General features: G+C 44.1%; 1 protein-coding gene across 1 annotated transcript; it reads right to left on the reverse strand.

Annotated features, from left to right (window-relative positions):
- Window positions 1-1420: 1420 nt before the first annotated feature.
- On the reverse strand, window positions 1421-39303 carry slco5a1 (solute carrier organic anion transporter family member 5A1; the record flags this gene model as incomplete). Its single annotated transcript, XM_080515037.1, has 9 exons — window positions 1421-1878; window positions 3584-3648; window positions 3740-3981; window positions 4358-4517; window positions 8880-9078; window positions 12214-12378; window positions 18138-18358; window positions 19089-19221; window positions 38349-39303. The coding sequence occupies 9 exons, from the start codon at window positions 39301-39303 to the stop codon at window positions 1421-1423; spliced, it is 2598 nt and encodes an 865-aa protein (XP_080371163.1).
- Window positions 39304-53704: the final 14401 nt, after the last annotated feature.

Here is a 53704-nt window from a genome sequence, read left to right on the forward strand (position 1 = left end):
TCACCAACTCCAGAGCTGTGAGCCATTTACCGAGGAATTCTATAAGAGTCGGTCTGACCAACTTAACATTCACTGGCCTTCGCGCAATATTCCATGTGACCACTGGATGGCCCCAAACACCCACAAACTGAACAACCCACGGCTGATTGCTGCTGGCGGATTAAAAAGGGGCCATGCTTGCAGCGCTAATCCTTTTTAAAAGTCAAGACAGCTAAATACCTACTATGTACATCGGATGACTATTAGAAGCAGTTACAATACCAAAGTGACGCGCGTTTATCTGCTGATCGCAGCGATGGATCAGATACGGATCATTTCACTTTGACGAAGAAGGGGGCAAAGAAAACTGCTGCGTACTTCGACCTAACTTCACATCTTCAGGACGAACAGTAGCTTGAGCACACAATCAGAGCTCAGATCATGTCTTCTGCCGTGACGTGGAATGAAACTCACTGGAGTCATTAAACACTACCATTTGTGCCGGTGTGGATTGGAGCTACATAGATTACCTTGCAGAGTCTTTGTGACACTTTCCCCGACCATAAAAGCTGAAGGCAAAAAAAAAAACAACAAAAAAAACAAACCCCAAAAAACTGATCTTGTCACTAATCTGAGCGAACAGTGACTGGCTTTTCAGCAGCTAGCGTTTACCCTGGAGCTAGCTGTGTGTACTGGAACTGGCCAAGACAGCCGGAGAGGCACTGTTAAGAAAAGAAGGAAAGTTAAAGAGGTCAAGGGATCTAAAACAAAAAAACAAAAACTAAAAACAAGTCATTTCTCTAAATGCCAAACAACATGACAGGAGAACCGGTGGAATGGCTCAGATACTTGAGATACGGCTGATGTGTTGACGGGGATATTGGGGCGATGAGAGAGCCGATGGTGGGATGGGGGGGGGGGGGGGGGGGGGTCTGTGTGTATTCAGCTGATAAAAAGAGAGAAGAGCAGGTGTGGGATACAGAGGGAGCTGTACAGCACTGAGGAAGAGGCGGAGGAGGAGGAGGAGCTGTACACTGGATCTTGCATAGTACAGGTTTGTGCTTTAGACGCCGTGTTGATGATGACTCATCGGTCTGTACAGAGATTCTAATGCCCTGCCCTTTAACAGTAGCACCATGTGGAGTCTTCACATCGTCTGACCTTCTGCGTGAACGCTGTTGGAGGCTGCAGCTGATGAGACGCTCCGAGTATGAGAACATCTTTCCTGTCGTCATAAACATGAGCAGCCCTTTAGGTGTGGTGGGCGCACTTGTGTCTCCGCCTGCGGCGGCGGCTCGGGGTGGATGTGGGAGGTGGGGGGGGGGGGGGGGGGGGGGGGGGGGCGGCCGTCCGGGTGGTGTGGAGCAGATGCGGTGTTGTGCGGAAACACAAACAGGAAGGCACATGTCACAATGGACCCCAGAGGGCGGCTGGCATGCGCTCAGACATGTGCAGAGCCTCTGTGGTGGTGCGGCAACAAGATGGGGGGAGTTATTGCTTTGAGAGCGTTGCCCGGGCAACTGAGGCTGCTGTGGCCGCGGTTGAGCAGCGGGGCGGCCGGCGGGTCGGGGCGCGGCGGGATGAAGACCGGGCAGGAGCGCGTGCGAGCGTGGCTCTTGTGGCCGCCGGCGTGGCAGATGAGCTCGCTGACGGTGCCCAGCGGAGGCAGGTGCTGGCGCCAGCGCTCGGCCCGCGCCTCCTTGTGCTTGATCGAGTACCAGGTGAGGAAGATGAAGACGAAGCCCACGAACTTCAGGCTGGCCGCCAGGCCGAAGTAGACGAAGCGGAAGGAGGTGACGTCGTACTCCCAGCAGGAGCCGTGCACGCCGCAGTCCTGCTGCCACAGCATGCAGGTGGTGTCGATCACCGCGCCGAAGTAGATGGGCGTCGGGATGTAGGCTGAGGAGAGCCGGGAAGCACGGAAAAGACACTCGTAACTGCTCAACACAAGCTTTACCTGGATTTTCTTTCACAGAGAAGCACCGAAGAGTTTCGCTTCACGACACAGAATTATTAAGCACTTTTCATGAATTAAGTTCTAAATTGAGCTCCTGTTTCACATTATTATTATATATATAGAATTATCTTCTGCATTCATCAGTGAATTGTATGTACCTAAACAGACAAGTTAAAAGAAGAGAAGGCAGGACAGAAAAGACTTGTGAAGGATGATGGTTGATGAGGGAGCAGATTCAGCAAAACCTCCCTCATTCATGATAATCTTCTTTTTAATGCTTCAATCTAAATAGTCTTAAAAACTATTTTTTACTTAGTTCCCGAATCAGTACATATTCTCTTATTATGGTCTGTTAGTAAACGAGTATGTGTATTTTTACTTGTGCGACTGAAAATGAAAGTAAAAAGATCAAAAAAAAACAAACAACCAAAACACATTTCCCATAATTATTATCATTATCAGAATTTATGGTGGCTTTTATTGAGATCACCATCTGTAATATTAGCATTGTTGTTGTTATTCTTTTTAACACCCTAAACCTACAGAAAAAGCCCAATCATACACACAACAATGTCACCTTTGTATATTGTTTTTATGTTCTATAGTTGTTATTACAGTTATTTCAGTATCACAGTTTTTCTGTTACTTTACCAACAATGGAAGAATAAAACTCGTTATTGCACATAATCCACTAAATTCATTCATATCAACATGAACCTGAAATGTGAAAGTCAACATGTGTCACAAAAGCTTCACTATCAAATGTGCACGTGTACATATTTAACATGCAGTGGCGCTCCTTCACCACTCGGTGTCACTATTCCTTCATGATGAAAAATATTTTCGACACAAAATTCAGATTATTTCATGTCGGTGAGTGCAAACCCTCGAGAACAAGAACTTAATCACTGCTTTATGAGAAACAATAGTCATATCGACGTGTTTATAAAACCTTAATCCTCCAATGAAAACAATCAGAAGGAAAAATGTGACGGTAAAATGTAATAGAACGATAAACAAACAACAGAACCTGTATGAAGACACCTTGATGCTCACACTGCCGCTAAAACTGACACGCTAAAGCAGTGATAACTCAATTTGAGGGCTTTTCTACCTCGATAATGAAAAATTCCCAGTCATTCGTGCCCCTTTTAAGATGTCGGTGTGTTCGCAAACACGGGCCAGAGAACGTAAGCTGAAGGAAGCAATAGTGTCAGAAACGTGACTGCAGTGGCTTGTGCCCGACTTACTTATTAGGTGATTCTTTGACAGTGGTTATTTATACATAAACAAGTGTTCAGCAGACATTTCTCCCAATATGGAGGTGCATGGATTAATGAGAAAATGCAAAATGTAAACTCAAACAACAAGTAATTGTAGAACGTAAAATACAATGAACTTGAAGCTAAAGTACACTTTCATCTCACAATAATTGAATATCAGTGAATAGGTGATTGTTTTGTCAGTTATTTCTACACTCAACAAAAGCTGAACATTTTCAAGCATTTTAAAAGTGTTTGTTTACAATAGTCACATCTTGGATCTCATGAAATGTTATGTTGAAATACTGTATTTCTGATTTTCATGACAATTTTGTTATTTGAACGTTAATATAATAACGTTCGGTGCAGCGAGTCGACGACTTACCAAGAGTTCGCAGCAAAACAAACTGCATCCCGAGAGCAAAAGGCCTCTCTTGTTCATCGACAGACCTGCGGACACAGGAAGTAAAGGAATGAATCGTATTTCTTCACACTAACAAAGTCAGAAAAGAGTCTCGAGTCTGCGACTGCGGCGTCCCACCTGAGCGTGACGATGATGGCGGAGGGCTGGGCACAGGCGGTGATGAGCGTGACGATGAAGAGGAAGATGAGGAAGGGGATGAGGGTGTTGCAGGTGCGGTCGCACTTCCCCGACATGGCGTAGCCGTTCTCGTTCAGGTAGGTTTTGACGATGACGAGCTGCAGCTGGTTGACCTGGCCGCCGGACGATGGCGTGATGACCTGCCTGCTCTGCACGCAGCCGCAGTCCGTGTAGTTCCGGACCTGCGAGCGCGAGCGGGTACCACAGATCAGCGGGATTGCAACAGGAACTTTGTTTTATTCACAAGCTAATAATACCGCAGCTCCGTGGCGGAACAGACTGAGCGGCACCAGCAACGGCCTGGACAAAGAATCTAAACATTTTGATTTCCTCGCGTTGTTATGATTTCCTATCGGACATTGTTGTGTAGCCACTTCCTGGATTTCCAGCGCTACAGAGTGAGAACGTACAGAGCGCCAGTCTTTGTGTTTCGATTTTTTTTTTTTTTTCTGTTTGAAGGGATTATTTTCCTTGACAGGAACACAAAAAGAGCTTTTGAATGGATTAAAAAAAAACAAAAAACCAACTACATTTTCATGACCCCTCTGGCCTCCTCACCCCGGTGCTGTCGTTGCCCACAGAGCTGCATCCAGCCAGACAGGGGTTGAAGTAGGTGATGCCGTCAGAGCCGCAGACCGGCGCGTACTCGTGGATCCTGCAGCCACAGTTCACGTTGCAACTGCCCGTCAGGTTCCTGTGGGCCATCGTCAGCGTGGGACTGCAGACACACACGCGGGTTCAAGGAGGGAGTCGTTGTATGAATGTGATGTAATAACAATCATAATGTCGTGGATGCGTGGATAAAAGCACGAAAACACTTATTAAATCAAACAATTCATCCATTCATCATGGTAGACTTTGGCTGCATTGTGAGTACATGCACACAATATCATGACTTTTTGTATTCAAAATGAAGAAGAAAAAACAAAAAACACATCTGGCACATTTTTGGTGAATTTTGGATGTCCAAGTTCTCAAACTCCCTGCTGGTTCAACTTTGTAAAATCTAGAAGTTCGAGATATTTCCAGTGAAGTTTAGCACGACTGTAATCAAGCAGGTGATGAATGGCTTTAGGTACGAGGCATTAGAACATTGTTATCATGGTGTTAGGCAATGCCAAAATCTTAATTTATTTCGGGTGGGAGGTTAAAAAGAATTAGATTTTCTGTTGGTTTGCAGAGTTGACAGTTTCCTGAGGCATAGTAATATTTACAATGTTACCGATACTGGAGATAAATTCTCTGGTACCTCACCTTTACAAAGAGACCTTGTTTTTCACTGATTCTTCATCTGAAATGTTGGTGTTTTTTTTCCCCCCCAGATAATTTTTAATAATGTTAAAGTCCACTGACACGGCTGTTTTTCCTTTCCTTGTTTTTTTTTTCTCCATTATTTGAAGATGTATTTTTAATCACAGCAGTGCTGTGTCAGCAAGAGCCTGAGGCCACTGACTCTGCTGTAGGATTTATTAATTTCTTAAAGACTCATTTATCTGGGTTAAGGTGGATTCACGCTCCATGAGAACAGAGAAATGCGTTTGCTTTCTCCAGGTGGCAAGAACAAGAACATCGAGTTCTGTCCGGGACATTTCAGACTGTACAAGAAACCCGAGTGCAGAACAGGCGGGAAGTCTTCACTGGGCCTCCCTACAGCCTCCCTACTGACGTTCCTCATGTCCACATCAGCCACAACACAAGGAAAGAAGTTCTGCTCAGATGACGTGTCAGTAACAAGCTGCAATAACTAAAAATAACATTAAACATCACATTCCCCCCCCTCTCGCTCTGGGGGAAAAGTGCAGCTCCCTGGAGCTTTCACAAAATGACATCGACAATCTTACCTCACAGTTCAAGGTAACAAATGTGACATTGAAATACAACCGATCGATGGTTTAATCAACTTAAGTATGCGTATGATCTCGCGCCGTCACCTGACCAGCACCGTTTCACTTTAGGTGACAAATGCGTGGAGTTTCCAACCCGCATGTGACCAAGCTGTACAGGGATAAATCTAAATAAAGGCTAATCTGAGAATTACAACTGTCAATCAATGAATCCATGGACTCACTTGGCTTCACTGCTAATGATGCTGGTTAACTCACATTTGATGGGAAGAGAACGGAAAAAGAGCTAAACAGCTAAAGTAACTAAAACGGCAAAAAAAATTTAATAAATTGAGAAAAAAAATGCTCAAAAAGCTAAAACACATATAAACAGTCCTAAAACGTTTAAAACCATTAAAATATGTGAAATGGATAAACATTAAAATTGTAATCAAAAGTCTTAAATGCAACATAAATGGCAGTTTTGGCAAATATAGCCATGAGCCGTCTTATATTAATTTTAAACATTAAATGCTTTGCAGCCGTTTTGTTGGTTAAATGATGCGGTTCTCTGTCATAGGTCTATGGAAAATGTTTCTTGCTGTAAAAATACTCGTGCTACTTGATGTCTGCACGGCGTCAAATCACAAAGTTTGTTCTCATCTGCGGGGAAAAGCGTCAAAAAGCAATTAAACTACAAGACAAACAGGGTTATGTGAGATTAGAAACAGTTGTTGTGGGAGTCTGCGATGCAAGCAGTGAGACAGAAAAACGTTTCATATGAGGGAGAGAAGCTGCTGGAAGAGGCTGCCATTCTTTCCGACTATATTTACACCTGTCTTAGCAATTCTTTCGCAATCTGCCACTCACAATCTGGTTAATTATCCTCATTGTGGCGGCTGACGGAGGAGCCGGGGCGACGGGCGGAGGAAGTGACACGTCGGGGCAGTGTGGGAACGTTCGCTCCGAGCCAGACGGGAGCAGGGCGTCGTGTAAACCAGGAGCAGTGAGGCGAGGCCTGCGTTTGCTCTGGGAAGCGTCGCCCTGAGCCCCGCGGAACAGACGGCGACGAGCGCTAACCACACAGTGGTCAGGGCGACGCTTTCAAGCGCACACACACTCACACACTCACACACACACACACAGACTGATGGGAGCTTCCTCCCTGCAGGTTTTCCATTCCACTTGTGGTTGAGGTGATTATTAAGGCCGTGAGTTATTTGCACTGCTAACATCACGTTGTTAAGGGATTAAAATAAAATGAGCAAAACCAGGAAGAAAGAAAAAAAAAAAGTGGTTATTTTCTGCTTCCTCTTCCATCAGTGGACCATCATTTCTCATAGGAGCGTGAAGCGATGCTCATTTTCACACTATCTGTCACCGGGGAAGCTCATCTCGTTCGGGCATGTCCTGACATAACAGTGTTACATTCCAGACACCGTGCACGTGTGTGTGTGTGTGTGTGTGTGTGTGTGTGTGTGTGTGTGTGTGTGTGTGTGTGTGTGTGTGTGTGTGTGTGTGTGTGCGTGCTCTGTGGGAGACGGCATGTGTGTTGACATGAACACAAAAAGGCCTGAGCCCGGCTGGAGTCGCAGGATTGCTGCACTGATTGCACATGTCCTTTCCCAGACTAAATCCCGGACTTGGCTCGACCCCTCCAGATGTTGTGTCACTACAACGCGATGCTGCGTCCTATAAAAATCCAAACGTAGAGCCGAGACCGCAAGTGGCTTAATCTGCTCTCACACTGCAGACACTGAACAGGAGTTTAGGTGGGGGGGGGGGGGGGGGGGGGGGTTATCAAAACAAAGGTTTTCGAACAGATTGAGGTGAGTTCTGAATGAGCTGCACGACTTCACTCTCATGCAACATTTGCAAATACTTAATATTTATTGCCTAACTGGACGTGCCTGTTGCCTCTGTCCTTTTTGGTCGGCGGGTCCACAGCCTGTTGGCGGGGGACGGCCTCGTCTAGACCAGTGGAAGAGTGCAGACACAAAGGGCAGGCCCGGGCTAAACATTCCTCATGTGGGTGCTACCCGGAACGAGTGACCGGTGCGCTTCATAATGAGGAGCCCTCGCAGCTCGCACGCTCCTGCTGACCCCTCTTGTAAATTCTTCAACAGAGGATTGCAGTCCTGAGCCATCTTCAGGAGTTTTGGTTTAATCTCTCTTACGTCTTAGCGAGAATGTCTCCGGTTCAGGTTCGTTCTGTGTGGGTTTTCAATCCAAACGCAATGGAACGACATGCATTGGAGGCGGTCGGGCTTGATTCTCTAACTTTTAGATGCCAAAGTACAATAAATGACAGCAAATAATACAGATCAGAGGGCTTACATTACAATCCAAAAGTGGAATGTGAGGCAGATCCTTCGGCTTGCAGACTCCTCTCTCTGACATCTCCGCTGTTCTTTCTCTCGCTAACTTCCTATGATCAATTTGTAGGTTTAATCAATTTGTAGGCTCTTTTGTGTCACTCAAGGTGACTCTAAGGAGGGTGTCTCTCTGGATGTGTGTGTGAGCACACTCGCAGACCAACAAACATCCCCCCCCCCGGGGGGGGTGGGGGGTGGGGGGGGTGACACATCGGGTGACTATTCGCTCTGCAGCCGGCTGCTGATGAGATGTGGAGACGGAGCTTCAGAAATAGAGGTGGCAAAGTGAATCAGGCGGAGCCACGAGAGCAGATGCCAGCGTCGCTAATTAATCATTCACACTCAAACACGACGCCACGGCGCATGTGGATGATGGGGAGCGGTGACAGCGTGCGGAGCCCGCACCTCACCGAAATGCATCTTTGCATGCAGACTGAGGTAAGCAGTACCGGAATAAATGTGTTTCTGGTTCCCCGATGCCTCGTGTGTAAATTGAGTCCACCCGTTAAAAGTTTTTTTAACCCGTGGGAGGAAACTGTACTACCTGGAGAAAACCCACCAACACAAGAAGAACATGCAAACTCGCCATAGAAAGGCGGCCAGGCTCAGATGAGTTGAGTTTCGCACGCTGGCTTGCAGGCTGTGCAAAATATAGATGGGGGGGGGCAAATGTGTGGTTCCCAAGGGTCCGTATCTTTGGTACAATAAACTCTGGAATGGGAACCTGGAAGTGGCACAATTGTAACTGATGTGTTTTCGGGAAGTAGATTTATCGTCTAATCTGCCTTGGCTGCTTGGACAACAAACCATTTTGTCGCAGATGTAAATGTTTAGATAATATTCGGATTGAATAAGTGTGTTTATTAGTGCTTTTGTCCTCACCCGGTGGTGTAGGGTATGTTGATTCCTCCCAGGTTGATACTCTCACAGCCCACGATGAAGAGCGTGGAAAAGCAGAGCAGAGACACCCCGCTGCAGATCATGGCCAGCTTGGCCGACTCCCTCGCGCCGAGCTTCAACTTCTTGATGATGTAGCCCCCCAGCACGATGCCCACCCCGGCACTGGGTACGATGATCAAACCTGCGAGAGAACGAGGGAAAACACAGTCAGGGAAAAGACAGAAAAGCCACAGAAGCGTCAGCGTCACAAGCGGCACAGGAATAGAGCCGCTAATGTGTGTCGTGACATGGTAGCGCTGAATTAATCGCAGTAATGTATGATTCACCAAGTGCAAAAAGCATATGATCTACTGTGTTTTTAATCAGGCAAAGCAACAAGAATACCTTGCGAGCCTGCCAGGCTTTTGTATTGAAAGATCGAAGGCTGTGGACGCAGCTGCTTGCGATCTCAACGCGATCGCTCCCGTTACACGAGGAATGAACGACTTCGAAGAAACAAAGGGACTTCTAATAGGTTGTGCTCCACCAGGGTGACCGGGCCAAGTTACCAGTGAGTCACTTCGGGCTGCAACACGTGCTCTCACTCCCCTTAAAGCTAATCGGAATGACAGCACGAAGAAAGGCAGCGCTGGCGGGATGGACAAAGTGGTAAGTGTCGGCGTGTGGGAGTCGGGGCTCGGGGCGGGTGCACATGGCAGCCCTCACCACCCGGCCACAGGCGCTCACAAACGGGCAACAAGCAAGACGGGGTCAGTCAGTGGAGGCGGAGGGTCACGAAAGGCAGGGGATTAGTGGGGAGAGGATGCAAGTGTAGAGAAATGTCACCCAGCCTCTCCTGGTGTGTTTGTGTGGGAAAAAAAAAAAAAAACGACGGAGAGGCAGAATATTGTCTGTGAGCACACGGGGGGGCCTGGCAACAAACAGCTGGAGCATTTCGCCCTGGAAGTGCACTAAAACCGCGTGCTTTCTGCAGGATTAAACATGTACACACTGAAACCAGACATCCTAAACATGCAGTAAATCACACAGTGTCAAAGGTGAAACATAACATGAATGTCATCTGGATTAATGTTGCATTATGAGAGTTATTTCTCACATGGATCTGACACATGTACGCGTGTCACGGTGGATCTTCCTGTCTGCAACTATCACATCATGCAAAGTCTGGAAACTTAATAGCACTGAAAGAAAAATGTTTAACAAAAGAGGATGGAAATGCAGTTTTGAGAGGACTGACGGCTGCGGTAAGACAGTGAAGGGGGAGAAGAGTGAGAAGCAAACACATCATAATGGGGCTCTGTGCATGAAAGGGAGGGGGGGGGGGGCGTGTGTGTGTGATATGTTACAGTTCTATTTCTGTAGCAACATCTAATGAACACGTAGCAGTGGCCGCTCTTTACCCAAGAGTAAGAGACTGATTCAACAAGGTGGTAATTTATGCAATTTCAAGTTTTGTGGGGGGGGGGGGGGGGTTTGGAGCGACTCTGAGCAAATGACCAGCCCCCTCTAGCATTTAATAGCCAGTCTGGGAATGCGTTGCAGAGGTTTCCATTGCCTGGTAAAGAAAAGCGTTTGCGATGCACAGTGTTATTATCAGCACAAACTACTTTGCCTTCATGTGCATGGGATACGTATGTCCTCACGGAGAGATTTCACCGCGCCACCGCCGTCACTGAAGATGTGCTCTTTATATTCTTCTATATATTGAATTTGCAGAAACATATTTTTGGAAGTGAATGATATGTAAGTGATGAAGTCCAATGAGAGTGAGGATTCAAGGTACTCGTCTGTTCAGGAAAGAGTGACATCGTGATAATCAATATTTTTTCACTTAAATGCTGAGTATCTGCAATAAAACTTTTCAGACAGAAGATGTCCCATGAAATGTCTCACAAAAAAAAACTCACTGGATTAGAAATTCAGTCTAATAATTGAATGTTTTGATTTATTATGACAATCCACTCACTGGTCACTTCATTAGGAACACTTCAGCCCTACCATTCACAAATCAGCCCTTAATGTCGCCTTTGCAAAGGTAATAACGTTAAAACGAGGCGGCGGCGTGCACCTTCACTACTGTTTAAACGTACAATCTGTCCTGGTCATCAGGGAAACGTCCAGCCGGCTGCCTGAGAAAAGCCCCTCTGCTCCCATCAAGAGAAGTGCCCTCTCCTCCTCCACGTCTCCAACCCTCATCACTTCCCAGCCGCCTGGCATCGCTCAGGTCGCCATGACGACCGCACCACCCGTTTGCCCTTACCCCTTGTATCCTGGCAACAGGCAGATGGGATGAAGCAATGGTATTGTGTACATTTGTGTGTGTGTGTGTGTGTGTTTTCAAGTATTCTGCCAGTAAACATATGGTCATTTGGAGACACACACACACACACACACACACTCAACTGCGAGCTGAGTGCCTCATATGTAGGATGTACAAAGAACTCGTCTAATCCTTCAGTCATGATTCAGCCAGTGGTGCTAATACACAAGTAATCTGGTATCAGGATTATGACAGCAAAGAGCGATTGAAAACTGCATTATGGCTTTGAAAGCAAGAGTGTGTGTGTGTGTGTGTGTGTGTGTGTGTGTGTGTGTGTGTGTGTGTGTGTGTGTGTGTGTGCGTGTGTGTGTGCGTGTGTGTGTGCGTGTGTGTGTGTGACCACGGTATGATGAATGTCTCCTGCAGGGGCTCGTGTATTACAGTCAGTGGGTGTAATAGAAGGTTATCATTGAATGAAATCCAGTCGGACTTCATGAGTCATTGCGGCGCCGCCGCTGTCTGTAGATCACAGTGTGCATATCGAAACAGAGACGACTTAACTGGGTACAGACTAATTAAGCACCTGAAGCTCGTTGTAGTCCTGTCCATATGCAACCTATTTGGGCCTTTATTGTGTTTTCTATAGCAACAGGAAATCTCAAAAACTGGGGAGAGGGTGTATTTTTCCTTGTATTTCAGACGCTCGCTCGGACGGAGTAACTGTGGGACTCAGCTGGCAGAAAAGGTCAGCATCCAATTCCAAGGTTGGTGATTCATTCCCACAGCTCACCCTCTAAATATGTCAACGTGTCCTTGGGCAAGACATTGAAGCCCAAATTGATCCCATTGGAGGCTGAGGGCCATGAATGGTTGCCGTGAATGAGCGCGTGAAAGAAAGACTGCTCAAGTGGTGAAAATGAGTATGAGTATTGAAATAACTTACAAAACTATCCAGTTTGTGCCACTACTGACTCATTTAGCCTGCTGTCGTCCAAATATACCAATGAAATAAAGTGAAACAGCCAGTATGGATCATGATGCAGCAGATAAACCTACCTGTGTAGATGCTGGCGTTGGAGGCAGGGATACCAAACTGGGACTCGATGAACTTTGGGATGAAGGTGATGAAGGCCGTGACTATGGCGCACTCCGCCGTGTAGGACAGGCTGACGAACAGGAAGGTCATGTTGCTGAGGATTCTCAGTGCTGCCTTGGGGAGGTCTGGGAGAGGGAAGCACGCCAAGAAACGGCACCTCGTTACTGTCAGTCTCGGTTCAGCTCCTAAACTGGAGCAACAGAGGAAGAACCGCTGCTCGACATAATTAAGATCCGACAAAAGCTCGACGTTTAACAACAAACTAAGAGCCGACATTGGAAGTAACACGTTGGAAAATCACAGTTTCGAGTGTCCTCTCTCACAAAGTCTTATTCTAATTTACTAGTGTGCTGCAAAAACAAAAGGTGACGTATAACCAAATTGTTCGTTTCAACAGACTTGAGACGAAGCTTTAAAAATTACTCGATCCAAGTTCTAAGATCTAAGAAGACGACTGGATGTGTGAGAGAAAGGAGAGAAGACACAGTCAAGGGAGTGTTCAGTTTGTGGCACAGAAAACAAAACACCATCAGCAAAAAGATCGATTTAAACTGTGTGAAAATCTTGGAAGCATTCAGAGAAACTTCACAATGAGTGGCCATAAAGGGCTTTTGCACTATTAGCTTATAACTTTTCCTTGGTTGATATTGTGTTTTTCTTAATACTGACATTTCCAAAACTGTTTGACCATTTCCTTATTATCCAAAACTTCACTGTGACAAAAATAGTTTTCCAGACAATAGTTGTATTGTTACACGTGCATGTCCACTTTCAGCCCCGAGAGCCTGAACTTCAACATCGGATATTTCCACTGGAGGCTGATTGTGCCAATGGGAATAAAAAAACCAAAGAAAAACACATTATTTTTATGTCCATATTTAAATAGATTTCAAAATCAATATATTTTGCTTAAAGTTTGAATGCAAGCATTCTTTTCTAATATTATATTATATTGTGAAACATCATTTATGACCAAACAAAAACAACACATCACAACAGAATGGCTCCATGATTTCAAATGAAAAGGACTGAAATTACAAACAAGCACAATCTGAACATAGATACAGTATTTTTATATCACACCATCCAGCTTTTTGTAACTGGATCAGGCTGTGAGCTGCTCACAAAGCCACATGCAAGAGTGCCGTCCAATACAAACCTGTATATCCTGTGTTTCCATGCTCCCCGCGCAAAAACCAACCGAGCTGTACAAATCCAGCCTGAACGCCGTCACCCTCGGTTTGTCAGAACAAGGTCAAACCTTCATGCCTGCTTGGGGTCAGTGTCCATACGATTCGGTCATTTCTATGCACAATGCCCCATCACTCTGTCATTCTAAAGTCATGTGGTCCAACTGTAAGTACACTACTGTTACCGGGCAGAAGTGAAGTGAGTCAGAAGAAGCCACGGACATGAAGGATTTTTACTGTTCCCTGAAGATAAAGCTATGACGTCAGTGAGAGAATTGGTGTCCAAACAGGGACTAGTAAGGATCCACTTTGTGACTCATAGGGCAGATGCTCGCTGTCGTGGCCGCTCCAACGTGGGCATCTCAGTTAAATTACTGTCTGCCACATTGTGACCCCCCCCCCCCCCACGCCATCCACAGCCAAATCTACAAGGTGTTGCCTGCCAGCAGTGATAATTCCACACTAAACGCTCCTCTGTGTATAGAAAATGCATCCCCAAAAATCCACTTCTCAATTCATAAACCTCCCTCTAGGAACATTGTTCAGGGAACTTATTACTACTGCAGAAGAAAAAGAAATTCTGGTGTGTCACTTACAGCTTCCTTGTCTTCTAATGTGCCTGGACTGGCTTCAAGTCTTGAATACATTTCACCTAAAACGCAATGAAAGTTTTCTGGTTTCTCTTGTGAACGTGGCTTGAAGTTTTGGAGCCACAGTACCTGCAGCTCTGCAGCCTCACTGTATCGGCTCCATGCAGCTTTAACAAAGTTCTGGTTTTTCTTTTAAATTTGTTGCACAGCGAGCTTGTACGCGGGTGAGCAAACTATAAATATAGTCAAACAAAGAGAACGTTGCAGAGAAAGCCAGTTTAATGGTGGCTGTCTCATTTGATGTGGGTTTTATTTTGATAGAAAAGGTTGCAAATCCCTGTTTTTAACTGCAAAGTGTATTTGTGAAGCCGAGTAGTTTATAGAACGGAGAAAGAAACTTAAAACTCATCTCAACAAAATCATTTGCGTTGAGGCATTAGTGTTCTTGATATTTATGTGTCTATCCTTTATAAAGTGAAGTTTGCATTCAACGTCCTTGCCGGTGGTTTGAGGTCAGCGGTGGATAAAGATCTGTGACCTCCACACAGCTGAGGTGTATGATTTCAGGAGCACTTTGGCTCTGAGCTCCCGGCGGGCCGTGGAGCTCCTCAATCTGTCAAAGCAATGCTTTTCTAAATTGCTCAGCTAGTTTTGGCACGTGGTTGCTGTCGGAGAACTTTCATCTTTTGCATCCACCATCGTCACACAGGCTTAAAGTGGAATATCATGAATACGTCGCCAAAGCTTTTTTTTTTCTTTCTTTCCCCATTGTTAAAATTAATGTGACTAAAGACAGGTAATCAACTTAACATTTTGAACTGATCAAAGGACAGAATGGTCCCTCCATTAAATAAAAAATAATGATCAGAATCTGAAAGAAACAAGTTAAAGTAAAGTTCAAATGCATTGGAGGTCCAGCCATACTATCAACTTGAAAAATTAAAATGTTTGATAAAGGAAACCAAACTAAGACTTTACTGCAACCACTCAAAGTGAAATGTTTTTGGGTTTTTTCCCCAACTTTTATTTTCATGTTTTATCTGTCTGAATTCAGCCACATGTTGCTCGAGGGAATGACCACACACCGAGCAGCTACACGTCCGTCAAAGGATTTGAAAGTTTGCACCGGGCACCGGCATTAAGGCTTAACAGTCATGAGACTATCATGCGGACCTCTACAGAATCACGTGCTTCTAAAGCATACCACAAGACACAGCAGCAACAAAAGAAACGGCATTAAGAATGAGAGGGGGATTATTATTGACTTCCATCGGCGCCGGCCTAACGGGGCAACATGTTGCCCCGATTTGGGAATCGCCGTTTTCGTGCTAATTCGACCGATCTTGATGAAGGTGGGGGAAATGTCAGCAGCATCTGTCAGTGTTATCCCAGATCAAAGGTAGGAATAGAATAGCGACACTAATTATTTCATTCCTGGGAGCCGGGCTATAATCTTGTCTGGAGGGAGGGGACAGATGGCGAAGTCCTGCTGGCATCTACAACAGCTGCTCTCGCAATCACAGACCAGTGGCTCGCAATAGTTGCCACACTTGCTTCTTTTGTAAAGAATTTATTTGATGACTCCTTAAAAAAAATGTTTCATCCCTCTGGTTTTTGCAAAAGATTCGTCTTTTATGCCGAGACAGGTCATGCTAGTGTTCACAGCTGAAGCAGTTTGGACGTAATGCAAGTCTGAACGGTGAACAATCGATTGGGCTTAGAATAATACTGTGTGTGTATAATATAATATGGGATAATAAGGGGTGATTTGATCCCCAGTCCTCTATGGGAGCTGATGCTAATAAGCCTCCAAGCAAACTTCTGGTATTCACATTAACATCCACCCATTCATATTTTATAGCACTTTATCCCATTCAAGGTCGCTGGAGCCGAGTACATAGAGTACACAGGGTACATAGAGTACACAGAGTACAAATGCGTGTTGTTGGACTGCGGAGGAAACATATCGAAATTTAAAAAAATAATCACTTTATTAAAAATATAACGGGGGACTTTCTTCAATGAACAGATCTACTCTTCTCACTTTTAACAAATCCATGTCCCGAACAGTGTGTATCCCTTCGCTGTAGTCTGTGCTCCCTTTTTCTCTGTACCGTCCTGCAGGGTCTCCGATAGTGGAAGCTGGAAGTTCCTGATCGATGCTCCTCTATCTAGTCTGCAGTGTGTGGATTAGATTGTTGTCGGCAGTCATTTTGGTTGTTTGTTCCTCTCTGGCTCGCTCCCTTCATTTTCTCCTTTACCATCCTCTGGGGCCTGCTGTGTTTTGCGCTTAATTTTTTTTTCAGATGCAACCATAAAATGTTGTAATTGATAGAATAAAAAACAAAACTGAGCTGAATGAAGACAATTAAGTGGAGACACAACAGAAAATGGACTCACTGAATCTATGCAGGATCGGAACCAACAACAACAACGTTCCCTGGTTTGATTCTGGGCTTGAGAACTTGCAGGTTCTCGCTGTGTGGAGCTTTCTCTGTTCCCTTCCACAATCCAAAGACATGCAAGAAGAGCATTAGATTGATTGCGGACTCTAAATTGCCCATGGGTGTGTATGTCTGTGTACGACAGTGTGTCTGTGTGTGTGTTAGCCCTGTGACAGATTGGCGACCTGTCCAGTGTGCGCAATGTCAATTGAGGTCGGCTCCACTCAACCGCGACATCAAATTGGATAAAGCCGGTTTAGAAGATGGATGGGTGAATGTTACTGGTACCATCGATCAGGCAATTTATTCCAGGGTTCCTATGAACATAATGTGTGAGTTTTGAGTCAAACAAACTGTTATGGAGGAAGAAATCCAGCAGAAAAGACTGTATTTGTACTTCCAATCTGGCAGGTAATAAATCACTTATTGAAACGTGTTTATGATGTACCTTCACGTCAGCAGTTGTTTATCCATACTTCAGAACATTTCAAGGAAATTGCTTTCACGCCACAGCAGATCAAGGTCTGGAACATTCCCTAATCAAAAGTTTGTCCCTCCGACGTGCATTGCTCAAAATGTCCAGTGTTAGCATTTTTCACTGTTTGTTTGTGATCTGGAGGGCAAGAAAAAAAAAAGTGCTTGGTGAAAAAGCCGCTTCACTGCAGCATATCTTTCACTGGAAAGTGCTGAATTTGTTTAATAGACAAACACGCACACCTAGATAGAAGGACATAACCAAAATACATTCCACATCTGAACACTGAAGCGCCTGAGTTCGCACAATTGGTCATAGTTTGCACAACGGCCTAAAACATCCTGCTGAGACTAATAAAACAGCGGGGGAGCGAGCAGCGGGCCCAGCCAGCTATTATGCATTCGTGGATCCAGTTTTAACAGTTTTTTTTTGTTGTTGTTGAAAGCTTAAGAATATCTAAGAGTGCAGCCATGTCAACTTCATGATGAAATTCAAAACGGTGACTTTTGCCTGTATTGAAAGGCTGCAGGACGAAACATATGTGCTGCTATTTTGTTCTGCTGCTCAGTCGATCTGATTCCGTGAGTGGAAATGGAGCTAAATTCTCCAGAGAGCTCATTTAAAAAGAGACAAAAGAAAGAGGGGGATGGAGGAAGAGAGCGCGAGAAAGAGAAAAAGAGAGAGAGAGAGAGAGAGAGAGAGACTGACAGAGCAAAAATGAGACAAGCGAAAACCGGGAAACACTAGCTCGGGGCTCGAATTAACTGGGGGGCTCTTCCAGGGAAAACCAGGAGTTTCCTGGTATGTTTGGCTCAGAGAAGGAGAAAAACTATACGAGCTGCAAAAAAAATACAGTCTGCTGTGGATGCAGGGCCAACAAAAACAAACTCCAAATGACAGCACCTGTGTGACCTTTAGCCATGTTTACTAGTCACTCACTATAGTTATTAGCACATAATGTCTTGGTAATGCCAACTGCTTCATTAGGCAGCTAAGGACACACTCTTCCATCATCAATCGATTGTATCTACAAAGGAGATCTCAATGAAGATTACAGTATTGAATAAAATGACTAATCCTACTCATGGATCGGATTATGTCCTGTTTGTACATCAATTCCTCAGAGGTCCTTCATGTGGGGCGCCGTTAATGCCAAACAAATCAAGTATATCATCTCTTCCTCACCTTTAATGTCTTTTCCAAAGCCCATAGACGACGAAACGTTTTGGCCTTTGCTGCCGGACTTTTCTTTCATCATGTCGTCATCGCTGGACACATCACCTGGCGAGCCCATCTTCTTCTTCTTCCTCCTCTTTTTGTGGCGTGGTGGAAGCTTTTTGGGAAAGGCGAACATGGGGAAGATGACCAGAAGCATCGCGACAGCACACAGGAGGAAGCCGCTCCACCTGAAAGCAGAAGGGGAACAGGGAACAGGACCCAAATCGCTCATTATCGTTGCTGGTTTTATTTTGAAGGTGGTTCCACTTATTTTCCAGAAGTTACATCAAAAAGGGTAGGCGTTTTATTTTGACGGGCTCTAACCTCGGAAGTACCCTGGAAAGAGGCAGAAACATGCAAATAAGTTACGTTTGAAAGAATATTAAAAGTTAGCAAAGCACTTGGTTGATGGAGGCTCAAGGATTTTACATATTTTTGGTACTATGCAGATTTATTTAGAGCAATTCGTAGTTCTTTTTTGTAGTCTCTTTGGGGTTCATGTCAGGGTGTTTATGCTAATGTGAAAATGCTACAACAGTTACCTCAGTCATACTGAAAGCTAAAAAAAAATCAGAAATATATTTGGTTAAATTGAAGAAATGAATGTGTCATTTTTGTGTTGATTAAGGTTAGTTGGAGATCTCTATTGGGATGATTCTATTTAATGCTAAACAACAGTAAGACTCATAGTAGTTATTATTCATGTATATTTGAAGGTTTAAATGCATACATTTTCAAGAACTATTATTTTTCATGGTCAAAGCGATTCTCGACGTTGTCTTTATTAATTTATTTTATCTCTTATGGTGTGTTCTCAGTGTGAGAGTAAAGTCATCACTCAACCGAGGATGCTACAGCAACGAAGGAAACACTGATGGACGGACTACACAAGGCAGGTGTACAAGTGAACATATTTACCAGTTGCCAACGAAGCGAGGATCGTTCTGGTCGATGTTGACGACCGTTTTGGGGTCGACGTAGAAGCCGATGAGAACTCCTCCCAGCAGGTAGCCAGCTGCAGGTCCCAGGGCTCCCATCACATACATGATCGCTAAAAAAAAAGAAAGCGGCACAGACAAAGCAGAAATCTAAGTAACACAACAGGGTGAAGGTTTAAATGTTTGTAATTTGTGATGAGCCGTAAAACCTAATTTAGCTCTAATAATTAAGACAAAGAAAGCACAACACTTTTTCCTCTTTTGCTCATTAATGCTCCTAATGACCCCCTGTTCTCTGCGACTGTTCCACTCAGACTCAGGGGAGCTGTTCATTACCTCCAATTTCTCGTCTACCCTCATTCAGAACACCTGCGTTAAGATCCATGGGAACTCCACAACACCTCGGGTCATTTCTCACATAGTCTGAAGCGTCTTTAACAACCAACCCCAAAGCTCCAGAGGTTTCCCTCCGACCTGAGGGCAGGCCTGAGGCGCAGACATCAGTGCGAATGGATGGGGCTGAAATATTAACCCTCTAGGGTCTGAGACCATCACTGAGGTGAGCCAATCAGGCCCCGTCGCTTTGCCGCAGGAAGGGGAAAACTCATTAAAGTTAGATAACCTGGGCTGGACAAGTGGAAAAACCTCCTGCGGACATCCGGTGGAGACGCAAGTCAAAGCCATTTACCAGTCGCGTACAGGGGGCAAACTTTCTATAATTACACCGGGAACATTGCTGCTAACCAGCAAAGTGTGTGCGTGCGTGTGCGTGCGTGCGTGCACAGGAGACGGTGAGGCTGAAGGAACAGATTAGCGCCTCCTGCTTATCCTCCATGTCTATGCATGTGCTTTAAATGTTTCTGTGAATGACAAAACTCTCACCCACACACAGACACAGAGGCACGAGGCAACAAACCTCGTGCCTGTCGCTGCCTTCCTACACGCATAATATTACCTGAGCGAACGTTTCAGTTCTTTACTTGCTGCTCTGAAATGTCACTTTCCTGCTGCCTTTCTGAATACACGTGTACGGGTGCTGGGAGTTGTGATAGAGTCTCTCGCAGCAGGTGTGCGGCGTGTCTGGAACAGCATTCAAAATGTCTAATCTCTCTCCCGAGAGTGGAGGAGGACATCCTCTCAACCAGATTATGTAACAAGCGCATGCACACACATATTTCCTGCCCATTAAGAAAGTTTGTGTTTATCAGAATGGAAACTCAAACACCATTTTATCTCAGTCTGCTTCGCCAAATGTTTCCACTGCTGACCCAACATTTGCATAAAGCACTTTCGAGTGCCTTGCATCTTTCCCTGCCTTCATAGTTAGAGGTTTCATTGAGCGTCCTTTCCTCTGTCCACATGGCCAGCAGACTACAAAATGCACGTCAACTCTCATAAGCAAAGTTCCAACAATGTCCCAAAGCCTAAATCTGTGTCAGGACTTAATTAAATCACAGTTCCCTTGAACTAAACTATTTGGAAAAAAGAGAACATGGGGAAAAATGTTGTCTAAGCCACAAAGGACCCCTCCAGCAAATCCTTTTATCAGCCTAAAGCAGACACACATGGTTACTCGCGAGGCGAAAATGCACCACGGCGGCCAGTTCCATCCATCCTCTATACTGCCTTATCCAGCGGAGAGCCGCGGTGGGGTTAATCTGATCCCAGCTGACTTTGAGTGAAGGCAGCGAACATCCTGCCTGCAGTCGCCGGTCCATCAGATTGCAAATGCAGACAGACAGAATTCACCAATTAGCGTAAAAAGCATCTTTTTGGGTGGAAACAAAGCTCCGCCTGAACAGGATGAACATCAAAACTCCACACACAAATGTCCACAAGTGTAGATTTGAATTAAGTCTACATTCTCGCTGGAAGGCGAGAGTGCGAACCACTACTCCCTCCTGTTCATGTGCATTCTGGGAAAAGTGTACACTGATACTAGAACCTGCATTTGCAGGTATGCGTGGAGGTCACCGACAATTTCGTGCCAATCATTTTATACAAGCAGGTGTCTGTCCCTATGTTCTCCTTCCATCAGATATCGCGTTTCATCTTTTTGATTCCTTTCACAGAGCCGCTTCTCATATCCTGCTGGATGGAGAGTCAGCTCAGCGTCCCACTCAAACCGTTTACACAAAGTAACAGGATATTACCACCCAGAGGCAATAAACAATCCATTCCTGATGGCAAGGACGAGAAAAGGTCTCGTCCTTGCCATCTGCATCACGAGATTAATACTGTTTTGCAGAACACAAAGTCCTGAAGTTGTGCTTTGGACGTAAGTAGCAAAAATATTGCACGGACTACAAAATGTAAAAGCTGACGACAACACCAAAAAAAAAAAAAAAAAAGCCTTGACCACTGACTTTAAAGATGAAGCTGAGCAGTGTTGGTACACATCATTTCATAGATTGCGGGGGTTGCAGATTCCAATCTGCTGATGATCCTTCAGCACAGCGTCACGTCTGAAATGTTGTACGGCTCGACAAATCCAAATCAGACAGTCTTATCTTGGTTTGGGATGCAAGCTTAGCGGCATGTAATGTACCAAAATCTGACGGCAGAAATGCAATCCAGCGATATGACATAACACTCGAGGAGTTTCAGAGCACTTTTACATGATTTTGTCGCAATTCACCTCAATCATGCTTCTGCTAATGCACACATCAATGGTGACAGTCGTCATGCAAGGTACTCACACCCCATCAGGAGCTTAATGTCTTTCCCCAAGGACACTTGTACGCATCTCCACACAGGGACAAGGTGAAATAGGTCATTGGAAGCAACACGCTCTCCCTGCAATTCAAGAATATTGAGCCAGCAAATGGCTGAAAATCGGTAAAGCGGGATAAAGGTTCAACACTTATCAAAATGGTTATCCAGGAATAAAACATGCAGACAAGTTTATGCGGTTCAAAACAGACTGCTACCTTCGTTAAATCCAACAAGATTTAGGACTGAATGTCTCTAAACAACAAGTAAAAACTGATTAGAGGTTCCTCCCTCAACAGACAGACGTTGTCAGACTATGGTTAAGCACAAAGTATGGTTCTTTGGTTGTCCTCCAAACTCCAGCCTATACTTCCTCGAGCACCCCAGACAGGGCAGCCATATTTTATCCCTTCTGGGTGATTGTGTATATCCATCTTGCCACTCCATCCATCATGTTAACGGCGTTCTGCTTGATTGGAGGACAAAGGGGGTCATAAACTGCGCGTTGCCCGTTGCCCTATCCTGCCCACTTGGCACGGAGCCGGGACGGTTTGGGATCAGCAGGTTGGGATGAAGGGATTGGAGGGCCGTATCCGGTCTGAAGGGCGGCCCGGGCAGAGCCACTGGATTGAGGAATATGCTGGCACAGCAGTGGCGTTCCATCTCCCACAAACACACACACACACACACACACACTGTGTGGTGGCAGACGTCAGTAGGCTGCAGGCGGTGCATGCCAATGAAGAACGCATGGCGCCCAGAGGCTCGCTTCACTCAATTACGCAACAGACCTTCACCAGCAGCACGTGAAGGACGATACATTATAGACTTCATATGGCTCACTGCACGTGTGGCGGTAATGGATGAGGAACTATCCATTGCAGTTATTGGCTTTTCAGTCTTCTGTTATACAAAGTCAGCAGCGAAACCATCTCTGTGGCCAATCAGTCTGACTTCCAATATGTTGTAATGGCTGCTCCATGCACGCTTGAAAAGCTGCACGGTTTGGAGCCGAGTCGGTTAGCATACAAACAGAATCAAATATCAGAAACAAGATATTAATGAGGTTTGAGAAAATGTGAGCCCTTGAGGGGGGGAAATACACATCCTTTAACTAAAAATAGCTCAACCAGAATCAAAAAAACTATCAGTTAAAATTAAACACCAACGTCAAACAAGGTCAACTCTTACCAGCATCTTTAATTCTTATGTGCAAGTGGCTGATTAGGTGTTAGGATATCAAGGTGAGCAGTGAAGGAGGGATGGGGTTAGGGAGTTTTATCATGGATCATTGACCTCACATTAGTGTTTCAGCCTCAGTCTGTGATGGATGGACAGTGAGACGTCAGGCAGGAGAAGATTTGCTCCAAAGAGCAATAAAACCAGACTAGAATAATAATAATAAAATACAGGCAAGAAAGAACAGATGAGGCGGGGAAGAAATGGACTAATATTAGAGAATAAGGAGTGAATATAAAGAAATAAGGCAGCAGAGGAGCCGGGCTGCAGTCTGTGGTGACTGATCCTGCTGTGTAACAGAGTGATAAAGCTTGCTCAGCAACATCCCTCTTACATCTAACCTTCAGGGACCGGCACTGCTCTGTTGTCTCCACTCTTCCTCCTCCACACAATAAGAGCTCGCCGTGTCCTGACTCCTTGTATTCATGAGCTCCACCGACTCATTCAAGCGACGGTCACAACCCACCCTGCTTGTTTTTAGTCCGTATGTTTTTTTTGGAGAGGCCACAGCTGCCACATGAGCGGTTGCTGCATCATACGTTGCACAAGTGGTAAGTGAGTTGTACTGCTTACAACATAAGATCTCAGTGCGATTGCCACATTATCCTATGGAGGCCGTACTTGTACGTACTGCTCATGTACGGTATCCTTACTCACTCCCATGTTGTAAGTGCGTGTTTTTCCAGATAGAGGATTCCCAGATAGGAGACTTATTTTCATCAGTGAATTATTTGTAACATTTCAGTGATCTAAGATAAATAGTGATGTGTTTATTACACATGCAGACACAGTTTCAAAATCGCGGAGGGGGAAGTGGGAAAAAAAAAAAGCCGTCATTACATTTCGAAATAAATGCGCCATAGTCCAGAGCAACTTGGGCGTTGTTTTTATCTTCGTGACACATTTTTTCATGCATTTTTTGACCAATGCAATCAATAAATTTGTAGGAATGACGTTTGATGAAGCTGCATATAACAGCATATAAAATACTGGTATAATGTGTAAAGTCCAATTCCAGAATTAGATCAAAATAAACTAAATGTATTAAATAACACCCTCATTCTTCCATATCTGAGTTATAGTGTGGAAATATGGGGAAATAATACATTGATAATGTTTATAAAAGTGAACTAACGATTTCAGATTTTACATACTAAGTTTAAAATTCGTAAAAATCCGTAGCCCGAACGCAACTTAAGTTTCTTATGTACAAAAAGTGCTATGGCGTGTCGGCATGCTCCAAATCCGTACGGAGGCAGTACTCATCTCCTACGGATCCCCCAATTTTGCCCACGTTTTTGCAGGTAGACACTTGCAAGTACGGCGGGTTGTGGCCGTCGCTTCAGGGATTGCAGGAGAATGAACGAAATAATTAGTGGGATGACATCCATGGTGGACTTTTTGAGTCATATCCTCAAATGCTTATTATTTTATCATAATTGCTCAAAACACGTAGTGACTTCCACGGCTGCCCTGACTGTGAACGGAATTGCAGACACGACAATAAAATGGCTTCTGCGTGGCCGCGTGCCCTCCCTCCCCAACCTCTGTGCCGACCTTCTGTTCTCCTCGCCCCTCACCCGTGAGACCGAGCCAGAGCAGCAGAGATGAGCGGGGAACACGGAGCAATGGGAACCTGATGAGAAAGCACATTGCACCTAATGAAGCAGCTCCCCGGTGGCCAAACTAATTACCACAGATTAATGATTTGATTTAATTATGTTTAACAAAATAAAGGACAGGACTTGCCTTGTCAGAAGATGGTGAGGTTGAAAGGCTCGGGCTACAAATCACCAGTGTCAAAACTTTGTTACATCTGTAATGTCCCGAAATCTAAAGTGGCCACAGTGCATCCATGAAAGAGCATCAATGTTTGTTTTGAATGGAATTCTCCTCTCTTGCCGTCTTGAAATATTGGCTGTGGAGGTATGAGCATCGCTCATTGATCCTTCTCCGCTCCTTGGCAAGAGACTTCGTTTCAAATAAATTATGTAGCACTCCACCTGGCCGTTCGCCTGAAAAGCTCCGTCAGACTCTAAACAAGCCTGGGAATGGGATGGCGGGCCCCAACACAACCCATGACCTTGGATTTGTATTCAACACAATATGTGGGAGCCGTCTAATCCCAAAATCTGAAAGATACAATCACATTGTCTTCACTGCATTACTGAGAGGCTGTGTCCTGTTGATTTATGTAGCATTATGCATCACCAAGTCACTCTTCCCTGTGATGATAATCGATTTTCACAGTAGCTGTCTGCTGGGGAAAAAAAATTATCTGAATGATCCATTCTGCTTTATAGAATAACACTCACTTTTTTTTTTCTGACATGTCAGCACAGGCCCCTAACTTCTGATTTGTTGCACTGGAGAGTGCTGCTCGATGTCTGAAGCTCGTTGGAATGTGCTGCTGCAGGTGACAGATATAACAGATGATCCATGCAACTGCAGCTGTTAGAATACAGAGTGACAGAGAGGGAACGGGCTCAATGTCCATGTGCAATCGGGGGGGGGGGTGTCAGTTCAGTCATGTGACCTTTCCACCGAGAGACAAGAGGGGGAAAAAAAAAAAAAAAGACAATGAAACGGGGGAATGACGGCATTGTCATGACAACTTGCTGACAAAGCAGTGTCTTCTTACAAGTCCTAACCTTACAGTTTCACCCAAAGGGCATGCACAGGGGGACTGTGGCCTCGCTCACGCTCACACACACACAAAAGGCAGCGGGACAAACTGCATCAATATGCTAAAGTTATCACAAAACATTTGAAAAGGCATGTTTTGCTCTATCCCTAGGCCATGTACTCATCACATCCTTTATGGAGCTTCATGTTCAGACACCTACTGTATAATGAAGTGCAAATTCTTACCGGCAGCCTTAGGGAATGGTGTGTGTGTGTGTGTGTGTGTGTGTGTGTGTGTGTGTGTGTGTGTGTGTGTGTGTGTGTGTGTGTGTGTGTGTGTGTGTGTGTGTGTGTGTGTGTGTGTGTCAGCGTCACCCTGACCAATGATGCCCGTTTACATGGAAAAATCAGAAACACTGAAAACGATGAGGTTTTCATGGAGGGCCACTCGTGGGTGCTGCTCATTTTTGTAATAAAAACACACAAAAATGCACAAAGAACAGTACACTATAAACCTTGGCAATAGTAAGTATACAGACAAATCGTTTGGACAGGCTACTAACAAGCACGAGGAAAATATCGACTGTGAGCCACGACACTCGTCGTTATCGTCGTTCTACTCGCGCACATGTGCACAGAGGTTGTAGTAAACACAGAGACGGGTTCAGGGCATTTTTTTAAAGTTCTAACTTGGGAGCCGTTTTCAAAAAGACTCAGCGCCACTGTTGTGTAAATGGACCCCCAAAACACAACAGCAGCTTTTAATTTTTACTTGAAAACGTGTAAACGGGGCCTCAAAGTGTGAAGCTTGCCTCCCTTGGACACCTGATTTCATTGTAATTCTGCATTAATCGTCTTTGAAATAAATAAGCCATGCTTAAAATTATTATTTGCATTAAAACTAGAACTAAATTGAAGGCAAATGCAAAATGGACTAATTCACAATATAATGTAAGAGCAACAGTTTTGACGATATATGAGTGTCGAGCTACTTATTATTAAATGCATCTAATTAGCATGAGAAGGGACCCCAAAACAAAAACTATTAAAATTGTTTTGTAATGTGCCATTAGGAAGACCAGCATTCAATCAAAACCAACAGATATCGGCTGTGCACACAGAGAAATGGATCACTGTATCAATGAATTCATCCAGACGAGCACAGAGCTTGAAGTTTCCTTCTCAACTGGACAATTTCGGAGGATTGGAAGGAGCCAGCAAACAATCTACGTGCTGCGAGTAAAGCGGAGTGATACTATTATGCTCACAACAACAACAACAATAAAATACCTTATATCTGTTGGCTGGTAGATATTGTTTGTGTGATGATAATGTGCAGAATTAGCTTTACATTGATGCACCAGCTGCTTTGGACTCGTCTGTTCGTGCACCCAAACAAAGCACCGCCTGACTCACCGTGTTTGACTGCATGCTGCACTTTAACCACTGCTCCTGCCATATAGTAATGGAGCAGATGTCTTTTGTAAAATAACCACAATGATTTAAAAGCTGAGAACGTAGTCCCCCAGTGCAGATGTTCCACGTTCATATTCATGTAATATTTATTAATACTAGCAGTCTAAGTGCCCCCATATTGGAGCCACTGCACACAAAGCGCAGTGGACACTAAAAGGCCAACATAAATACATATTTCAGATTGAGCTGTGTTATGCGGAGCCAGCGTGATGGAGACTGATGTGAAGATTAAGTTGAGACTTTGATCCTGCTGTACAGTCAGCACGGACACGTACAGACCCAGGGCAAAGCGTTCAGGCAGTCAGGAATGCTTTCGCGGAAAAGAGCAAATCAACTGCAACATCAAAGTCCTTCTGAGGAGAAAAAGCAACACTCGGGCCACCCATCGGGCCTTTGTACCATTTTACCTCCAGGCATTCCTGCACAAGCCCCTTAAGCAAAGACATGACAAGTCACAAGGGGTACTAAGAACTTCATCAGCATTTGAGGTCCGGGTCTTTCCTTCTTCCACGTCTCTGACGTTCGCCTCTGCAGACAGAGCTGTGACCCCATGACCTTTTGTCTCGTCCACATGCACGGAATGTGGTACAAGGTTGACAGGGCCGAGGTGAGAAAACACGCAAGGTCAAGAAAAAACCCATAAATCCACCTTCATTAACCCTCACAAAATTAGGAAGGGAGATAAAAAAAAATTTTAAATGCAAGAGTGAGTGAGTCTTCTAAGGGCAAGGGTATCCAAATTAGGGCCTGTGGGCTAAAAGTGGCCTGCAAAACGTTTCAACTTGGCGCAACAAACCACCGAGCAAATGGTGAAAACTAATTTCTTAAGAATAGCGAACACAACACTGAGACCCGAGCTGAGATATCAGAGATGCTGCCATGAAAGCGAGCGACCTGGTTGCTATCAAATGAGTCTCTATAATGACTGATGTAAGAATGCAATGCCCCGTTTTGCTTTTTTTATTTTTGCACATATAATAATAATTAAAAAAATACAGGACTTACAGTAATCAGAAATATCCATGCCAAAACCAGTCAGCAACAACAATTTTAAAAGAATTGAATGGTCCACTAAAGTGATAAGAAAATAAAAACCGACCTGTCACGTCGGGGCTTTGTTTTGTATGAAACCTCTGCAGAACTGTCCAAATAGTTTTATTGGTACATGAAAAAATTCAAACAGTGCAGGGTGATTCATTTTTCATGCGTACCGCTGTACTTTCCACAAAGGGGTTCCCCGAGCTCACTTTGCTAAATCAAATATTTAGAAAACTAGACAAAGATGGGGGTTTTTCCCTCTATTTTTAACTGCACAATACAAGTTCCAGTAGTCTACCAGCCATGAAGGTGAGAGTGAGATGTGAGAATACACATCCTATGAAGGATATGAACCGTTAGCAAACCTACAAAGAAACGGGTGTTTCACCTTAGTTTGTGTCAGTGGGGTCACAGACCCTAACTGTGACACCCAGTGACCCGTTTTCTGCTGATTCAGCGCCGGGGCGAGACTTTGAGGACCTGCACCGACAGCAAAAGACCACCAATCTGCTGCTGCTGATCTACCAGAATCCACTTAAGGCGCGGAGGGCGGCTGAATGCAAAGAACAGCAAAAATCTTACAAGCAACTGGGGCCGTGGTGACGGAAGGAGAACCCAGCCAGTGATGCATATCAGGGCAGACCTGGACTGCTCACTCTTCCGTGCTGCAGTACAGCATGTGACGGAGGCTCCAAATACATCACTGTCGAGGAGCAAATCCTGTGGACATTTTGAGATTTAAACCCTGACTTTAAAAGAGGCCTATTGTGCTTTGTATTGGCATTCAATTTAATGAGGCCAGAGCGTCAAATACTTGGGAAAATCCCATGCTTAAGTGGATTTTTTATTTATTTTTTTTTAAAGGCAGGACTTTCAGGCTTCAGGTTGTTGTCAAGTTTCAGGCCCTGTTTACATGACAACGTGACAACGTTACAGTGAAAATGGGAAACCTTCGTTGCGTTCGGTTAACAGTTTGCCCGACAAGGTGGCCCGGAGCCGCTGAATACTTAACCTTTTGAAAAAGGCTAATGAGATGGACGGTTTATAAATTGTTCCCATTCCGTCTATCTGTAAAGGTTAAACACAACTTTAGTTTTTTTTTAAACGCTATTGCGGCTGTAATAAATAGCAATCCAACTTCATCGCCTGTCAATACGAATGTCCAGGTATTCGGCATTGTTAATGTTTGCGCGTGGCTTCATTACACGCGCAAACACCACCCACAAGTGACCCTACACCATTTTCAACCATTTCTGCCGTTTCCCTGAAATGTACAATTTTCATTTTTTCTTGTTTTTTGATTTTCCCCCTTCAAGGAATTAATAAAGTGCAATCTAATATAATTAGTTAAGAAATGTTTCTCAAACTTTTCTGGGAAAAAAATGCAAAATTATAAATTTTCACTTGAAACTTCACGTAAATAGGAGCCTCAGTTCATATGATCACACTGTCAAATTACAAGTGGACGGTGCTGTAAGTTGGTAGCATGAGCACTGTAAAGAAAAGCTTCTATAGAAGCTGATCAATGTGTATCAACAGGTGTTTTTGTGTATTTCTCTTATTTGATTCCACTTGGATTCAATGCACTGTTGAAGTATTTGCTTGCAAGTTCACTATTTCATTACGAAGCCTGTCAACTGACGTGTTGGAAGTGTTTATGAGACTGGCACTTCCAAGTGTATCTGCTCTCCAACCTCAAAGAAAAGATCAACTAAACCTGAAAAATGATGTGGCAAAGAGCATTTCACACACATTTCCACGTGTTATTTATTCAGCGTCTACCTACATGAGTGAGCAATGACTCACTTTTGACTTTCACTGTGGCATGGCAGCATCTGCAGGGATATTTTTGCAAACACTGGCGCAGCTCTAAATCTATTTCACTCTTTCTTCCTCACAATCTGCACTTGTGACAGGCCAATCAAACCAACAGTTATGTTTAAATGGCTAAGCACTGGAATGCCTTTCGAGACAAATGTGTTAATTCCCTTCTGCCGCCTGCCGTTCACATTGCTTCACTTTCCAATATCTCTGAGAAGTGTTTCACACACTGCCACATTCCGTAAATCATTTTACTTAATCGTCTAATCTTTCATCTTTCTGGGGTTTATTGACAAATCCGCTTTCCTCCAATTCCCCCCCCCTACAACAACGTTTGAACGAACACTTTACTTTATCCTCCCAGAGAATATTAATTAGAATTTACAGCTCCAACCAGTTTCATGTAATGTATTGCAAATATACAGAACGTGGCGCTCAGGCGGAAAATTTGCAGAGGGAGTTTGTTGTTGACCGCTTTTTTCCGGCCAAGCTGTTAAATCAACAAATTACTATTCTGATGGATTATTCCTTCCATTTATGAGATTAATGGTCCAATTTCACAGTTTATAAAAAGGTCTTTCCAGGTGAAAATCATTAGCACAACATACTCTCACAGCTGTTCTGAACAATACAAATAATTTTAAATGCAATCTTCTGATCACTCTGCAATTTATCCACGCAATTTAAGCTATACAAAAGCTCCTTTCACTTTGCCCTTTCCAAACGAAATACGCTGAAGTGAAGTGCTCCCAAGTCTCGCAGCAAATACAACAAGTCTGTTATCAGCCTGTTTGTGCATCGATAATGCTCCAGCATTTGGGTGGCAGAAAATCTTTTCGCTGATGAGTGCAATGAATGAGGCATCTGGGCTTGGGGATGGGGGCGCATATTATACTCTGTGAGCTGTGCGTGTGAATCCATTATGTCAGTGAGCGCTGGGCTTACGTTGGAGTTTGCCACAAGCTTGCACCTGCAGCTTTTCAGCCCCTCTCAGTTCCGGACATGGCAACGCAAGCTTGTCCGTGGCAGTTTAGCTGTGGCCCGCCCATCAGACGCCATCTTTACCCAGCACGCCTTCTACTACGACTGCGGCAGCTACTCCAACCAACAGAAAAATAAACGTCTGGCGTGTCTGCACACAGAAATGCACAAATGTCACTGCATGCATGCGGCAACATCAAGTGTATAAGTCTCAAATACAAAACTCCTTCAAAACACTCACTGCCAACAATAAAAAAAAAAAAAAAAAACAAACCTCACCCACATTGAAGTGCAGGTGCACGCATTGTTGCACATGCCAGCCCCCCCCCAGTGAACGCTCTATGCAGGCTCCCACCAGCTGCTATCCCACTGACACCATGACCAACCGACTCCAGGCAGAGGCCTCGAAAAATTTACAGAATCAAGGGCAAAAACATTTAGGTGGAGGGGAGAAACAATGACATTTATTCAGCAGATACAAATACTGTAATTATATATGCAGTGTCTGTATTCAGCAGGAGAGGACTGTGTTTGTACAGCGTCGCACCCCACCACCTCCGATCTCCCACAATGAGCCGACAAACCTTGTCAAAACACTGTCTCGTCCATGAGCCGATTCATACTGAGATGTTAGACTATTAGCCGGCGTTACGTAATGGGAGACCAGATTAATGCTACACCGAGTGGCTCTGCAAAGCTGCTGTGAGACACAGATGAATGTGCACAGCAGAATTTGTCCTTTTTCTGTACACCTGTCAAGATGCATTTTTGGTCTTAATGCATCTTCCTTTAGCCCTCGTGTGTGTGTGTGTGTGTGTGTGCGTGCGTGCGTGCGTGTGTGTGTGTTCAACAGTGATCCTTCAGGCTTAGGTCAGAGAATGTTTCGAGCCATCCATTTCTCTCCCGGTAGGCTCGAGTTTCGAGAGAGAGAGAGAAAGAGAGAGAGAGAGAGCTCGGTACAGACGAAGCTGAGAGAAACGGAGAAGGGGAAGATGTGAAGGTCAGAAAGTGAAAGCACCTATTTAAAGGTAAAAAAGCAAGAAGAAAGGAGGACAGTCAGTGTATTACGTCCTTTAACTTTCTGAGAAGTAAGGCTCTCGGAAGGAACATATGGTACAAGTCTGGAGGAGGACTTCCAGACAGTTCCCATGTATTTGTGGACAATGGTACTTGTTTTTTTTTTGTTTTTTTTCCTTCTCCACATATTCTTGCACTTATGTAAATCCCATTAACACGTCTCCCTTCAGCAACCCTGCCTCACTCACACTCCATGTAAGCCGCACAGGGGTCAAGGAGAACAATGGCCTGTTCACTGCTCAGAGGGCATAACACTGGAATGGAGAAACTATGCTCTCATCTTTGAGGCAAAACAAAACTCTTTACATCCCAAAGGCTGCATAGAGCGAGAGAGTGGACTTGAGCTGATCAGATAAGACTCAACGGAGGGAGAGAGGGTAATATAATTCAGTCTGACGCGGACGTACAGCTTGTCTCTGCTCAGTGTATCGCTGTGATCCCGAGAGAGTTGATGCACATCAGGCAGTGCCGAAACCCGGAGAAGTCTGTTTTGAGACGAAGAACAGCATGTGATGGGAGCAGTACCCTCTGTACTGATAGCGTCAGACACAGGACATACTGCACCCCTGGCAACAGATAAACATCTGGTAATTACTGACAACAATTCATTTCCTGGCTGGACATAACGGGCAAAGGAAGGCCGCGTTTCTCCTCACATCGCCGATTAGTTTAATCAGGGAGAGAGACAGAGTGACGGCAGGATTCCAATTGTTTACAATCAAGCCGAGAGAAAATGGCAAAAGGCGTTGGCTATGCGAGAAGTGACGTGGCGCCTTGTGAGATATGCAGCACTCAAAGAAACGGATCTGACAGCTGAGAGGAGATGTTCACAATGGAGCTATTCACTCAAGATACCAACTCGGGGAGGGAAAATAACGTGACACTCTGAACATGTGCAGATGTTTCACGAAGATGTCTGATCAAGTCGATACGAATCAAAATCCTCTGAAAATGCGCCTCAGTAATTAGTGCAAAGTAGATACTGTTTGGATAATCGTGCAACGTCCCCAAGACATTCAAACGTTTTGAGGGCTGGTGGAGGAGATGTGTCTCCACAGCAGCTCACAGTCGCTGCACTGTAACAGACGAAGCACTCAGTCATAAAATTAATCAGTCTAAAAAAAAAAACTCACGTTGTGCCTTCCAAGTCAATTTCTCGTGCGTAAATGTCCCTGAATGCGAGACAAGTAGCAGCTCTCCAACGGTGATTCAACGCCGTGACAATTACCCCACTTCAAAGGGGATTGTGAGAGACTTTTTAATTTTAGCGCGAGCCAACAAGAGGCATGGATCAATGAGGATTTCATGGAACAACAGGGACCAGAGGCTGAACAGAACAAAGCAAACACAACCATTTCTTTCCTGCGTAGCTGAAAACAAAGGGGTTTTCTTGGCATTCCTGCTATCACGAGACCTCTCGCGGCATTTCCCCAGGAACCTTCCCGCACTGTCAAAACAACACGCCTGCGAGACTGAAAAATAGCCACCAGCCATCAGCCAGTGAGCCTGAGCAGTAACCACACCACAGCTCCGGTGATCGAGACCCCCGCCTCGAGGAAAGAAGAAAAAAACAAAACTCCCACTCTCGTCTGAGATTTCTCTCCCTCACTACATCGCTCCTCTTCCTAGAGGAGACGTTTTCGAAGCACAGACAGTCAGAGGTGCAGGATCAGCCACAGAGAGGTCAGAGGTTCACATGGGAGTCAGTACTGGTGGTATTCAGAGCGGGCAGCAGTTAAAAAAGGCCGCCTGCTGCTGAGTAACCCTGAGGGCCGCAATGGACAACAACAGGACAGTGAGTGGACTGAAAAGGGGGAGGGGGGGCACGGATATTTAAACCCTCCATGAGAACGGCGATAAAAACAGGATCGACCTTCTCTCTATATGCGTGCCCGCCTCTGAAAGGGCCATACGTGTACCCTAAAGCACTCCTGAAATGCGATCCACCAGCTTGGGAGGTGCGGAGAGCAGCATGGAGAGAGCAAGTCCTCAGGGGACTCGTGTGTTTACCCCCGGGCGTGCACAATCTGCATTTGCTTTGGCTGCTGCTGAGCACAACAGGACACACAATTTAATGAAATGGACTGCATGGGGACAGAAAAGGACGTGACTGATAATCCTGATTCACAAAAATATGGCAACATTCGATTGCAATATTTCTCTCTCTCTTTTTTTTTTTTTCCCCTGTAGGCGATTTCACCACACAGACTTTATGGCCGAGGGCAACTGTTCCTTCTAAATTTGTCAGCAGAAAAAAAAAAAACCACACACACCACAAGCCAAGCCTATGTGAGTGAGTGCGTGTGTCAAGAGTGCGGACGAGACTGTTCAGGCCATCTCTCTGGAAGTTAAAGCTCCTGTCTTCATAAACTGACCTCCACCCCCTTTTGTCCCTCCTTCCAAGTCCCACCCGCCTACATCAGTCATCCTGAGTACCTAATAAAACATTAATAACACAAATACACCATAAACACACACTTAGCATGTCAGTTTTACAGGCTTCTGTACTAGAATCTAGTTAATTCAGAGGGACTGTCCAGCAAAGCAAGAGGAATCACTTGACCTTCTGTGCGTACAGACTTCAAAGAGACAACAGAGTCTAGACAGTGAAAGGTTGTGAAAGAACAATGGCGCTACAACAAACAAACGAAACCCATCTTTACAGCACTGTGGTGCAGTGGTTCTTGGCTCATTGCCTCAAATCAGTGTTTCTGTGGGAAGTTTGCATGTTTTCCTTGTGCGTGCGTGAGGTTTGTTGGGTTTCCTCCCACACGCCAAAGACACACATTTGAGTCCAATTGATAGCTAATTACCAGACAACGTCGAAGTGAAAACACAAAAAATGTTGTTGGATTTTAAGTGTCCAATTACAGCTCCCAACTTTTCAAAAACGCTCCATGGAAATGGGGAGGGGGGGAATGCAGCTTTTTGAAAACACTGCTACTGCGCATGTAGACAATGGCCGTAGTACAAAATTCTTCTGCACATGCTCAGTGGATGGACAACAACTACAATGGCAGCCTCCAGAGTGTCATGGCTCCCAGTCCATATTCTCCTGGGACTTGGTACTTTGATAGTTGGAAGTCACTCGTTACAGCAATCCAACTTCACCGTCCCTCCATACAAATGTCTGTGTACTCGCCATTGTTGACGTTTATAGCGTATTATTCTCCGCAAAGATGTTTGTGTGTGTGGTTTTATTACAAATACAAAAAAAAAAGTGCCAACTATGTCGTTTTTAGCGTTTCCATGAAAGCGCACACACAGAAACTCCTGAAACAAAAATCGCAAAAACAAGGCATTTTCCCTTGAAAAGCTGTCGTGTAAACAGAGCCTGACATGCTGGCGAGCGTGAAAGTGTGTGGCTGTGTGTCTCTGCTCGCCCTGTGATGGATCAGCAAGCTGTTCAGCGGCGATACAATAAGACCCGGCGTCTCACGTCATCCCACATCGGCGTTGAAATTCAGAGCGTCGTCGGCTTTTAAATCACAAAGGATATCAGCGGGCAAAATCTCCACCCCCCTCTCTCATAACCGGAGGTCAGAGCAGCCGTCCAAAGGTTAGAAAGGATCAACGAGTCAATGACGAGCAACAGCATCGTTTATCATGTGGATGGCTGCGTTGCCAAGCCACATGGAGATGGTGACGGGTTGTTAGCAACATCAATAACCTGCAGCAGCGACCAAACAAGAACAAAAGGTGCTTCAAAGGCAGTTGCTTCCAGCTTATCCTCCGCTATGAATCGTCTTCCGGCTGTAGAACGGGGGACCTCGACGGAATGTAGTGGCTCGTCAATGAAGGGCACAGACAAACGGTCACCATAGTAACAGCAGGAATGCTATGTTGTAAATCTGTAAGAGCACAAGAAAAAGGAGCCAAAAAAAAAAAAATACAAGCATGTGGAAATGTGCACACGGTGACCATTTCAAGACTTTGACTGCATTCTACAATCGCCTACTAAAATGTAACGATCCGAAGAAGCTGTACACTGGTCTCACTTTTCTTTTTTTTCTCCCTGAAAGTACAGAAGGTGAAGCTACAACGCCGTATGTGTTACATTACCATAGCAATGTGAGGCCTGAGCTGGGAAATGGGGTGACGGGTCAGAAGCTATGCACCACTGGGTATATGAATAAATACACAAAGATAACAGACAAAAAGGGGGGGGGGGGGAGTACTTTCCCTATCTCTCGCTCGCTGTCTCTCTCTCGCTCTCCAAGGACACGTGAGGAACCCCTCAATGTAAACCGCACTGTCCTACAAAAGACTCCTCCCCTCTGAGCCAGTGCAAATTGAGATGGGGTTTAAAAAAAAAAAAAAAAAAAAAGCAAGGCAGAGGGTGAGCTTGAGGGAAACCTCCTCCAGATATGGGTAGCCTACATTTCGACTACATTCATTTGGGGGAAATTTGGAAGCGGGTTTGAGGATTTCTGGGTGAAAATACACAACACTGGGCGGTGCAATTTCTCCCTTTGTCCGACAACACTCAGACTAACATAAAAAAGCCAGATATTATATGAAAAGCCGGCTTTGTCTGGACTGACGGATAAAAACGTGGCTGAAAGGACACGGATGACATAACTGAAGCAAGTTACCATGGTTATCTATGTATCTCAAATACAAATCAAGGACATGTTTGCCTACGTATCTGCACCCTCTGACATATCTGAACACGTCTCAGTTTCCCCCAAAAACAATGCTGTGTAGGGATAAAACAGATTACCCATTTGTGAGTGATCTGAAAATAGGCAACAGGGTCATCGGAGCCAGTGATGGAAATCTGCACAAAGGAACGTTTTGACCGTCGTGACTCGGTGAGCTTTTCGAGGCCCGACGCGTTTGCCAAGGCGAGGGCAGCGCGAGGCGCTGTAGGAGCATGTTTCCCCCTTGTTTTTGTGGACGGTTCAATAACTGTGCTGCATTGGCTCCCTGTGACGCAGGGGTCTGATCGATACCGGGTCTCGAGGGCAGCAGAGCAGCAAGCGAGAGGACTCAGAAGCATGCGTATGCTCCATGGGATGTGTAATGTTGTGATGAGAGGCCAGTGTCACGCCACGCTAATGCCGCGCGATGATTTCTGAATTTGTTTGTTTGTTTCCGGCACGCAAAATACAAAGATTTAAGTACCAGCTGTCATGTAAGCGACGCTATGCACACAGTAATCCCCCACCAAGAAATGCAGATTGTTTTGAGTCAATCGAAAATGCCCATCGTGTCAACATAGAGTAAATGAACATAATTGAAATGACTTGCAGAGCTTCATAAAGGTCAGTAGGACAGTGACCATCTGTGAGAGATATTACACCGGAGTGCGGGGTCCCCCACGTCCCAATAATCCAACCACAGTGCACAGCCAGACGAAGGGATTACTCCTGCAATTACCATCTATTTCAGCTATGCACAGTGTATGGTATGCATGTACAGCCGATCAGTCCCAGAAAACCCATTAGGCCAGTCAAGGCTATGCACAGCACATCATTCAAAACAATGTCACATCAAAGCAGGAACTCAAGAATACGGGCAAACATTCTAACAAAGCTCGTCTTTTTTTCTCACTAAACACAAAAGCATGCTTCTCTATTGCTCCCAGATTTCCGTGTGAGGACAGCAGCACAATTATTCACATATAACACGGACAGTACCGGCCCATTAATCATGAGCAACCCAGTTCTGCTTCTCGCTACACACTCGTCTCTCATGTGCCTCTGGCCCAAGGTTGACTTTGCAGTCTCTGTACTTACCTCAGTATGGTGCAGGGGTTGCATGCCGGGGAGATTAAATCAAAAGGACATGGGGCTGGGCGATGAACACTTCGGGTACATGCTCGTGCATGCGTGCTCTTTCGCTCTTGGTAAACATCGGCAGGAGTCAGCCAGTCAAAAGCTGCTTTTTTTGTGTGTTGCTTTTTTTTACATTTATTTTAAGGATCAAAATCCAAACAGCCAATTCTTTTCTAATGAAAATGAAATCAGCGGGGATAATTGACACTAACTGTGTTAGAAACTGCTGACTGTGTAACAATAAGAGCTCTGCATTCTCCAGTCACATAGCAGAACTGCCTAGTTCGTCTAGTGAAGCGGCATTCGGACATTTGAAGAACAAATCAACCAAATCTTGCCACCTGATTGTTTTGATGTTCAAACAGTTTCGTCACTTTATGCAAACGTGAAGCGAAAGCAGGGAAAATCAAAGGACTAAATGGTGGAACTGAATAATTATCCCACTTCAGCATTACAAAAGGCATTAATCGGCTCCATCCAAGATGGCTTACCTAAATACAGAGAAGCGTTCTCTTTCTTCACATTGTCGTCCAGGTAGGTAGGCCCCAGGGTGTAGATTGGCGTTGACCCCATGCCCACCAGTATCTGGGCACATATGAATAGTGCCACGTACAAGTTGTGCTCATTGCCCTCTTGGTCGCGGGGGCAGGACGCCGCGTCGAGGAGTTCACGCCCGCTGTTGTTGCCGCTCTGACAGAGGCCCTCGTGGCCAGCTGAGGAGTTCATCTCCTGGATCTGGTACGGTGGCGAGATGAAGTGGGGCAGGGAAAACAATGCTGCCCCGACGGCTATAACGACGCCACCGACGGCCAGCCAGCGCGGCCTCTGGCCTCTGCCGCCGAAGTACGAGATAAAGACCACCACCACCAAGCTGCCAATGTCAAAGCAGCTGACCAGCAAGCCGGACTCGGAGCTGCGCAGGCTGTAGCGCTTCTCAATGGTGGTGATGACACTGCTCAGGTAGCCCGAAACCATCAGGGACTGGATGAAGGTCAGGTAGCACATGCAGAACAAGAAGCAGCGCGAGTCACTCAGGATGACCCGTACATACTTCCTCGCTGGGATGTGGATAAGGCGAGTGAGGGAGAAACCCAGCTTCTTCCCCCCGGCGGACCTGTGACCCTCCACGGGCAGAGAGCTGCTGAGTCCCACCATGCTGGAGACCGAGGGGGAGAAGTCTGTCCTGGAGGACGGCGACTCTGCCTGGCTGGAGTCCGGCGTTTTGGGCCGGAGCTCGTGCCTCTCCTCCACAGCCACACAAGTGTGGGTCGTGTTGACCAGCTGCGGCTCGGCCGCCTTGCCGTCCTGCCGACACGGCCCATTCAGGATGGGTAAACTCTTAGACTTGAAGCAGCTCTCCGAGTCCATGTACTGGTCCTGGAGCTCACGGATCTCCAGAGACTCGGATAGGTCGCTCCCGGTTTCTTCATTGTCTGACGGGGTCATGGTGCAACGGAGGTCGCAGCTTGTGGCTGTGCTGACAGGTCAGTCAGTGACTAGTGCAACATGAGGACAGTGTGGAGGAAAGACTGCCCTGCCACGAGCACCGAGGCAGACTGTACCCCTCCAGTTATGTGCATGTTTTATTCCACATTTTGATTTCTAGGAGCAATGTTCCGTCACTAGTAAAACTAATAACTGTATCTCATCTGATAACAGAATAACATCACCTTCTAAAACAGAGCATTAGATATTAGCTATGATTATGTGTGCACATTACTTGAAAAATGTAAATATATTAGATTTTTTTTAAAGATGTTTTGAAATATTTTAACATTTAGGATCCCATCATGATCCTCCTTTATGGCTCTTTGTTCGATATAAACCTTCATTTAAAGGTTTTTCCTTTGTCCCATTGCTGTGCAGCATCCTAGGGGGGGGGGGGAGACAAAACAGGAAATAAAACGTAAACAATTATACAAAATATTGAAAGTAGACACATTTATTCAATAACTGAAAAAAATCCAACCCTCATCACTTCTGTCATTCTGCTACAGGATGTCTACACTTTGTCTATATCGCTTAACAACAGCATAATACAGCAAAATATTTCACTCCAAAGAAAAATAAAAAAAAACAGCAATAAACAAGATCAGTTTGTCGCAGGCGAAATAAAACCAGCTTCCCTTTGTCAAAACGAGAAAAATACCCGGAGAACAAAAGAGCACGCTGTCCACAAACGTCTCAGTCATGACTTTGGAAAGAGATAAAAGCCCGATTCAACAAGAGGCGGCGATGAAATTAAGTGATCATAATCAGGACTCGACTGAAAGGGGAGAAAATATATAATTGAGAGAAGTTGTAGGAGGTCGCGGCGGGGTGTAATACTCACACAGGACTGAGGGAGGTAGCCTGTTGTTCTCCGCGGAGTGGCCACACACTGAATGAAATGTGTATGATGCGGATGGCTGCTGCTGCTGCTGCTGCTGAGGCGGGGCGTTCACGGGCTGTCGGAGAGTGCCACATCCACGCTGTCAACGAGTCTCGCGTCAACGTCATTGGATACAATTAAACTATATTCAACAAAGAAGTTTTGAGCAATTTTTTTAAATTTTCGCAACAAATCACCAATACTAAGAATTTGTATTTTATATCTCACTTGCAAGTGTCAAACAGCATGACAAAACCACGCACGGATAACTTTCCTGAACGCATCGAACCAAGGGGTGAATTGTTTTTCGTCTCAAGCGACACCGGGATTTGTAGTTTTACGTAAAATTTTAACAGGCATCCATATTTCACATGATTCATACAGAAAGACATATTTAATTGACAGTAACGTTTGAAGACAGAGACTATATACGGAGGTTGTGGAAATGCTCCTTTTATTCAACTACCACCTCCTTAGTTTACATTATACACACATTAAAACTACATGTCCCAGCATGCCTTTCGATCATTTGGTAGTCCGTCATGAGGACAGCTGGTATAGCAGTGATTGACTGGCTCAGGCTCTAACAAGACAATTGGCTCTGCGCCTGGTGATCTCCCTGATGCAATATATTGTTAAAAAAAATAACAAAAAAAAAAAAAGAAGAAGAAGAAGAAAAAAAAGCGGAAAAAATAAAGAATTAAAATTTTTTCTTAGAAGAAAACTACTGCTGTTAATGATTAAAATAGAGGGTCAGGATAATGAAGCTAAAATATTCATTCATCTCTTTGAATAAGTGTTTGATTTATTAAAATAGTAAATCAGTAATAACTAAAAGATAAATGATCACATTGGATAATATGAATAAACCATCAAGATGCGTTTGTAGTTAATGATAATTAGGCTGGGTTTTTTTTATTTCTAAGATTTTTTTGAGACTGCACCTGGCAAAGAAAGAGATGTCTTTTTCTGTTTAACCAGCTGGTTTCATGTCAATGAATGAGCCTTTCAATGCAAGGTTAAGATTTCACTGACACATTCTGCATGACTCCTTCAAAACGCTGTGAGAATAACGCAACTACTCAGATTTAACTGAAGTTAAAATACTTTTCCTTTTCCGTGTACTCCAAGTTATACCACTCAATGATCATGTATTATTCTCCAACAAAATAAAAACAGGATTATAAACAAATGAAGGAAAATCATTTCTCCCCACATTTGATATTTTATAAGCTACATACAACTATTGTATACAACTATTTAGAAACTGCTTAGTGAATTACTGCAATTGTAAATGGTGCTCATGAAACTAATGTCCTTGTCCAAACAGTAGAGCATGATGTTCTCTGTCAGCATGTTCATCATGAACAGCTCACCGATAAACTTCGTATTCCCACTGGAGCGCCTCCGTGCCTTGGCCCGAGCTTCTTCCAGCTCCTCCTGAACCTGCAGCCTTGGTAAGTTATTCACACATGTCTTTGCAAGAGTTGTACTAAAAATGTGGAGTTGAATCAATGCATACCGATGCAGCAGAGTCCAGCTGGCTCTGTCTCCTCTTAAACTCCACGTCTCCCTCTGTCTCTTTCTGGAACTCCTCCCTGCAGCGGTTCAACAGCAGGCTGCGAAAGTCCACTGTGCTGTTGGGATTGTCTTTGACTTGAACGTTTAACTGTGAACCACAGAGAAGAGGTTGAGGTTAGGCGAAGAAGCGGACTGCTGATAACGTTTAATATTGAATAATCCACCACACTGGTGTTTAGAGTGCTGATCTCTGCCCATTATGTACATGAGACGCCTAATTGGGGTCACACTCCAGCTTCAACACAGTAAGTGATGCATTGCTTCTGCCGTGTGAGAAGAAGAGCCACATGGCGTCGTGAGCCCCTGCAGCAGAAACTGCTTGTAAAAGCCAAATACTGTGACATAGAGAGAACAGCAAAGTTCTACTGTTAGCCCAGGGACATTCAGTTCAGCTACGACCTTTGAAAACCTTAGAAAGTATGGAGACTTCATAGATGACAGGAGCAGCCTTTTCCAAAGGTTAATATGGTCACAGCGAGTTGTTTTTACAGAAATTTGTCTTGTGGAAGCAGGGAAATACAAGCATCTGTTTTTGGTACAAAAACCCCTGAACATTTCCCATGTGAAAGAGCAAATCTGTACAACCGAGGCTGAATAAGTCTGTATTGTTCAAAGAGGATCGGCCACAAAGCACTCCTTTATATCTTTGCTTCCCACAATCAATGAAAGCTATTATTGCAGTATTGCATTTCTCATATACCCAGAGATGAAAACACGTCATCTATTAATGGAACGATGATAAATCTGTTTCCATGAGGGTCAGAAATCAAATCCATTTCAATGCCCAGTGTTGTTGAGCAGTTTCCTGGTGGAATTAATTATTTGTTAACCTGCCAATACAAATAGAGACAAATCTATTCAGTATTTCATGCGTAATGGGAAAGTGGTACATTAAGAGAGGAAATGTACCTCCAATTACTTCAGACGTACAGTTGTACAGCTTCTGCTTCGTGTAGTTAGCGAGAAATACAAGACCACCCTCTCGTGCATGATCCTCCTCAATGAAGCCAGACTGTGTGGCTGCGTGTCGTGTTTTAAAATCACCACTAGATGGCGCCTCAGCCTCAGGATTATCAACATCAAGCAGTGCACAGGGTCCCTGCTGGTTGGGTCGCAACATTTCAGAAAAGTAAAATAAAATAATTGATACTGTAATAATTACATCCAACATTTGAATAATCTTAGTCAAAATTAGTTTTACATGATCACTTGTTTAGAGTCATGAAAGAAAATATACTTGAAGTTTTACAGTCCAGATCTTTGAACACTTTTTATTTATTCTTTTAGTGTTTTAGCCAAACAAAGGGGAAAACACATTTTTATCCAATCGTTTATTTAGTTAGTTTTATTTTGAACAAAACACACTTGCCTTCAAACTGTTTTATTTCTTTAATCCACCTTTTTATTCACATATGAATAATAATTCTTTTATGTTAAACAAAATGCACATTTATATGTTTATTTATTAATTTATTTTATATTCAGTAATTCACATTCACAAAAAGACTTTCATCTCGTCGTTCATTAGTTTGTTCATTATACTTTACTTGTAGTATTATTGACTCTCCTGCTTTAGTCAGTGCTGACCAGTTGTCTCCAGGCAAAGAAGCAGCTTCAGTGACCGGCTGCTGTCGCTGTCCTGCTCCACTGGCAGACTGAGGAAGTCTCTCCTCCCTCAGGCCAGGAGGCTGTTTAACTCCTCCAAGGATTTAGGAGTAAAAAAGAAACAAACAAAACGTGGACAAGGGCACTGGGGGACCCGAGTACCACGGGTACAAGACTCTATTGTTTATACTACGTTTTTGTTTTCTTTATGATGCAAACCAATTCTGTTGTTGCTGCAAACGTATTTCTGTTGCTGCTGGAATTATCATCTATCTATCTATCTATCTATCTATCTATCTATCTATCTATCTATCTATCTATCTATCTATCTATCTATCTCTCTATCTATCTCTCTCTCTATCTATCTATCTATCTATCTATCTATCTATCTATCTATCTATCTATCTATCTATCTATCTATCTATCTATCTATCTATCTATCTATCAGTTTCTCCTCAGTGCACACCACAACACTTGTTATGTAATATTCAGCATCATCATCATCACCTCAGCAGCTCACTGTATACTAGCTATACTTACTATACTATACTATAATTACCATACTATATTTTTACTGTATCTACGTCATCCAATTCTTACTTGAACCACTTTGTATTATCCAGATTAAATCAGTGATTTGCTGAGTGTACCACTACTTTGATTATCACTAACTAGTTTGACCAGTTTCCAAACTATTAACACTATCTTCCCCAATTACAGTTTTTTAATTTTAAGACAGGCCTTTGCAGGTTGTAGTTTTCAATCTAATCATCAATCTATGTAGTAAAAAACTCCCAATGATCTTCTATAATTACACAAAAACACTCATTTACACATAAACAGTGTTGCCAAGGCGTCGCTTTTCACACTGAATGGGCCCGTCTGTGTCCCATATCTGCATAACACCTTAAATTATCTTAATTAACTTTTACCATTATGTGAGAAAGTTAAATATATATATATAGATAGATGTATATTTATGGGGGTATTTCTGTACAGTGAGATCATCCGTCAGACCAAAATGCTTCCCCTTTGAGGATTTACTCAGTCCACTCATTTCTTTTTCTTTTTCCATCTTTTTATTTCTTATCAGCAAAACCAACACAGAGAGAAATACATGGTAGGATGTACAGGTGGAAGTGTCCTCTGCCGTTGGGATGCTGGCCTGGCGGGCTCCTTTCTCAGCAGTCCCCTTGCTCCTCCGCGGCCTTCAGCAGGATCAGCTCCTCAGGAAACACTGTTTGTTGCTGCTCTCTCTGCTCTCTCTCTTTCTGCCGTTTTCTCTGCTCTCTTTTTGACAGCTTTTTCAGATTTCTCTTTCTCTGCTCTCTAACTTCCTGCTTTCTCTCTTCCTGCTCACTCTCTTCCTGCTCACTCTCTTGCCGCTCTCTCTCTCTCTGCTCTCTCTCTTCCTGCTCTCTCTCTTCCTGCTCAAGCTTTTGCCATGTTCTCTTCCCTCTTTTTGTCAGATTTTCCTGATCAATCTTTTTCTGCTCTCTCTCTCTCTGCTCTCTCACTCTCTGCTCTCCTGCTCTCTGCTCTATCTCTTCATGCTCTTGCTCTCTCTGCTCTCTCTTTTGCTGCTTTCTCTGCTGTCTCATCTGCTTTCTGCTAAGTATTTCTTTCTGCTCTATCTGCTTGCTCTCTTCCTGCTCTCTCTCTCTTTCTTCCTGCTCTCTCTGTCTCTGGTCTCTATCTTGCTGCTCTCTCTGTCTCTGCTCTCTTTCTTCCTGTTCTCTCTGTCTCTGCTCTGTTTCTTCCTGCTCTCTCTGTCTCTGCTCTCGCTCTCTCTGCTCTCTCTTTTGCTGCTTTCTCTGCTGTCTCATCTGCTTTCCGCTAACTATTTCTTTCTGCTCTATCTGCTTGCTCTCTTCCTGCTCTCTCTCTCTTTCTTCCTGCTCTCTCTGTCTCTGCTCTCTTTCTTCCTGTTCCCTCTGTCTCTGCTCTCTCTCTTGCTGCTCTCTCTGTCTCTGCTCTCTTTCTTCCTGTTTTCTCTGTCTCTGCTCTCTCACTTCCTGCTCTCTCTGTCTCTGCTCTCTTTCTTCCTGTTCCCTCTGTCTCTGCTCTCTTTCTTCATGTTCTCTCTGTCTCTGCTCTCTATCTTGCTGCTCTCTCTGTCTCTGCTCTCTCTCTTGCTGCTCTCTCTGTCTCTGCTCTCTTTCTTCCCGTTCTCTCTGTCTCTGCTCCCTTTCTTCATGTTCTCTCTGTCTCTGCTCTCTCTCTTGCTGCTCTCTCTGTCTCTGCTCTCTGTCTTCCTGTTCTCTCTGTCTCTGCTCTCTTTCTTCCTGTTCTCTCTGTCTCTGCTCTCTCTCTTGCTGCTCTCTCTGTCTCTCCTCTCTTTCTTCCTGTTCTCTCTGTCTCTGCTCTCTCTCTTGCTGCTCTCTCTGTCTCTGCTCTCTCTGTCTCTGCTCTCTTTCTTCCTGTTCTCTCTGTCTATGCTCTCTATCTTGCTGCTCTCTCTGTCTCTGCTCTCTTTCTTCCTGTTCTCTCTGTCTCTGCTCTCTCACTTCCTGCTCTTTCTGTCTCTGCTCTACTTTTCTCTGCTCTCTCTCTTCCTGCTCTCTCTCGCTCTGCTCTCTCTCTTTTGGCTCTTTCTCTTTCTGCTCACGCTTTTGCCATTTTTTCTGCCCTGTTTTTGTCATCTTTTTCTGATTTCTCTTTCTCTGCTCTCTTTCTTCCTGTTTTCTCTCTCTCTGCTCTATCTCTTCCTGCTCAATCTCTTCCCGCTCTCTCTCTCTTTGCTCTCTCTCTCTCTCTTCCTGCTCTCTATCTGTCTGCTCAAGCTTTTGCCAGGTTCTCTTCCCCCTTTTTGCCAGCTCATCTATCTTGTTCTGCTCTATCTCTCTCTGCTCTCTCTCTCTCTGCTCTCTAGCTCTCTGCTCTATCTCTTCCTGCTCTCTCTCTCTCTGCTCTCTCCTTTGCTGCTTTCTCTGCTCTCTCATCTGCTTTCTGCTAAATATTTCTTTCTGCTCTATCTGCTTGCTCTCTTCCTGCTCTCTCTCTCTTTCTTCCTGTTCTCTCTCTCTTTGCTCTCTTTCTTCCTGTTCTCTCTGTATCTGCTCTCTCTCTTGCTGCTCTCTCTGTGGCCGCTCTCTTTCTTCCTGTTCCCTCTCTCTCTGCTCTCTCTCTTGCTGCTCTCTCTGTCTCTGCTCTCTTTTTTCCTGTTTTCTCTGTCTCTGCTCTCTCACTTTCTGCTCTCTCTGTCTCTGCTCTCTTTCTTCCTGTTCCCTCTTTCTCTGCTCTCTCTCTTGCTGCTCTCTCTGTCTCTGCTCTCTATCTTGCTGCTCTCTCTGTCTCTGCTCTCTTTCTTCCTGTTCTCTCTGTCTCTGCTCTGTTTCTTCCTGCTCTCTCTGTCTCTGCTCTATCTCTTCCTGCTCTCTCTCTTTCTGCTCTCTCTTTTGCTGATTTCTCTGCTCTCTCATCTGCTTTCTGTTAACTCTTTCTACCTGCTCTATCTGCTTGCTCTCTTCCTGCTCTCCCTCTCTTTCTTCCTGTTCTATCTCTCTTTGCTTTCTTTCTTCCTGTTCCCTCTCTCTCTGCTCTCTCTCTTGCTGCTCTATCTCTCTCTGTCTCTGCTCTCTCTGTCTCTGCTCTCTCTGTCTCTGCTCTACCACTTGCTGCTCTCTCTGTCTCTGCTCTTTCTGTATCTTCTCTCTGCCTTGCTGATTCCTTAGTCTCTGCTCTCTCTCTCTCTGCTTTCTCACGAGCTGCTCTCTCAGTCTCTCTCTCTCCCTGAAAGGCAGATACGGTAACGTTTGTTTCAGGCTTTCCTCCTCTTCCATGTCAGCCTCGTCGTGTATCTCCTGGATGGTCTTCGGACCCTGGACAGGTCTTCTAGGGACCCACTTGTTCTGTGAAAAACAAATGTCTTTTATTAATGTGAATCAACGAGTTGTGTCGTATTCTGCAGTTTGAACTCAGATGACCAAAGCACATTCAGCTTGTGTTGGATGAGACTTTCAGGTATTTGACAGCACAGATGTCTCTATTGAAATCATACATTTATATTCTCAGGACTAAAAATGTTCCCAACTTTTGAATATTTGTCTATATTTCAAACTGTAATATCGCAAAACCACTATTTGGGTTTCTTTTTGTTTTACATTGCATTGACTCCAATCACACTTTCTGTCAAAATGAATTAAACATTACTCAGACTTCAAGTAGATGGGCAATCAAAATGTGAGCGGTACACAAATACTGTGTTTCAGGAGGTTAAAGAAATCAAGAAAATGAGTAAAGCATGAGCTTTGTAGGACTTCAGACTGTAGCAAACATCTAAACCAAACAAATACTCACCCTTCTCAGGTTTAAGACGTCCTGGAGCAGGAACCTTATCCGATTTGAGGTCTTGTGTTCCCCGATGATCTTTTTAATCTCATCGTAACACTGCTCCAGTTGAGGCTGACGGAAAAAACACAGAGAAGGTGAGACATAGTTATATTTTGGTTTCTCTGTTTCATAACAACAAACAGCAGATCAATTCCCAACAGAGAGCCTCACTAATGTCACTGCAAACTGTGCTGAGTCCAGAACTCGGATTTTTCAGTCTCACCTTGGTTTTCAGAGAGTAGATCTTCTTGCCGATGGTCGTCAGCAGCGTGGAAAGACACTCCAGTGACACTTCATCCTGGTCCTTCAGGAGCTTGTCCAAACAGTAGAGCACGATGTTCTCTGCCAGCATATTCATCATGAACAGCTCACCGATGAACTTCATATTCCCAATGGAGCGCCTCCGGGCCTTGACCCGAGCTTCTTCCAGCTCCTCCTGAACCTGCTGGCGCTTTGGTGACTAAAGAAAGCAAAAATAAGTATGAATATTAGCCTTGGTAAGTTATTCACACATGTCTTTGCAAGAGTTGTACTAAAAATGTGGAGTTGAATCAATGCATACCGATGCAGCAGAGTCCAGCTGGCTCTGTCTCCTCTTAAACTCCACGTCTCCCTCTTTCTCTTTCTGGAACTCCTCCCTGCAGCAGTTCACCAGCAGGCTGCGAAAGTCCACTGTGCTGTTGGGATTGTCTTTGACTTGAACGTTTAACTGTGAACCACAAACAAAAGTTGAGGTTAGGAGAAGAAGCGGACTGCTGATCACGTTTAATGTTGAATAATCCACCACACTGGTGTTTAGAGTGCTGATCTCTGCAGTGTGGCACAAAGCATTTCTACATTATAGAACTCTTTCAGTCGTCCATCTTCTTTTTTAGAAGAAGATATTTTACTCTGTTTCCTTTAAAAATACTCTTAAGACAAAGGTTTTTCTGAGATATTATTCACATTGGTTGGTTAAAATATCACATTCACCATATCAGGGCTTTCATTAAGGCTCAATTTGGTTCATCCTCGCAGTTTAACACATTTCTTAAAGCACTAATTTTCCCAGCTTGCCCAAGGTGGCGATTCCAGACAACTGGTCGAAAACTGTATTTTTTCAAAGTCAAAAATGTATAAATCATACTTACATAGAGAAGGCAGCAGCACATTCTCCCATAAACGATGGCGTATGTGGGCTCGGCGATGGCCTTCTCAAAGATCAGGTCAACGACACCTTTCAGCCTCTCCTCTGTGTTTATTTCCAGAGCTTTGACCCGTTTAATCAGCTGGTCAAATTTCTCGGGTGTCATCTTGTTGAGGATGCTCCTGAATTTCCCGAGGAGCTCCTGGGGGGAAATCAATTAGAAAAAATGGTTAATAACTGAGATCATCAATTAAATAGCTCGCTTACATGTACATCCAGTCAATATGTGAGTTCTGGAGTCATCACATTATTAACTCATCATGGAAACATAGTGAAACCTGCTCTATCAGATATGATGGTTGTCTGATAAGGAGTCACTTGTTTTAGGCTGTTGTGGATGAAGCTCTTTCACAAACACATTGTTTTCAGGAATATTAGTGTGGTGTAGGTAGTGTGTTTCTCTTGTGAACTTATGCCATTACCTCTGTGCCCTGTGTTTCAGGATCCAGCGCTGGGCCCTGCATCTTCATGTGGGGCTTCCAGGGATGTTCACAGGTGTTTAGTTGAACACTGTTTGACATATCGTGGACGATCCCCCTGGGTGGACGTCGTGAAGCCATCTTGTTCATTCTCTGTGGAGGCAACAGAAAGACAGATACACACTCAATATACACAAAAGCTAAAATGAAACAAATTAGAAGTAAATGCCTGGTTTGTATTCAGGAGTTATGATTGATTCAAGTCTCTGACGAGGTGAAACACATTAGACTGGGCGGAGCGGCGACCAGACCACGATGGCGGCGCCACCGCTCACCAGCGATAATACGGAGTGGAGATCGCTGCGACGTCTACTCTTGATAATGTTAATAATATCGCCACCATATTCACACTTTTCGGTCATTTCCTTGCAAACACCTCGACCTAACAGCCGATCGGTATACTGGGAATTACGGTAATACTGCTCTACGTTCTGCCGACACCTGATATACCAGTAACTCCTAAAATCCTAAAAATTGAATCCAATGATCTGACCTGTCGATTTTTGTAGACTTTCGTCGCTGAAGGATTGAACGAGATCTTGGTCTGTTGATGGTCTCAGAAAAGGAAAATGCTTGTTTGTTGGTAGATTTTCTTGTGAAAAATCCAAAAAAGGCAATAATATACTGAAGGCTGCTGGTTCGCTCGTTGAGTGCTTTCAAGTTCTGTTCGCAAGTTTGAATGATCGGTGAACGTGAACTGGAGCTTTATAGCTGCGAAATGGTGATGTCATAAGTCTTTCTTCAACGTGAAAGCCTGCGAAATGGTGACGTCTTGTCTTTCTCTGGCTTTCTTCAAGATGAAAGCAAATCAAACCAAATCAAACCAAATCAATTCAAATCAAAACAAATCAAGCTAAATCAAGTTACATCAAAGCAATTCAAATCAAACCAAACTTTATTTATACAGCACTTTTTGTACAGATAACAATGCAATGCAAAGTGCTTCACAAAAAATAAACACACGCACACACACACACACACACACACACACACACACACACACACACGCACACACACACACACACACACACACACACACACCACCAACCACAACTGCCCGTATTAAAATATAAAAACTGATGTAAGAATGAGCTACATTGTAATTAATCAGATTATTGACGTAGTTCAGTATGTGAACTTTAAAAAAAACATTTCTCTCCATTTATGGTGATCAGAAAAAGAAAAGAATATTTCCCCACACATTTTGCAATTTAGTCCTTTTAAAAAACAAACTTTATTACTAAAACCAGCTTCAAATGTCCATTCTTAAAGAAAGAAGGAACAATATAGAGGGAGTTACTGATGACTGATTTAAACTGGCTTTTCCAGAAACGGAGCTAATCAGAAAAAAATATTTTTGCTCCCAAATGTTAAATGTCTTTGTGTAAAACAGACAGCCTCTCTACTTGAGAAAGAAACGGTGTGGCCCGGGGATCGAACCCACGACCTTGGCCTTATTAGCACAACACTCTAACCAACTGAGCTAAAAATTCGTTTTTTCAGGTGTGTCTTCAGTTTGGAATAGGCATTGGTGGGTTGTTTATATTACAATACTCTTCACCACTAGATGGCAGCACAGAACGTTGCCGGTGAAAGGAAGCTTAACAGAGGTCAGTCTGGTTAATCACCACCACCTGGCTGCTCCCATTTTGTATCAAAGTACTGTGTCAGTGACAGTGATGGAGACGCTTTTGAAAAGGAAGAAACTAACCAGGATCTCAGCTCTTCATCCATCAGGTCCAGGTTTCACACTGAGTGAGTACAAATTAAAAAAAAAAGAAATTGGGAAATACTTTTTTCTGTATTTATTTGATTCCTGTTGATAAAGCATTGATGAGAATGACTTTATATTGTTCATAGAGGCAACAGAGTTTAACATTTTAACATTTTCGGTTGGTGGTGTGCCTCGAGATTTTTCTAAAGAAAAAAGTGTGCCTTGGCTCAAAAAAGGTTGAAAAACACTGCTCTCGTGCATGATCCTCCTCAATGAAGCCAGACTGTGTGGCTGCGTGTCGCGTTTTAAAATCACCACTAGATGGCGCCTCAGCCTCAGGATTATCAACATCAAGCAGTGCACAGGCTCCCTGCTGGTTGGGTCGCAACATTTCAGAAAAGTAAAATAAAATAATTGATACTGTAATAATTACATCCAACATAATCCGAACATTAGAATAGTCTTGGTCGAAATTAGTTTTACATGATCACTTGTTTAGAGTCATGAAAGAAATTATACTTGAAGTTTTACAGTCCAGAACCTTAAACACTTTTTAAATGAGAAGTGAAACATGCTCAAACTTTAAAACAACAACAAAAAACACACAAAAAACGCTTTTGTGAGGGTTCCAAGAAAAGAAAAGAAAGGAAACTGGCAAGTACTATTACTTTTTTTTTTTTTTACGGGACCAAAGTTATGTTGGTCTCATTATATTTGGAGGATTTGTGACACTATTGGTCACTTTTAAATGACACAAATGTCCATGTGCAACAACAACTTGCATGAATACACTACAATTTATTTGAATGTGTCTAAAATTCTGGAAAATTTCTTTATTAATTATTAGAAAAGGTTCCCTCAAAATACAAGTCAAATTGGTTATGTTAAATTTTGTCAATATGGTGCTGCATACAGAGCCATGATAGATTGTATGTATGCATATATATCAGATGGACTGCCAAGGCAGAGAACTTATAGATGAAGCTCCAGAGGCCAGGTTGAGATGATTTGGACACAGGCTTTAGAGAAACAGAAGATATATTAAACAAAAGATGTTGGAAGTGGGGAAGTGAAAGACCTGAGAGAAGACATGTGGATGCAGTGAAAGAGGTATGTTTTGAGCTATAGTAGAGGTCGAAGCAGCCAAAAGACGAAGGACTATATACGTTGTTATAAATCAATTCTTTACAGCATTCTTGTCCCATATATAAAGCGCCATTAAAACTCCCTATCCCGTAATCATGATGTCCAGCCTGGTCTGACACCTCCCATGGCCTTGGTTCTCTCCAGCCCCCCACCCACCCCATCTCCATCACACACTCTTCCTGTTAACCATCCCAACTTTATTGACATTACAGGAATGGCTAATGAAGCGCTGTCTGTTTCTCAGCTCACTCCGTCTGCCTGCGAAGCTATTAAAGGAAATAATGCACAAACTCACAAAAGTGCGTGTAAATATGCTTAACATCGCCATCCCTCCCCCCTCCAAACATCCACACGTTGCACCCTTTTACTGTGCGTAGCCTTGACTATTATGTCCACCATGTAATGTACGGGAGGAGGTGTGTGCATCTGTAACTGGAATTCAGGGGTGAAGGGAGAAATTACTGGACATGTGAGAAAACATGACACCGGTTTTACAAGAAATTGTTCACGAATTGTCTGCAAATATTTCTTGTCTGTGCCTCGCTGTTGAAAACGACACCATCGAGTTGTTTCTATTGCGTGGCTTCATCAGCTAATGGCTTGACTTCGGCACTCAGATATATAAGAGGACTCTACGGTTGAACTGTAACCCTCTGTGGTACTGTTTCACCACATTCTGCTTACAGGGAAAGGCATCCTTTTAAATTAGCTGCCCTCTTTGTGCTGCTTTTTTTTTTTTTTTTTTTTTTTTAAGTCTACATTCTCATGTTGTGGACACTCTCCCAGGTCTGTAGCTCGGACTACTGCCCAAATTAGTTTAGCCATTCAGAGGGGATTGTGGTTGGTAACTTTGGGGCGCAGGGAGCAGCTGATGCATATGAATAAGGCGAGTGGCTCAGGACAGAAGGGTAGTGTAGTAATTGTGTTAAAAAAAAAAAAAGAAAAGAAAGAAGTGCAAGGACCCCTTAAATAAAGACCCCCGTGTAAGCCTGTGGAGGCCCCCTCACTGTGCCGAGCCATCCTAGCAGATTGGCCCCCATGCTTATGCTAAAACAGCCCCCTCCCCCAACCAGCCCATCCTCAGGCCAATCAGGTAGCGCAGGTCATCCACTCAGGTTCCTCCATGACAAAACCTCCCTGAATGTCCCTTTTCCCATAAATCATGAGGACATTAACAAATACTGTGAGTGTTTTGTTAAGAAAAATAGCAAAAACAAGCCTCTTCCCGGTCGAGATCTCCATCACTGATAACACGCAAGCTTCTACCAAGCACAGATAATCACATGGTGATGGAAATTATTTGAGCAAACCAGATAAAATCAGATACTAAACATTTAAATTGGAGCAAAGTTAAACATAAGAATCACAAAAACGTTCATAAAAGAAAATATATATTACATAAAAGAACAATTTTGACCATGAATGAAGGACTC

The sequence above is a fragment of the Blennius ocellaris genome (assembly GCF_963422515.1).
Source record: "Blennius ocellaris genome assembly, chromosome: 19".
Lineage (NCBI taxonomy): Eukaryota > Metazoa > Chordata > Actinopteri > Blenniiformes > Blenniidae > Blennius > Blennius ocellaris.